At 43.1% G+C, this 71823-nt stretch overlaps 3 protein-coding genes across 3 annotated transcripts in view; 2 read left to right on the top strand and 1 right to left on the bottom strand.

Moving 5' to 3' along the window:
- The window catches only part of CCDC122 (coiled-coil domain containing 122), a 9981-nt gene extending 2568 nt beyond the window's left edge, over positions 1–7413 (bottom strand). Inside the window, exons 1-2 of the mRNA XM_065423739.1 lie at positions 7300–7413; positions 3038–3436 (exon numbers count right to left, since the gene is read on the bottom strand). Of these exons, the coding sequence (XP_065279811.1) occupies positions 3038–3436; positions 7300–7413 (513 nt within the window). The remainder of the gene's footprint in view (positions 1–3037; positions 3437–7299) is intronic.
- Positions 7414–15368: 7955 nt separating this feature from the next.
- Positions 15369–27970, top strand: LACC1 (laccase domain containing 1). Its single transcript, XM_065420338.1, has 6 exons — positions 15369–15791; positions 20225–20849; positions 23397–23578; positions 24158–24323; positions 26013–26238; positions 26901–27970. Exons 2-6 carry the CDS (start codon positions 20276–20278, stop codon positions 27073–27075), a joined length of 1323 nt encoding a protein of 440 aa, XP_065276410.1. The 5' UTR covers positions 15369–15791; positions 20225–20275; the 3' UTR covers positions 27076–27970.
- Positions 27971–59968: 31998 nt separating this feature from the next.
- LOC135895418 (purine nucleoside phosphorylase LACC1-like) lies at positions 59969–67007 on the top strand. Its single transcript, XM_065423529.1, has 5 exons — positions 59969–60542; positions 63593–63774; positions 64354–64519; positions 65949–66174; positions 66833–67007. Exons 1-5 carry the CDS (start codon positions 59969–59971, stop codon positions 67005–67007), a joined length of 1323 nt encoding a protein of 440 aa, XP_065279601.1.
- Positions 67008–71823: the final 4816 nt, after the last annotated feature.

Genomic DNA, 71823 nt, shown 5'->3' on the forward strand with positions numbered 1-71823 from the left:
TCAGTCATGGGGAATAATGTGCATAATATGTGAACTACATTCTCCTCCCATGTGAAATCTAATGCTAATGGAATTATGGCTATTCTGTTTATCAAAGTGTAAGCAGGGAATGAGCTCTCCCCTGACATCTAGTGATGAGCTGGGGGAAAAAGACTTGAGGACCCCACTGTATTTACATGAACACACCTATTATGCCTCGGTATTCAGCAGACAAACTGTGTTGCCAAAGTGATCAATTTTGGCTGGTGTTGGGTTACAAATCACTTTAGCATTGAGTGCAGGGGTAAAGAAATGTTATCCTTATTGTAACGGACAGCAGAACTGTGCTTAGCACGTGCTGATTGAGGGAGTCACCCTCAACTGAACTGCACTTGCTAAGCAGCGGATAGAGATGCCAAATCTCAATGAAAGGGGAGAGGGAGTGGGGACAGTTGTTCTTACTGGTGGTGTGGGTTCTTTCTAAGTGTCTTAGATGCTATTTGACACTCCCCTCCCCACTTTTTAAAGACAGAGCTGATTAAATTCAGTTGAGAGTCTTTTGATTTTTTAAGCGATTGCTACAGCTGAAGTCTCTGAAAACCAGTTCTAAATGCTAATCCTTAGGCCAGGTCTACACTACAGTGGCACAGTTGTGCCCATGCTGCATTTTAAGTGTAGACCTGCTCTTAGACCTGCTGTGGGGCAGCATTTCAGCAAAACAGCCTGCAGTAGCTGTGAGATTCCCCATGAATTACTGAAATCACTGAGAGCTGGGTTAGGTGGTGGGACCTCAAGACATAGTGTCTCAGAGGTTACAGCAGAGCTACAGGTGGCAGCAGAGAAAGCGATGGTGTAGCGGCCAATGGGGGTAGAGCGAACGGCAGTGCAGTGACGGCAGCGGGCAGGGATACAGAGCGAACGGCGGCAGCTGTGAGCCAATTGCAGCGGCTATGGCTCTAGGTCTTTGCTGAAAAAAGACAGCAACTGCGAGTGGGGTGCAGTGGAGGGAGAGGGGAGTGGCTTGTTAAAGGAACACTTGTTTGTGGGACTTTCACACTGTCAGGTGAGAACCTGGGGCGAAGGACACTGCCCAGTGTACTCTGGGGTGGGATGATCACATGATCACCTGCTTTTGAATATGGTTGTGGTGTTTTCCCAAACTAATGCTTGGCTCCTTTTCCCTTTTAATAAAAGTTCTTGTTTGTTATACATAGATTCAGTGCTTGTGACTGCGGACGTATTGCCTCTTAAAGGCGCCTGGAGGTGGTGTTCAATTTTCCCAGATTACTGGGTGGGGGTTCAAGCCAGTTCTGTTTTATAGCGTTAAGATAAACCCCTAAATAGTGAACCTGGCCCTTGTTGCTGCCGACTCCACCTGGTAGAAGGGTCACATTTGTAAATGGATTTACATGTAATAAATCATTTCTCATTTATTGTAATTTTCTATGATAATGCTCAAATAGCAATGTCGCCTACATAACTAAATGATTTCTAATAAAAAAACTGGTTTCTATACAGAGTTCATTCTCAGAGAAGAAAGAGGGGATTACAACAAGATAAAACCTTCATTCTACATAGGCTTTTTATTGTAGAAAAGCCACATGGAATTTAAAGTATATGCAATCACAAGCCAAAGAATGAAAGCAGAACAATTAATAGGGTATACAGGCAGCAAACAGTCAGCATATCTTCCATGTTCCTCTTTATAGCACCAGATGTGAATATAGATGTATATATACATTTACATAAACCTTAAATTCTAAGGTTCACTGCGGTTCGCCGTCCCAGGCCAATGGGGGCTGCAGGAAGCGGCGCGAGCAAGGGATGTGCTGGCCGCGGCTTCCCGCCGCCCCCATTGGCCTGGGACGGCGAACTGCGGCCAGTGGGAGCCGCGATCGGCCGAACCTGCCGACGCGGCAGGTAAACAAACTGGCCCGGCCCGCCAGGGTGCTTACCCTGGCGAGCAGCATGCCAGAGGTTGCCAACCCCTGCTATAGTGCATATAATCACTTGATCACCTATGTAATATACACTTTTGCCACTATAGATCTTGGGGGGGGGGGGCGTACAGATTATGGCATATTTGAACAATTGTAAAAGTTCAATGCCATTTATGTAAGAAAGAGACACTAAACCCTGAACAAACTTAGCCCTTACATAAGCAAGTGCAACCCCATTGTAGTCAGTATGAGACATAACCTTCCTATGACAAGTCTTAATTTTGTCCATTAATCTTGTTGCAAGACTTGGTTTATTATGATAATTTGTTTTTTTCAGTCTGAGAGCTGTAGGTTTAATCTAATCTCACATTACTGTTATAGTAGTGTAACTCCATTCTCCAGTGAAGTTACTTCTGATTTAGTCCAGTGTAAATTACATCAGAATTAGACTCTGTGATTCTAAGACAATTTCAAATATGAAGTTACTTCGTTTTCCTCTATAGCTGTACATTTTTTCAGCTCAGACTGCTTTAACTTTTACAAATTTAATAAAGCATTAAAATTACACACACACACACACAATTGCTGGAGATTATACATATCAAAATTGATGTTTTTTCTCCTTCTCCCTTCTTCTGTCATCTTTTCTCACCCCTTCACCTTCTGTTCTCACATAGCTCAAGTACAATTTGTTACCAACTAAACACGGTGCTGTTCGCTGACAGTAGTAATGTAGTAACATTTACAGGGATATACAGTGTGTATTCTGAAAAGTGTATATGTAGGTTTATCCAAGACCTTGCAGTATCCTACAAATAACAGTGGAGGCAACTGATGCATTTTAGCTGACAGCACTGTAGTTTTTTCACAGCCAAGTTAATGTTGTTATATCAGGTGAACTTAGCTTTTGGAATCAAACATCAAGAATAGTGGCTGGTACCATTTTTACTATAAACTAAGATCACCATTTACTCTATCTAGCTTGGGCAATGAACCCAGATATTACACGTTTCCACACACCATAGCAAGCACTGCAAAGCTAGACCAGATTATTATTTAAAATTGTAAAATATTTTTGTACACAATAGGAAAGGTATCTAGAAACAGAAACATCTGACCTGCACTTGTTTTATAACTAGTCCTTCAGGATTCTGGAGGTCATTCATTAATTCTTCTTTCTTTGTCTTTAGTTCTTTAACCATGTCTTGTTTTTTAACAAGTTCGAGCATAACTGGCATTTTGCTTTCTGCTTCCCAATAACGCTCTTTATGAGCCATTATTTTCTCATGATATGCACCATTTCTTGCAAGCATCATCTCAAATTCTTCTTGTGCTGCTTCCGTGTCAAGTTTCAGCTTTATCTTTTCAGCATATAGGGATCTGACTTGGGACTCCAGACTTTCACAGTGATATTTTGTAGTTTCTATGTCATCATCTTGCTGATAAATTTGCCTTTCTGTTGCCTTTGTTTCTAATAAAGCAGACTCCATTTGTTTTTCAAGTTCTTGAAGCTCAGCCTGTAAAATATTGTAATATTCTCCTATCAGTGGAAAGCCAATGTTTGGGAGTATAGCAGCAAGCTATTGAAACAATATCATCTACATTTAGTTAACAGAATTCGTTCTTTTCATTTAATACAGAACACACAATAAAGAAATCTATGCAACTTAAAAATAGTTTGAATAGAAGAGATCACTAGAGTTCCATTTCCTAAAATCATCACCAAGAGACATGATAGGTGATAATATCTGAGGCTTTATCGGATTGGTCTTAAAGATAAGTGTACATGAAATTTGTTATCTTTCAAATGGGTTCAGTTTCCTCATATTCAGATGATGTATAGTGGGATGTGTCAGAGACCCTAACCGTATCAGTCTCCCTAATGTTTTATCTAAACTAGGAGTTTAGGCCAAACTAAAGTCGACTGCTTTTCCTATTGCAGATGCGGGGTAAAATCAGGAGACAACAGACTAAAACCAAGGTAAAGGTGTCACTCTGCATCTATATTAGGAAAAGTGGCTGAGTTAATTGGGTTTAGCTAACTCAATTCGATCTAGGTTCTTACACTGCTCTCATCACCATAATATCTGAGGGCCTTCCAATAATACATTAAGTGACATGAATAACATCTGTCAGGTGTAGTTTGTTCTCTCTTTCTCATGTTCTCCCGAGGGGGAGAATTGCATGTGCAGTGTAAAGTTTTTGTGTGTGTTTTTTTTGGTTTAGGTATGGAGTTTTGTAAAAATGTATGGGCTGCTATGTGTTTATTTTAGGTCAAGGAAGTATGCCTTTCACTTGCAGTGGGAGGTAGTGATGGTCCTTAGTTTCTGTCAACTTATGTTAACTCACATCTTCCTAGCATCAACCACTTTTTCCTAGTCTAGATAAGCCTAAATCTTGTGATCTCCAGGACTTTTAGAAGGTATTTGACTTAGTACCACCTGACATTCCGAGGAAAAAAATAGCAATATACAAAATCACATATTAAATTGATCAAAAACTGGCTAAGTGATTCATCTAAAAAGTAGTTTTAAATGGTGAATTGTCATCCAATGGCTCATCTCTAATGAGATACAACAGGGATCTGCTCTGGGCCCAATGCTATTCAATCTCTTTATCAGTAATCTGGAAGAAAATATAAAATCATCACTGGTAAAGTTTGTTGATGACACAATAATTGGAGGAGAGGTAAATGATGATAAAGACAGATTTCTATAGAGAGATCTCTACAGAGAGATCTCAATTTTGTGGTAAGCTGGGCTTACTCGATCAAAATGTTTTAATATAGCTAAATGCATGGTCATACATTTAGGAACCAAGAATGTAGGGCACATTAATAGGACTATGGGCTGTATTTTGGAAGGCTCAGAAATGGATTTAAGGGTCATGAGGACAACCAACTAAACACTAACTCACCTTGCAATGCAGATGCTAAGAGAGCAAATATGATTCTTAGAAGTATATGCAGGGGAATATCAAGTAGGAGCATGGTATTAACACCATACACAACATTAGAGAGACTATTACTGGAATACTGTGTCCAGTTCTGGTGTCCACATTTTTAAAAGGATGTTGAAAAATAGTAAAGGGTTCAGAAAAGATCTATGAGAATGATTCAAGGTCTGGAAAATCTGCCTTACACTGAGAGTCTAAAGAAGTGAGATCTGTTTGGTTAATTCAAGAGAAGGTTAAGAGGTGATTTGATTAAGGTCTGTAAGTACCTACATGGGGAGAAGATTTCTGACAATAGAGGGCTCTTTCATTTAGCAGGCAAAGGCATAATGAGATCCGATGGCTGGAAGCTGAAACTAGGCAAATTCAGACTAGAAATAATTCGGAAATATTTAACAGTGAGGGTAATTATCCATTGGAACATCTTATCCAGGGCGGTGGTGGATTTTCTATCACTTTAAATCAAGCTGTAGCTCAGCCAGATTTATGGGCTTGATGTGGGAATCAGTTGATGAAATTCTATGGCCTTTGTTAAGTAAATTATCCTAGCTGATGATAATGGTGCCTTCTGGTCTTAATATCTATGAAAAAAACTAGACTGGACTCAGCATTTGACAATATAAAATAAGGAACAATAATGAAATGGTAGTGATTGGCAAAATAACCTACTACTGTATGTCTTTTCCATCTCTGTTTACTATGATGGTATCAGCAGGAGAGTGCATACCTACTCCAAGGCACACTGACAAGTGAAAATGCTGGAGGGATATCTATGTGGCTACAAGCACTAATGGTCTAAATTAAGTCACATTGCTGTAAAGTTACTGACTCCACTTACAGTACTGAAGTCTCTAAAGTAAACAGCTGACAAGCTAAACCAAAAAGAATTAACTTAACAACATGTCCAGAAATTGAAGAGCTAATCATGAACACTATCATAAACATGTTCAATTTAGAATGTAGGCATGCTGTTAGGCAGGACTGTTACATGGAGGAGCTGGATAACGGTATGAGGAGGGACATCAGCTATGAAGCTGAATTCCTTGACAGGACTAAGGAGAATGACCCTACATTGTTTATATAGAACTTTTTTCAAATCTTAGATTACAAGAGAGAAACTTTCAGTAGAACTGGCATCATCTCTGATCTACCAGCCATCTAGGATAGACAAGTGAAAGGTCCTAATGGCAAAGATCTTGAATTTTGGAGAAGAAACAACTGTTTTATGTGTTTTCTGTGAAATACACATAAGGAAGTAGAGTTAGAGATGTACATACAATCTTAATTTTGGTGTTTCCTGACTTTTGAGTACATAACTATTCAACCTTAACATTAATGCTAGCTTTTGTATGGAATGTTCTAGTTTAAAAAAATTAAGAAACTAAAAGAAAATGAATGAGTGTAATTGTCCAGGACTTTGAAGCTCTGTGGGCTTCCCAAAAGTTGCATATAACTTGTGTAAATATTATAATCTAGAACTATTTGCTGCAACAATATCTCAATATTCTGCTGCATGCCCCTTAGGAAGTCTGCAGGAAGAGGCACCTCTCCTGCAGGTGATAAAAGCTTTCAAGGTATGCCAGACCCAGGTTCCCTCTGGTGAGCCATAAAAATTGTCTGCAGAAATGAATCCCTCTGCCATGTGCCCCAGAAGGTCTAAAGAATCATAGAATATCAGGGTTGGAAGGAACCTCAGAAGGTCATCCAGTCCAACCCCCTGCTCAAAGCAGGACCAATCCCCAGACAGATTTTTGCCCCAGATCCCTAAATGGCCCCCTCAAGGATGGAACTCACTTGATATTCCCCTGCCTATACTTCTAAGAATCATATTTGCTCTCTTAGCATATGCATTACAAGGTGAGTTAGTGTTTAGCTGGTTGTCCTCATGACCCTTAAATCCATTTCTAAGCCTTCCAAAATACAGTCCATAGTCCTATTAACGTGCCCTACATTCTTGGTTCCTTAGAAGATCCAAAGGGGACTCCTATCCTGTGCAACTTTAGAGCTCCCAAATTGGGGAAGGTGCAGGGGAGCTACTAAGGTAGATAGAGGATTGATAAGGTAATAAAGGGGCCTCTAACTTGTGCACCTAAAAAAGACGGCAGGAGCCCATCGCTCAGTGGTGATTCTCCTTACTGATTTCAGCAGTATGGATGACTTGCCATTGAGTGTGAAACTTGGAAACTTGCATGGAGACTTGCATCTGAAGAAGTGGGTTTTTTACCCACAAAAGCTTATGGCCAAATAAATCTGTTAATCTTTAAGGTGCCACCGGACTCCTCATTGTTTTTAAGAATGGACTAACTGCCTTAACTTTGAATTAAGATACCCCAGAAAAATAGAGAAATAACAGCTTCCCTTATTCAGATTAATACTTCCTTGTCTATTGTACTACATTGTAAATCCAACATTCTAAATTAGATCTTACCTGTAACTGAGAAAGAACTATTTTGCTTTTTTCTATTTCGGATGCTTGTGAATGTTGCTGTTCTGCTACTTGTTTTACAACTTCAACTAATGATGGAGAATTTTGCTTAGCCATTTCTAGACAAAAGGGTAGTATTGTAAGAACACAGAATAATATTGTTTTCACATAGTCTAGTTTGATTCCCATGTTAAACAGTTGATAAAGACAAAGGACAAAATATTCTTGGACTTACTCTTCATATAAGAACCCAGATCAATAAATTATTCCTCATGGCCCATTTTTGATCATCAAGGAAACATAATTAATGGTCTGAAACTCAAAGGAAATGATGATAGAGGATTCAAAATCTATACTGCTGTGTTTCTTCTGTAAAACTAAATTTTTTCCTTTGTTGAGTATTATTTCAGCTTAGTACTAATGTGGACACGAGAACAAATGGATATAAACTGGCCGTCGGGAAGTTTAGGCTTGAAATTAGACGACGGTTTCTAACCGTCAGAGGGGTGAAGTTCTGGAACAGCCTTCCGAAGGAAACGGTGGGGGCGAAAGACCTCTCTGGCTTTAAGATTAAGCTTGATAAGTTTATGGAGGGGATGGTTTGATGGGATAACGTGATTTTAGTCAATAGGTCAATAACATGCCATCGCTGGTAATTAGTATCAATGGTCAATGTGGGTCTGGCTGGAGAATCTTGCCCACATGCTCGGGGTTCTGCTGATCGCCATATTTGGGGTCGGGAAGGAATTTTCCTCCAGGGTAGATTGGCAGAGGCCCTGGAGGTTTTTCGCCTTCCTCCGCAGCATGGGGCAGGGGTCGCTTGCTGGAGGATTCTCTGCGACTTGAAGTCTTTAAATCATGATTTGGGGACTTCAACAGCTGAGTCAAGGGAGAGAATTATTCCAGGAGTGGGTGGGTCAGCTTTTGTGGCCTGCATCATGCGGGAGGTCAGACTAGATGATCATAATGGTCCCTTCTGACCTTAAAGTCTATGAGTCTATGAGTTATAAATGTTCTTCCTGCTGGTTCATGGGGCAGATCCTCATCTGGTATGAACAGTCATAGCTGCATATGGTTGCAACGTGTGCTGAGGATCTGTTCCCATATTGTTTGCTTACAGTTCTAATGTAATTCTAACATTGCAACAGCCATATATGATTGATGCAATTTAATCATAACGTCCTATTACATTTAGGGCTGTCAAGCGATTAAAAAAATTAATCGTGATTAATCGCGCGATTAAAAAAATTAATCGTGTAATTAATCACGCTGTTAAACAATAATAGAATACCATTTATATAAATATTTGTGGATGTTTTCCACATTTTCAAATATATTTATTTCAATTACAACACAAAACAAAGTGTACAGTGCTCTCTTTATATTTATTTTTATTTTAAATATTTGCACTGTAGAAATAAGGGAAATAGTATTTTTCAATTCACTTAATACAAGTACTATAGTGCAATTTTTTTATCATGAAAGTTTAACTTATAAATGTAGAATTATGCACAAAAAATAACTGCATTCAAAAATAATACAATTTAAAACTTTAGTGCCTACAAGTCCACTCAGTCCTACTTCTCGTTCAGCCAATCGCTAAGACAAACAAGTTTGTTTACATTTGCAGGAGATAATGCTGCCCGCTTCTTGTTTACAGTGTCACCTGAAAGTGAGAACAGGCATTCTCATGGCACTGTTGTAGCCAGAATTGCAAGATATTTATATGCCAGCTGTGCTAAAGATTCATATGTCCCTTCATGCTTCAACCACCCTTCCAGAGGACGTGTGTCCATGCTGATGATGGGTTCTGCTCGATAACGATCCAAAGCAGTGCAGATCAATGCATGTTCATTTTCATCATCTGAGTCAGATGCCACCACCAGAAGGTTGATTTTTTTTTGGTGGTTTGGGTTCTTCAGTTTCTGCATTGGAGTGTTGCTCTTTTAAGACTTCTAACAGCATGCTCCACACCCCATCCCAATCAGATTTTGGAAGGCACTTCAGATTCTTAAAATTTGGGTCAAGTTCTGTAGCTATCTTTAGAAATTATCTTTAGAAATGTCACATTGATACCTTCTTTGTGTTTTATCAAATCTGCAGTGAAAGTGTTCTTAAAAGGAACAACATGCTAGGTCATCATCCGAGACTGCTATAACGTGAAATATATGGCAGAATGTGGGTAAAACACAGAGTAGGAGACATACAATTCTCCCCCAAGGAGTTTAGTCACAAATTTAATTAACACATTATTTTTTAACGAGCGTCATCAACATGGAAGCATGTCCTTTGCAATGGCGGCCAAAGCATGAAGGGGCATATGAATGTTTAGCATATCCAGAACATAACTATCTTGTATTGCTGGCTACAAAAGTGCCATGTGAACGTCTGTTCTCACTTTCAGGTGCCATTGTAAATAAGAAGCGAGCAGCATTATCTCCCGTAAATGTAAACAAACTTATTTTTCTTAGCAATTGGCTGTACAAGAAGTAGGACTGAGTGGACTTGTAGGCGCTAAAGTTTTACATTGTTTTGTTTTTGAATGCAGTTATGTAACAAAAAAAATCTACATTTGTAGGTGTGCTTTCACGATAAAGAGATTGCACTACAGTACTTGTATGCGGTGAATTCAAAATTATTATTTGTTTATCATTTTTATAGTGCAAATATTTATAATAAAAATAATATAAAGTGAGCACTGTACACTTGTACACTTTGTATTCTGTGTTGTAATTGAAATCAATATATTTTAAAATGTAGAAAAACATCCAACATATTTAATAAATTTCAGTTGGTATTCTATTGTTTAACTGTGTGATTAAAACTGCGATTAATCACGATTAATTTTTTGAGTCAATCACGCAAGTTAACTGTGATTAAGCGACAGGCCTAATTTTATTGCTTATTTACCCCTTTATCCCTTCTTCAGGTAAAACAAAAAACAGGAAAAACTGAAAAAAAGACACAGTAGTGAAACAATAATAGAGAACACAATGTGTTTGTCAGATTGACTTTATTTACAACCATTTACCTGAAGCCTATTGATATTGTTTGTATCACTTCAAATAAAGGTTAATTAAATACAGAAAATCACTGTACAGTCAAGTAAACTGGCTAAATGCTAAATGCTCTGGAAAAAATGTGCACGAAAGGGGCACATATCAAGGATATCTTCATACTAAACTGCAGTCACCAGCACATAATTTAGCCATGAACTGGGTCTGTGGGGAGTATTGGACATGAGCAGCTGCTTTTCCCCATACAGTTCTGGCCTCGTGGAGACCTGCTGTGTACGGACAATGTAGCCATAGCTCAATTAGGAGAGCCACTGAGGAGTACTCCGTTTTCCAGCATTTTTGTCCACAACAGGAAAATGTAGAGATTTTCCTTTCAGATGATTTCTCTATACCATTTTGAGATAAGGGAGGGGCAGAGATAATGATCAAATACATTTCAATTTATTTTAAATCAGGAAAACAACTATGCCCGCTTCTTTAGGTGAAACTGAATGCTAGTGGGCCTGTCTACACTCTTAATTCACCCTCTATTCTATTCAACATTACTTTGGCAGCTGCAATTTCTGTGGACGACGTATCTGTGGCATAAATAAATAGTCTTGAGATTATGGGAGCAGTCCTAATATTACCACACAGGATGGTATTATGAGTCACGATGATATGTTGTGTTTTGCTTAAAGCCCAAGCTTCTGAAGTAATATTATTGTCAGAATCTCAGTTGTCATTTTTTTAAAGAGTAAGTTTCTGGCCCTGGTGCTTGCAGAGAAAACAAAAACCTTAAAGCCTCAAGAATCAGAAGGCAAATGACAAGACCCCCACATTTATTATTTTTGAAAGAAAAGCTCATGATATTTAAGCCAATCATTTAATTTTTTGAGGCCTGATTCATGATTTTTTTTTAAAAAAAAAATTTAATCCTTAGGGTTGGCTGTTCTGCGGCCCTGAGAAATTCCCCTGACGAAAACCTGAGGTTAAACAGATCTGCTCCATAGTGTGCGGGAGTCACATTCCCTCTGTGTGGCCTTTGCTCCCTGGCGGCTATGTGCAGTGGAGATGTGACGTGTGTTTTGGGCCTTTTACAGCCAGGGGTTGCCCATGGGATTTGACTCAGGATTAATTCTAATATAGAAGTCATCCAGTAAGTGGCTAGCATCAGTTAGCATTGCCCTCAGCGGCAGTGCTCGCCCTAAGCAGGAATATCCCCCCCCCCCCCACACACACACACACACACAAACTAATAATTAATAGGGGGCCCTCTTGAGCTGCTTGGGGCCCTAGGCAATTGCTCAGTCTGTTTATGCCTAGCGCTGGCTCTGATGGCCCTGGAGAAAGGTTTTGTGAGAGCCCCTCTGAGGGGAGGAGTGTGCCAGGAAACCGGGGTGTGGTGTACGAATTAGAGCCAATGGGTGTGTCCCCCCCCCATTCCACCAGGCAGTGGGGAGGGGGCTAGAGGTTGTGGCATTAAAAATAAACCCGCAAACAAAGAAAAGGGAGCGTGTGTGTGGGGGGGGGGGGTCACCTGCAGTGCCACAACCAACCCCTGTGTACCTTGGGGTGAGGGGGGAAGCAAAGGAAACTGCTGCAGGGCCCCCCCCTCAGTGTCACACAGCCCCAGAGCAGGGCCTGCTGCTGCCTGCTCCCTCAGGGCAGGAAACCTGTGGTGGCCCGCCCCTGCCATGGCTAGGGAGCATCTCTAAAGAGGGGCAAAATGAGAGAGAAGAATGAAGGGAGTGTCTAAGCAGGAGAGAGCCAGCAGGGAGACAAGGAGGTAAAGGGGAAGTGCAGTATTGCCAACTTCAAGAGATCAAACATTGTGAGTCGGACCCTCCAAAATCTTGGGATTGGCCCCCCAAAAAATAACATTTTAAAAAAAGATGATATTGTGTTTTTTAGGCCAGTCTCTTGATTTGGGGGTGGGGGGAATACAAAAAAACACCTGGCCCGTCCCCAGGGTGTGTGCATGTGACAATTAGTGTTGCCCACTCTTCCACATGTACCGGATAAGGTCACTCTGGCCCCTGCTGCAGGTGCTCTCACCCCCACATCTGCCCGTCTTCTGCCCAGCAATTAATCCTGTCCTCCAGACCCCCATCAGTTCAGTCCCCCAGCCCCCATCATCACCATCCCATCAGTTCAATCCCCCTACACTATCGACCCCCACTGCCCTCAATTTACCCTCCCAGAACTCACCCCATCTGCTCAGAACCGACCATCAATACAGGCCCTCCACCCATCAGTCCCCACCTTCCTCACTTCAGCCCCCTCAGGAAACCCCCAGGCCAGGGATTGGCAACCTTTGACACGCAGCTCGTCAGGGTAAGCACCCTGGCAGGCTGGGCCAGTTTGTTTACCTGGGGTGGTGGGGGGTGGAGGCGGGAAGCAGCGGCCAGCACATCCCTCGGCCCGCGGTGCTTCCAGAGCCCCTATTGGCCTGGGACGGCGAACCGCAGCCAGTGGGAGCCGCGATCGGCCGAACCTGCGGCTGTGGCAGGTAAACAAAGCGGCCTGGCGCGCCAGGGTGCTTACCCTGGCGGGCCACGTGCCAAAGGTTGCCGATCCCTGCCCCAGGCCATAATTCAACCCTCCCAGCCTCATCTCTGCTCCTCTTAGGGTTCTTCACTCTCCCCAGGCCTGGGGGGCTGCGGTAAAGTCTCCTCTCCCACTTCCCCGGCTGACAGTGGGGAGCCCCAGCCGCCCGAGGCTTACAGCAATTTTTAAGTAAAATTAAGCCTCACTCATGATCGAACTCTCAAATGTCAGAATTTGGGGGGAATATCCTGACGTTTGAGAGTTCTATCGCGAGATCATGACTGGGGCTTAATTTTACTTAGCGCGTCTCTCGTGATAAATTTGCGAGAGGTGGCGTGTCTGGATGTGCTGGCAAACAAGGAAGGAAAGTGGAAGGGAAAACCAAATAAAAGAAGTGTTTGCAAATTACGAAAAGGGTTGTGTAAGAATTAAAACAAAAGGGAGTGCGGGGGTGGGGAAGAAAGGACAAAATAAAGGGAGTAAGCAACTTATCAAGGCAGAAAGATATGAACAGCTACAGGACTCCTCTGCAAGCCCTAATTTAGGGGTGGGGCTGAGATTCCTGGCTGTGCAGTCAGGCCCATCAGGAGACATGTGGGGCCCAGTACATCTTGTTCACTGGGGCCCCACCCTCTCCCTTTTCACTCTATTTACACAGATGTGTTGAGCTCAGGACCATGGTACAATTGTCTCCCTCTCATCTCACCAGCACTGCGCAGTGACCTGTGCCTTAAGAGACTGCTGTAATTTAAGGTACATCTGCACTTTGAGCTGGACGTGTAAATTCCATCTTAAGGAGACAGATCAGCGGAAGCTCAATCAGAGCTTGCACACTAAAAACAGAAGGGTAGCTGCAGCAGCAGAAGGGGCTAGCCACCCCAGGTATGCACGAGTATCTTGGATGGGATTGTACTCAGGGTGGGTAGCCCCTGCTCCTTTACAGTCTAATTTTAGTACTCTAGCTCGATCAGAGCTAGTGAGGGCATGTTTCCTTAAGCTGGACATTACATTTTCAGCTCAAAGTGTAGCCATACCCTTAGAAAAGTTAGGCCAGGGCTTTCTAAGTTACCCAATGGGCTTCTCCAACCCCCCAAACACCCCAGGCTCAGCTGGGCATAAAGGTGTATTAAAACCACCTTAGCTCACCCCCACCTGCTACCCCACCCCATGGGCTGTAAGTTTTGTGCTACATCTCCTAGCCTGCATCCTCACTGTAAAGAGGGCAAGTTACCTGTCTGAGTGAAAGCAGCACCTGGGCCCTGGCCTAAACCCCAAGCTGTGCCAGCTAGCCGAGGTTTAAAGCACCACTAAACTTGTGAGAGGGGGGTTTCTGTGTGGATGGAAGTGGGATTAGGGGCAACATCTGAGTAAGAGCACAAGTTAACTCTGCAGTGAAGACATACATAGAGGGACAGCACAGACTCTCACCCTGATTTTCTAGAAACTTGTGTAAAATGTGGGTTTAGGGGAATGTTTTTGTTTCCGTTTTCTAACATGAAGGTGTATCCATTTCTAATGTTAAATTTCTTATTAATTAGGCTTTCACATTTCCAGTAATAAGAAAGATGATTTTTTTGCAATGCAAAAAATGGAAAAGGTCATGCTTTTGTCATTGCAAACCTCAAATGTGAAGGTTTATATCCCTACAATTTTTATCCTACTCAATTTAACTGATGGTATCATTATCTGTATAAATGTGGGTTTTTTAAAATCATGCTAAGCTCTTTGTTTCCATGTTGCCTTGTGGTAACAAGTCCCTTAGCTTAACTAATTCATTGTGTTAAAATGTAATTTTTTTAAAATCAGTTTTAAAATTTGATGGCATTCATTGTAAATTGCTGAGAACATCAGTTTCATTGGCTTCTCCTTGTTCTTTGGTTATGAAAGAGGATAAATAGGAGGACCTGATTTTCCTTCCCAACACCATTCATTATTTTATACAATAATACTATGTCCCCTGTTACTCTTCTCCTCTTCAGACTAAACACAATATTTCCAGTGGTGAAGTAATATCAATTAATATCATGTCACTATAATATTTTTGGTATTATTTTGTATTCCAGGCTTTTTATTTCTTAACATTTTGTTTGCCTCTTTTGCTGCACTCTCACCAGCTGTTATCATGGTGTTTTCTACTTTTATTGTAGTTTTATTTTCTGTACTTTTCTTCAGGTACCATACACAATCTGATTGTTGGCTGCAAACCGCTGGAAATGGTTCATTCTTGTGGCCATGCTAATGTACCAGTGAAGTTAAAAATTTCTGAAGGGCTCACAGGAATTATTGGCTCCTATGAAAATGAAAAAGCACTTCCTGTTTTTAGTGACGCCTTTTAAAAATATTTCACGTGTTTCCGCGCCTCTAAGGCAGATCCTTCCTTATCTCTGTTCCTGTGGCTCCTTCTCTCTTTCGGTAACTTTGAGTTAACTTTCGGTGGCTGTTCTCTTCTTGATTTACTGCCAAACCTCTCTGCAGAACAGGAAGTTATGCTATAGCAGAGAGGACTCCTTTATTTTCTATGCTGCCTTTCCCTCCACTCTGTGTATTTATTTTCTTATTTTGGGCTCCAGCCATTTCTGAGGCTATGTGAAGCTGCATATACATGAACTGATCACTCGCAGATGCACATATGATTACGAGTTGCCTGCTGCCCAGAACTGGTATGGCAGGGTTAACACTGCTTCCTGGTTTTGTATTACCCTAAGAATTAATCATGTTAGTGCCTTTGAGTACCCTTTGGGATTTCCTGTGTACAGTGACAGTATAAGCTCAGGGCCTCAGGCAGAGAAAAGGTGGATTTCCCCCACTCACGTCTCACCTGGAAGGGGATTTCCATCTTGCACAAATCTACTGCAGGACTTGCAATTATGCAGATATATAAGGCTCATAACAGTATGTCGGTATTTTGTATGATCTCTCTTGGGAGCTGTAAAAGGATTGTCCACCTCTGTAAGTAAATACTTACGTCTTTGAGCTTATATTTATTTATGGAAACTGTATATACTTTGTATTTTGTAACTGTAAATGCTAACTTCTGTCTCTTTTACACACATAAATATTCCTAAGTTAAGAGTGGTTTCTGCATTTCGATGGCTTTCCGCTTGTTGATATATAGTGATTTATTAACATGTGTGGAACTATAAACACCCTCTGTATTTTTTCTGGAGTTGATGCATGTCTTCGCTTAGTAATCTAACATAAGATGTTAAATACTTTCTGGCTTTTTTATCTCTTTTCAAAACTGCACATACCTCTTTACATCTCAAAAAATAAAATAAGAGTGATAGATAAGATCCAAAGGAGGTCAATGTGGGGAAAGTTGCAGTCTTTGCTAGTCCAAAACTGGGAATATATTCAGTTTATTTTCATTTTCAGATTTCAGTTTAATTTTTTGGCAAATTTTCGTCATGATATTTTTCTATTCTGACCTGGCTTTTTTCCACCACTTGTGTTTTTTCATTTAATGTTTTTTCCCCCTCTCTTCTTTTCTTTTCCTAGCTGTTCCCACCACTCTTTTCCCTATTTGATCCTCCCCTCCCTTCATTTTATCCTTCCTTTCTTTTCTTTGGATAGGGTCTGTGGCATGGGTTCTGCTTATTATCCAGCTTTGTGTACTGAGTGTTTCAGAGGGTTTGCAGAAGAGAGTGAATTTGCAGGTTTGGTCTTCAAACCTGCATGAATTTACAAACCTTCCCTGTTTACTGCAATGAACTGCTCTCTAATAAATCTTTTCTGATGAAGGAATTGGCAGTTGCACATTCTATGGAGCATTAGGATTTTCAAGCTAAGATATTTCAAACTTTAACAACCATGATACATTATAGAGAACCTAACATACTGCTTTGCTTGTCACACAATGTGCTGTATAGCAGTACCCAGTGTTTTGTGAATATCTCAAGGAGCAGTCATCAAATTCCACTCTAATGTAAACAAAATGTTGTATTTGCAATAAAAATAATGCCAGTGCAACACCATTGATTTCAATGGAGATATACGATGAAAAACTGACCAAATGCACTAGTGAATCAGCTTTATAATGTGCATTTGTGCACAGCCTCATAATTGCCCTAGTGGATTTCTTTCTGTACACGCACATCTTAATGACTGTGCTGGTAGATATTTCTCCTTCAACAGGCATCCTCCCTCCCTCATTTCACGGGTGGTGTTTTCTTTAGGAAGGAGGGACGATGTGGGAGTCAGTGACCCCTGCTTGCCCTCCCCATCTCATCTGTATGAGGTAAGAGGGAGTTGCAGTTTCCTGTCTTCTCCCAGACAGGTTTCCTTTTGTGGGGTATGATGTTACCTATAATTCAACTGGGATCTTCTGATAGGCAGACAGGCCAGGCACTCTCCATTGGAAGCAGCAGGGCAAGGAAGGTGCCTGCTGCAACTGCCACCTTATTATTGCCACTTGTAACTTTAGCTACATTCTGAGTTCTCTGGTGACACCTGTTGGGTCTGTGGCCTTGACCTACCTCACGCAGTTTCATTAGCAAGCAGATTTCCCTAGCAGGTATCATCAGTTGTATGTAATAATACTCCTAGGGAGATTGAGAGTCATAAATCCTGTGACAGACACTGTCACCAGCTGTCAGGTTTTGATCATGAGTCCTAGCTTATTTCAAGTAGACCAGTCAAGTCCTCTGCGTTTGATAGCACGAATGAAATTGTTTATGTATTCTGTACACAAAGGGCTGGTCTACACTGGGGGGGGGGATCGATCCAAGATACGCAACTTCAGCTACGCGAATAGCGTAGCTGAAGTCGAAGTATCTTGGATCGAATTACCTGGGGTCCAGACGGCGCGGGATCGATGGCCGCGGCTCCCCCGTCGACTGCGCTACCGCCACTCGCTCTGGTGGAGTTCCGGAGTTGACGGTGAGCGCGTTCAGGGATTGATATATCGCGTCTTAACGAGACGTGATATATCGATCCCGGATAAATCGATTGCTATCCGCCGAAAGAGAAAACAGGCACTTTTAGTCAGGACGACATTAAATTCCGTTTGAGGGAAACAACAATAAAGAAGGAACAAACTGGAAGTCCCCATGAGAGACAGAATGAGTACAGACTGTTTCTCTGTAACACCCTGTGACGATTTGGGGAATCTGTCTACATATAATTTATGAATCCTGTTTCAGATTATGAACTCTGTATGTATCTTTACCAAACTGCACACTTCATTTTGATTGTAAGGCTAGTCTGGCTTCTCTGTTGTTTTTTTACTTCCATTTTGGGATGACACAGGGCTAGCAATGGAAGGTTAGTCTTCTATTCAAACGGGAAAAACCTGGAAAAAAGAAGGTGGCAAAACCAAGAAAACCAGGTTCTGCCAGGAAACCTAGTATTCAGGCAACAGATCACCTGGTGGTGGACTTTGAACATCTGACAAGGTCACATGACAGAGGAAACTGCAACTTTATAAAGACTCTCAGTAGCCATTTTAGAAAGAGGGGGAAGAGACCAGAAGCAGAAAGCAATGCTGTGCAGGAACAGAAAGGTGAGGATCCTGGATACCCTAGAGCAGCTTTAGCAACCTGAGGACCCCCATTTTTATTTACATTCTTTTGCAGACCCCCCAAGCTCCCTGCTCAGCCCCAGGTGCTGCCACCCACTCTACCCCTTCCCCCAAGGCCCCACCCTGCCCCACCTCTTCTTGCCCCTGCTCCACCTCTTCCTCTCCTCTTCCCCACCCCTTTCTGCCCTCCTCCGAGTGTGCCCTGTCACCTCTCCTCCCCCTCCCTCCCAGCACCTCCTGCACACCTATGAACAGCTGTTCCACGGTGCGCAGGAGGCACTGGGAGGGAGGGGGAGGAGTTGATCAGCAGGGCCAGCAGCCCCGGACATGATTCCGCCCCCTTCCCCAAGCCTGCCCCGTCCCCGCTCCTCCCCCTCCCTCCCAGCACCTCCTGCACATTGCTGAACAGCTCTTCCCCGTATACAGGAGGTGCTGGGAAGGAGGGGGAGGTCTTGATCAGTGGTGCCCGCAGCCCCCCTTGAGTACCCTTGCAGACCCACAGGGATCCAGGGACCCCAGTTTGAGAAACACTGCCCTAGAGGTCTCTGACCTAAGCCCTAAGAGTGCTAGAGTCAGGGAAGGGTATGTACATATTTCATTGTTTTATCTGAATATTAGATCTCTTCGGCCACCTAAAGTAAAGAGTCATTGGTTTAGAATCCCTTTTGCAAAGTCTGTGCAGTATGTACTTCAACTATCACGTGTTCCTGGAGAGGTAACTGTAAACCAGAGTGTCCACAATGTTGGAGCTCTGGAAATGGGTGTGCTTAAGCAACAGGGATATTTTGGGGCTCAGCACAGGTCTTGGAGATCTAGGGGAGCTGGCCTGTGAGGTCCCATTTCCATGAAGCACTAATAGGCAGAGAGCCTGTGCCTAAGAATTGTGCCAGAGAGGTGAAGGAAAGAGCAGTGTTGGAGCCTACTCAGATCAAGGGAAGCTTTAGAGTACACAAATCCAGCATGGTGGGATCCAAACACAGCCACTTGGTGAGTGTTCAGTAGGGGGAGTTCCACTAGGACTATGACACACCAGCTTTGAAAAAGGTGACAATGAAAACCAGGAATGTTCTTCATTTGTTGTGTGGATTTGGAGCCAGGTTTCAATGTCCTCCAGAACAGGGGTTCTCAACCTTTTTCTTTCTGACCCCCTCCTCCCACCGAACATGCTATAAAAACTCCACGGCCTGCCTGTGTCATAATAACTAGTTTTTTGCATATAAAAGCCAGGGCCGGAGTCAGGGAGTAGCAAGCAGGGCAATTGCCTGGGGTCCCATACCACAGGGGCCCCTGCAAAGCTACATTGCTCAGGTTTCAGCTTCAGCTCCGTATGGCAGGGCTGAGGGTCCTGGGCTTCAGCCCCATGTGGCGGGGCTTCAGCTTTCTGCCCTGGGCCCCAGCAAGTCTAATGCTGGCCCGTCTTGATGGACCTCCTGAAACCTGCTCGTGGTCCCCCGGGGGCCCCGAACCCCTGGTTGAGAACCACTGTTCCAGAACATACAATTAACAAAGAGGCGCCAACTGCTTCATGGAGCTGTACCTCAAGTTCACCTTAGAAGCTGTATTTGGGAGGAAAGGAGCCCAGGTCATTAAAATGCATTTGTGAAAGCCAGATTATATTGTGGGCCATACTTTTAACATCTCAGATCTGGAGAAAGTCAAAAAGAATGCAGTAGGGGGATTTAAACACAAGCAGAACAATTCCCTTCTGTTTTAGATACCTTTTGCTCTGACCACTGGATGCAATAGAATATATATTTGAAATTACATTACTTTTCAGTATGTTAATTCCTCTAACCACTAAACAACAAATAATAAGTTGTAACTTTGCTTATTTAGACTAACAATGTTCTCTTTTTCTTTGAAGGCATTTTATTCAATATCTGATACCTTTAGGACTCCTTAAATCAACTGGAAGATGGCAGAAGCAGTATTGATTGATCTGTTCGGTCTACAAATGAACTCACAAAATAATGGCATTCAGAAGTTATTATGTAGCACACTAGAAAGGATTGAAAAAGGCTTCTCTGCCAGTGCTCCATTTGTTTACATAATGTGCTACCAAACTCCGAGAAGCGAAAGGAGCAGTGAACAAGATTCGTTACTTAAAGTAATCAGCAGTTCTCAGACTCTAAAGAAAGGAATTGAGGTTGTGTGCAAGACAAGTACAGCTGCTGCCTTGTACACCATTAAACAAAAACTAGATGAAAAGGATTTAAGCATCATTAAAATCATTTTACCAGTACAAAGGAAAGCCTTAATGGAAGTGTTTATAGACCACCTATTCACTGCTGTTTACCAGTTTCAGTTTGAGGATTTTGGGATGGATTGTGAAGGAAACAACCTCCAACAAATAGGTGAACCTCAGAGAGACATACAAACACTTCCTGCCCATGAGATGGAACTCATCAGGAGTGAGATTCAGACATACTTGGAAAGTCTGCCAGACCTGAAAGGGAAGCTTACCATTCTAAAATCTTCCTTGATCCCAGGTAAACTGGAAAACAGATTTTATGGATTTTTTTAAACCTATTTCATTCAGTTTTCAGTTTACAGATTCTTCTACTTCAGGGGTTAGCAACATGAGGGCCCAGGGGTGAATTTTTCACCCCCAAAATATCTCTCTGCTGCTGTGATATCCCTATAGCCAGCCAGGGGAGAAATCCCCAGTGCAGACATCAGATAAGATAGCCATAGATTCTCCTATGCAGCCCGCCCTTGTAAGTCCAGGCACAGAGGGTATAGAAGGGGCCTAAAGGGGTAGGCCTGTAGCACTCTGGGGATTCTGAGTGGCACTCCTGAATAACTTAGATCAGTCCCAATGGATGCCTAAATCACAGTCCAAAATTGGGAAGCAGTCCAAAATTGGGAAGGAGCAAATGTGGCTTAAAGAATGGCACAACATAGGGTAAGATTCTATGTGTTCGGTGTTAGTGCTGACGCAGAAAACAGAGACACCGTGTCAGCTGATGGGGTCAGTAGCAATCATTCTTATGGGGAAGAAGCAAAAAGCAAACACCTGTCTGAGTGGAGCCATAGAGCACAATGCTCCCCTTAATCTAACTGCTCTCCATCTCAGCGCTTGTGGGATCTAAGCAGCCAAACGAGGGCTGTGTCGTGCATTGAAGTTCTGGGTAGGAAGGGGTGGGCAAGGGGTTCCCTGTATCCTGCTCTGCCAGCACTCACACCTTACATTTAATCTTTGGATATTGTTTTTTCCTGCACTATTGGAGGGGGCATCTCACGGTTTAGATAAAAACAACTTCATATTCCGGCTACTTGGAATGACACTCCCCAAATCAAAGAACTGAATTGTTGGAAGATCTCTATCTGACTATATCCTGTATCTGTTCGGATGTTAAGATAACAAATATGGACTGCTGAAACTATCTTCAAAAACACACCCACTATGTGCCTTAGCCAGTCAGAAAATCAGTTATACCTTACAGTAGTGGTTCAAAGACTTGCTACCTCTTTTCTTTATGTACATTATTCCCAGCTTGAGAAGAGGGATTTTTCAATGTGAGTTTTCCTGGAATTCTTCCTTCGGGGGCAGGAGATTATAGCACAGCATCCCTTGTGGCAGAGGAGGTAGAGGATTTGGTTGCAGAGAATGCACAGGGAATTCTTTATTCAGGGAGCCTGGTCTCTCACTGTCAGTCAGGTGTACGCACACACACACTTTATAATTCTCCTTAGCTATCTAGGTCACAGATACAAGCATGGTCTTCACCTAAAACTTAGGCCGACCTAGCTATATCACTCATGGGTGCAAAAAATTCACTCCTGTGGAGGACGTAAGTAAGCCAACCTAAGCCCTGATATTGGCACTGCTAGGTTGATGGAAGAATTCTTCTGTTGATCTAGCTAGCAGCTCTTGAGGGGGTGGATTAACTACAACGATGGAAAAACTCCTCGTGTCACCATAGCACATCTGCAGCACCATAGATGTGTCGCTGTGGCGTCTGTAGTGTAGACACACCCACAGTCCAGTGGCATAGATAGGAGTGGAAATTTGGGTGGGCCCCAATTTTCGGGTGGACAGGCAATGACAGACTGTGCTAGCTCAGCTTCTCCCCGAACGCTACACCCTCTTCCTAGCCCTGGTGTCCCCAGACATAGGACTTCACCTGGCAAGCTGGGCACGTGCATGGAGCGGCTCAGAAAATGGCCAGGCAGAGCTGCCAGAGCATAGCTTTCTGAAGGGCGGGCACATAGCTCCATCCTGGATTTCAGGTGCCCAAGTGATGCTCTGGGTTGCTGTGGCAGCACTATACCCCTGCTCAGATTTGGGAGGACCTGGATGCTAAGTGTGTGGGCCGTGGCCACGCCCCTGCCACAGCCTCTGCTGCAGATTGTCACCACATATGTGCATCTAAATCCTGGATTGGGTGAAGCAATCATGGAATGGATTTTTATTACAGCACAAGGAATGGGTCTCCCTGCACATATCCACCTAGCAGAAGATTGGTTCTCCCTAAACCTGCAGTTCTTTAGAGATCTCCAGTGGAGGGAAGCGCCATTTGCCCCAAAATCCCTTGCCACTGCCCTGCTGCTCAGCTCCCCACCATGGCTTCTGTGGTTCCTGGACAGTATTTCACCTGTTGGAGCTGTGTGCCAGGGACCCCTCCACTGCAGGTGCTCCTAGAAGGAGGAGTTGCTAGAGTCTTGGACACCAGTAATTTGCTTGGGTTTGCCCTGGAAGTTGGAAGAGGGTAATATTAGATCTAGCAGAGAGCCTGCTGACTCACATCCCGTGACCTGGAGCTCTGTGGAGTCCAGGGGTAATGTGGTCACAGGGAACATGCCCCTGTCCTGGCTCTTACTCACTCCACGCTTTACCCTGGCAAGAGTCACAGTTTTTCTCACTTGCTCGCCAGAAGAAGAAGGCAGCATGGGATCCTTGTTTTTAAATGTCATCATTAAATAAGCATCAGCCATCCAACAATCTGACTGGCTGATACCAATTCCATTTGGCAGAACCTGGTATAATTTTCAGGTTTCTCATTTGTTTCAAACAAATTCTCTCTCTTCACCAGGTCACATCTTCCTACACGGGTTCACCACAAGAACAGGTGGGATCTCTTATATACCAACGCTCAGCTCCTTCAACCTCTTCAGCAGTTCCAAGCGGAGAGATCCAAAGGCTGTGGTTAAAGAAAACCTACGCAGATTAGCTAATGCTGCAGGTTTTGACCCAGAGGCATTTCACCGTGTGAAGGTATGTTATCAGATAGCAGTGCACTCCTATATTAACTAATCAGAGCTTGCTTTGTGTAGCAGTGAATGTTTTGGTTTTTTTAACTGTGCATTAGTCTTCTCTTCCTAGCAAGAGATTATAAGTGGTAGGACAACTTTTTAAGACAGTTATTGTGGCAGTTTAACATGATGAAACTGTCATCATAGCTGTCAACACGCTTGGTACTATATAGAGAGGAAGATTCAGTCCCTCTCCCAAGAAGTTTGTTCTATTAGATCATACAGTTAGTTCAGTGACATAATACCATATATGACCAGATAAAGATCCAAAATCAAAGTGGTGCAGATATCTTTTTACTTAAAAAATTCATTTCTTTCTTAGACGGATGTGGTTGCAGACCAGAGGTGTGTTTTAAGAAGGGATCTGAAGGCAAAGACAGTGGTTGTTTGTTGAACAAGAAGAGGGATGGAGTACTAAACATAAGGGTTGGCCTGAAAAGGGGGAGAACAAGAGAGCTGGAGAAAGGGCATTCAGCAAAGTATGAATTAATTTTTTTTTCACTGCCTTATAACTGTGCTTCATCTGTCTTTGTACTGACAGGTCAATCATGCCAGTGATGTTTGGATTATGGGAAAGCCCCAGCCTGACAGCTATGATGGAATAGTAACGAATCAGAAAGATGTTACAATAGCCGCTCTCGGCGCTGACTGCATACCTGTGCTTTTTGCTGATCCTGTCAAAAAAGCATGTGGAGCTGCTCATTCTGGTAAGGGCATCTAGTATTCAGTTCACATAATCAAAGTAATATAATACTACGAGAGTACTGGGAATGGATCCCTTGAATAGTAAACGGGATTAATAATCAAGTAGTAAGGTTGGGTTTAGTGAGAGCCAGTGAGTGAAGTATCCCAGGCTGAATCCCTTAACTCTTCCTTTCTAGGCTTCCTAATATAGTTCTTTTTCAAAGATGTAGGACTCTTCTGAAGACCATGTAACAGTTAGCTGGATTCCAGTCAAACACACTTGCAACTTTACCTGTTTCTAACAAGGTTTGTGTTTGTGAATTGCCCAGTTTTTGGTGTGAGCATCAAACATTTCAATCAGATTGTGCCGGAGGTCTGTGGATCTAACAGCTCTTAGGAGGCCCATCAGAGTGGAGCTTCCCTCTGCAGGCTTTATACATACAGGAAGGATGTATGTGTGTAGCGAGCTACACCGTGTGTGTGTGTGTGTGTGTGTGTGTGTGTGTGTGTGTGTGTGTTATATGCGTGGGGGAAGTGAGTGGTGACGGGAACGAAGCGAGGATAAAAGGGAAGCTTTTATCCACGTTGACAATTTTAAGAGGTTGAAGTTTTATATCTCGAAATGTTAAGTGTTAAAAGTTTAATGTGGATAAGAGTTTGTGCATGCTCTGTCCCTTTCTATGTTCCCCCTTCAGTTACCTGCTCCCCCCTTCCCGGACCCCCAAGCTGCTCCATCCTGTCCATTCTCTGCCAGTCTCCTGTGCCCTCTCCATGCACCCCCTCCATCTGCTTCACCCTCCCATTCCAAGACCAGGTAGCATGTCACCCAATCCCCTCTCTCCAATCCACATGCCTTGTATTCTACCATGTCCCTGACCAGTCACATATTCTCTCCCCCATGTCCATCCTTCTGGCGTTCCCCAAATCCATGCCTGAAGTTAGTAGCAGGTCAAATTATTTTGATAAACATTTAAAAATAGGTTTAAACCTTGCTCTGTATACCCCTAAATACCATTCTGTGGCCCAGACTGTAGCCAGGGGTCACAGAAAAGGAGGGGAGAAAAAGAAACAAAATACCTTTGCCTCTACATTAAGGCACACTCAGTTCTGTGCAAAGCCTGTCTTGAGCTCTGTGTAAGGTACAGGGAGTCAGAGCTAGGTTTTCTTCCTTGTAGTCCAAACAATCCTGGCATGCAGCACAGTTTACACTTGCTTCAGCCAAGTAGCACAGATATGGAGATTTTTTTTTCCAATATAAAATGTTTTTTCCCTTCTCTTTAAATAATATTTTTCCACAGTGCTGTCATGTGAGATTGTAAAGAAACTTTTACAGTATTTAACCCATGAGATATTGCAGCACAGAGTGAACAGTGAGGTGTAATTGAATGGTGTAAAATCAGGGCTGGGAGCAAGGCATTGCTGAGTTCTAAGCCCACTTGTAATATTGACTTTCTCTGCCCGGGGGCAATTAAAGGTTCCTTTCTTCTTCAGTTTCCCCATCTCTAAAATGGTAATACGGCTTCTTCATAAGAATGCTCTGAGGACTGTTAATGTTTGCTAAAAGCTAATTATTCCTCCATGTATTTGGCTTGTAGATCCTTAATAATAATAATAATAATAATAATAATAATAATTAATAATAATTAATTTTCTGTAACCATTCAATTTAAAAATAAACTTGCAGGATTTTTTCCCCTTATGTTTTTTCCTAGGATGGCAAGGCACTTTGTTAGGAGTTGCTATGGCTACAGTAAATGCTATGATAACAGAATATGGCTGTAATGTTAAGGATATACTTGTGGTGCTGGGCCCATCTGTTGGACCGTGCTGTTTTACACTTCCTCAGGAGTCAGCAAAGGAATTTTACAATCTTGATCCAAAATGTGTCAGACAGTTTGAATCTCCAACTCCCTATGTTGATATTAGAAGGGCAACACGGTAAGTCTGATGTGTGTTTTTCTATGCTATAGTTTGTTGTGCTAAGCAGCCTAGGGATGAGGACAAAAGACTGAATCAGAAGAAATTTAGGTTCTAGTCCCAGTTAGTCACTGATATGGAGTGTGATCCTGCTGGGTAGGAGTTGAGAACCCTCAGAATTTCATGGGAGCATTGCAGTATCAAGCCCTTAATGAATGAACCTAGGGACGATATTTGCTCACCTTGTGTACCACTCAATCCCACTTGAAAAACTGGGTGGGATGGACACAGAATATATCCCCACTGCCTCCAAGAACACCATATACTGAACTTTGCTTTCCTGGATAACAACATTACAAGCAAAGTTTTGTTATGCTTTGCATGTGTTGCCAAAGTATTGAGTTTCCTCTAATAGCAAGTCAGGACAGAACCAACTCTTCTAGTTTCAAATGTTGCTATATTTCAGCTATTTTATGCCTTAAGAGTAGCTTCTTTGTTCTATATACATGTTCAAGCTTAAGTATGTGTCCTAAAGACTGAGCAAACCCACTTATTTTAATCTAAAGAAAAAATGGTATTAACACAGTTTGTCTTGCACTATTGCAATAGCAGTGACACACTGGCTTAAGGAACGTGCCATTTGATAAAATGTTCCATCTTTTCTTTTTCTTCCTTTCTTTAAGAATTCTTCTAGAGACTGGAGGGATTCTGCCTCAGAACATACAGGATGATTCTGTCACTGACCACAACCAAAGTCTCACTTTCTGCACAGCATGCCACCCTGATACATTTTACTCTCACGTTCGCGATGGCACTAACTTTGGCACACAGATTGGCTTCATATCGATCAGAGACTGAGGTAGCCTCTCTTATCCTTGGGTAGTAACCGGGCAATAACTGTTAGCATTGCCTGACATCTTACTCTCCTGATAGTAGGCCTCTCCCCTTTCCTTCACCTGATAAGTTCTGAGGAAGAAGTGGACTTATCATAGGGATTTGTACCCGTGGGGATGCCTTGTTCCCCTGTGGGAGGCGAGACCAGCAGCCGGATGAAAGAGCCAGAGACAAGGTTGCATGGGGAAGTTCTCATGGAAAGTGGAGATCTGTGGGAACTAGACCATCTGTGCACAACACCCCCAAACCTTTCTGAATTATACCAGCAACATGGCTCCATTGTCTGACTTCCATTTTCTACCTCCCATATTCCCAGACCTCTGTAGTGTGGGAAAGCCCTGAAGAGAGTTACTGCTTCTCTCAGAGCAGCAGTAACGTTCAGTGCAAGCTGCAACGTCGATTGTGCTGCCCTGAAAGCAGAGCATGCTGTGCAGAGCTGCTATTTCCTCGACTCCTCTCCGTCCCGGGTCATTTCCTACCAACTTCATGAAGCTGGGCTTCTGCACTGAAGCCCCCGGTATCTACACAATGGGGAGGTATTTTCAAATCCTTCTTTCCTCTCTATGTGCCCACTCCTCCACCCTTTCTGCTCACACTGATTTCCCAGTGCACTAAGCAGCCAAGAGCATCATTCTACTTAGTAATCGGACAGCTGGCAGGCACCAAGAAGTCAGTAAAAAGGAGTGCAAGCTCTAGCTGTGGGCATGCCATTTTAAGCGACACAGAATCAGAGGAGAGGGACATATTGGAGACGGGATGTTTCTTTTCTATTTTGTATATTTCTTGGCTCTCAGCTTCCCCCGCTTGTATGCTGGGTGGTCTGAAATGTTTGAGCTCATTATGAAAGTTGCAAAGGGATCATTTGAAATACATAACCAAAGTTTCATGATTTCGTTTCTGTTTATTTTTTCCCAGTGGATTTTAATTTAAGATGATTAATGTTCCTAAGCCATCTTCACTGGACACCAAGTCCTTTCTTAGTGAACAAGGTCAGTTTCAGGCCTGAACAATCAGTGGAATTGCAAATTTATACAATTCAAAGTAAGCTTGATGGCTCCTCTCAGCATCTTGGTCTCACTATATCTCATACAGTTTGACCAGCAGGAATCCCGAGCTTCCATACATTCATCTAAAATCTCCGTTAACTTTCTTTCCCCAGTTAGGCCTTTACAGTTCAAGCGAGGTTCAAAGCTGGAGAAGGTCAAGTGAGAACTCCTCTTGTGCATATGCGGCGGGTTATATTCTTTTGTGGTGCCCGAGCTCCAGCAATATTCAGGGCCGGGGGCCCTGCTCCAACAATATTTGGAGCTGGGTCTCTCCCCCAGCCTTGCCTGGAGCGGGCCCCGGCCCCCGCGGGTCTCCCCCCCCGCCCTGCCGCATCCCTGCCTGGAGCGGGTCCCGGCCTCCACCTGCCACCCCCCACCGCGCGTCCCCCCCCCACACGTCCTCCCCCCCCCCCGCTAGGGTGACAGATGTCCCGATTTTATAGGGACAGTCCCGATTTTTGGGTCTTTTTCTTATATAGGTTCCTATTACCCCCCACCCCCGTCCCGATTTTTCACACTTGCTGTCTGGTCACCCTACCCCCCGCGGGTCTCTCCCCCCCCACCCCCCCGCGTCCCTGCCCAAAAGAAAGCAGCACGCACCTCTACCGTGCCTGCTTGTGCTGCCGGAGTAGCACATTCCTAGGCGGAGCCCTGCTCCTGGCAGCAACTGCTGTCTGCTGCCCCAGGGTCCTAGTGCCCCCCAACCACTAATGGCAAGGCAGGCTGCCCTTACCCTGCCCTTCCGCCCTAGCCCTGAGCCTCTCCAATGCCCCAAACCCCTCATCCCCCTGCACCCTAATCCTCTGCCCCAGCCCTGAGCCCCCTCCTGCATCATGAACCCCTCATCCTGAGCCCCAACCCTCATCCCCCCGCACCCTAATCCTTTGCCCCAGCCCTGAGCCCCCTCCTGCATCATGAACCCCTCATCCTCAGCCCCACAGCCCTCACCCCTGCACCCCCTCCTATTCCCAAACTCCCTCCCAGAGCGTGCACCCCCTCCTGCCCTCAAACTCCCTCCCAAAGCCTGCACCCCCTCCCTTTGCACCGCCTCCCACCCCAAACTCCATCCCAGAGCCTGCACCCCTCACTCCCTCCTGCACACCCACCCTCTGCCCCAGCCCGGAGCCTGCACCCAGCACCCAAACTCCATCCCAGAGCCTTCACCCTGCACCCCTCCTGCACCCTAATCCCCAGCCCAGGACCTGCACCCCAGACCTCTTCCCCTCACCCAACCCCCCTCCCAGAGCCTTAGGCAGGTGGGGGGCGGAGTTTGGGATGGGCAGAGTTGGGGGGGGCGGGTTCTGGGCACCACCAAAATTTCTACAAACCTGCCACCCATGGTCTTGTGATATGGCAATGCGACCTGGCCTGGATGGGTCTCTATTATATTAAACCACCAACTGCTTTCGGCAGCAGTCCCTGAGATAGATAAAATCTGCAACCATAGCTCTAGTAAACATAGAGCATAGTTCTGTTATTCGGGTGGGATGTGGCTAGGTAGACCACAATAAAGCTCAGAAACTTTCTTATTCTCCCACTCTGCTTGGTCTTAGTAGCCAATGTTTCTTACCAGCTTGAGCTTACTCTAGACACTATCTTCTCTGCTTCATCTAAACTCAAGAACCTAGTTACATCAAAAGGAAACCTGTTTTAACCCCATTATCTGTTCTGCTAGTAAAATCTAACTATGCACCCTTCTTATCCTCAGGGCCGGTGCAACCACTAGGCGAACTAGGTGGTCGCCTAGGGCACCAAGTGGTTGGGGGCACCCAGGGCTGTCCTAGGCATAGGCAGCTGGGTAGGGCACCTGAACATTTGGGGCATCACTGAGTCTTAGGGCTGGTCCACACTAACCCCCCACTTCGAACTAAGATACGCAACTTCAGCTACGTTATTCATGTAGCTGAAGTCGAACTATCTTAGTTCGTACTTACCGCGGGTCCACACGCGGCAGGCAGGCTCCCCCGTCGACTCCGCGTACTCCTCTCGCGGAGCAGGAGTACCGGCGTCAACAGCGAGCACTTCCGGGATCGATCTGGGATCGATTTATCGTGTCTAGACAAGACGCGATAAATCAATCCCAGAAGATCGATTGCTTACCGCCGGGCCCGGAGGTAAGGATAGACGTACCCTTAGGCTTGGTCTACACTAAACCCCCAAATCGAACTAAGGTACGCAACTTCAGCTACGTGAATAACGTAGCTGAAGTTCGAAGTACCTTAGTTCAAACTTACCTCGGTCCACACGCAGCAGGCAGGCTCCCCCGTCGACTCCGCGGTACTCCTCTCGTCTAGCTGGAGTACCGCAGTCGACGGCGAGCACTTCCTGGTTCGACTTATCGCGTCCAGACAAGACGCGATAAGTCGAACCCAGAACTTCGATTGCCAGCCGCCGAACTAGCGGCTGGGTGTAGACATACCCTTAGTGTCCACCTGCCTGATTTCCTATCCCTGTTCTGACCCTTCCTGCAGCCAGGCTCTGAGTCTTCCTGGGAAGGGGATCTAGTAGTTAAAAGAGAAAAAGCCTCCAGCCTGCCAGACCTATTAGCACAACACTGAAACTGTTAAAGAGCCATTCAAGGGGTAATGAAGCCATTTAACAGGCATTTGCCAACCCCCAGGTATATACTGTCAGTTTCTGAATGTACTGACAAAAACAGTTGTGCATTACTGTAATATTTACTCAGGACATGTCAGGCTACAGGACCTTAGTTTAAAATTTGCTTTAAAAATATTTCATTAGTGAGTTGGTGAAGATTATAAAATCACATCTCTAAAAAATCCTTGCATAGATTTAGCCGTAAATGCTTGGATCTTCAGACATATGCTTTTTTTAAATAAATTCTTCAAAAGACCACCCTTATCTAAAATACACATTTTAATTACTATAGTAAAAAAAAAACCTTACTTCCAAAGTCTTCCTGTCCTTTCTGTCCATCCATTTCTCCCTTCACACCCTCCCCCAATTGAAGAGAGCCCTTAAAGGGACAACAGCCCTTTGCTTCCAGACAGCTGGACAAAGAGTTTCCCTTTCTTTACTTCTGACTATCTGATGAACTAATTTTAAGAGAACCCTCCAGCAAAATCAGTACCTTAGTAAGATATAAAATCCTTTGTTATGCCTAAAATCTTTGGAAACATATTTTGTAAATATTTGGTGAAATTTCATAAACATGTGTATTGTTATGGAGATCACACACAGTAAATTAGTGTTCCCTTTTTCTAAAAGCAATGAACATTGTTATGAACACACTAAACCTCTGTGACTGATTAATTTAAAATAATGTCTGTTTCAGTGAGTTAAATATGTAATAATCTGGAATGATTACTTTATGAAGGCTTAAGAGTACATTTAAAATATAAAATCAGCTTAGAAATACTGATTAAGAAAATGTAAAACAGAAGAGCTGCATCATGTATTTCATAATATTTAATGTTGTATTCAGCAAGACAGCTGACTCACCATTACTACAAAGTTTTTGCAAATAAATGTCTGACAAACTTCAGGGCATATCAAAAAACCTGTGACTGACATTTTTTATTCCCAAGTTTAGTGCTTTTAATTAGGTACCTTCTGCATGTCCATTCTGCATGAGGGAGAGGGTACAGGGGTCTCTGCGTGGAACTGTGACTCTGCGCCACCATGAGGCGGGCCGGGCGTCTTGTTATTCTTTCTGCTTTGTCCCTCCGCCCCCGCCGGGCTGCAAGCTCAGGCTGCAGTCGGGCATAGGGGCACCAGTTTAATAATACTGCATAGGGCCCGATAAATCCTAAGGACGGCCCTGGGGGCGCCAAAAAGCTGTTCCCTGACTCGGCAGGGAGGAGCTGCCTTCCGGAGGCACCGAAGAGCCAGAGCATCGGCTTGCGGGGGTGGCGAGCCCCAGTCATGGAGGAGCCGGCGCAGCGCAGGGGGGCAGGAGCCCTGCAAAGGCTGCTGCAGATGCATGCGGGCAGAGGCCCCCGTGCGCCCGCCAGCTCCCCCCTCACCACGCTCGGGCTCTGCGGCTCCTGAGCATGTGAGCTGCCGCCGGGGCATGGGGCCCTGAGCCTGCTCTGGGAGGGGCAGTGGTAGCTCACACTCCCGGGAGCCGCAGAGCCCGAGCGCGGTGAGGAGGGAGCCGGGTGGCACACGGGGGCCTCTGCCCGCATGCATCTGCTGCAGGAGCCCCCTGGAGGGTGTAATCACCAAGGAGGAAGAGGGGTTATTTTGGATCTTTCAGAGCGGTATGCACAAGAAATAATTCGAGCTGGGAGGAGAACAGACGTTCCGTTTTGCAAAGGGCCTTGAGATTTTTGAAAACAAAATTCTATTACAATTCAGAATGAAACCGCAACGTTTTGAAATTCTCCATAATTCCAACTTTGTTTTAGATTATATTATAATACACAATACAATACAAAATAAGTTGTTTCAAAAGGAAAAACTGAAACTTTTCATTTAAATAAATGTTGAAATGGGACATTTTGACATTGTCAGAAATCCCCCCCCCCCCCAACACACACATTCTTTTTTTCTCCAAAACAAAATGATGGAAAAATTGACATGATTTCACTAAGTATTTCTATTTCAATCACACTTCATTTTACAATGGAAAACTGTTCTCCTTAAGATATTTTGCCAGCTCTAGAAACAATAGAAAGTAAGAAAGAAACATTAGTTGAATGTCACAGTTTCTGACAGAGTGATGTATTAATAGTCTGGAATGGCCTCCGAAAAGGAACAGATGACAGTCCCGTATTTCAGAACATATAAAGTTAGGCCATGTTTACACTTAAAAGCTTACAGCGACACATCTGTAAGAACGCTCGTGTAGCCGCGTTATGCCAATGGGAGAGAGCTCTCCTGTCAACATAATAAAACCAGCTCAATGAGTGGTGGTTACTATGTCAGCAGGAAAGCGTCTCCCGCCGACATATCGCTGTGCACACGAGCACTTATGCCGGAAAAACGTACATCACTCGGGGTGTGTTTTTTTCACACCCCTGAGCGACAGACGTTTTGCTGACATGAGTGCGAGTGTAGACATGGCCTTAGAATGGACAAGATACTAGACCACAAACCATGTGGCCTTGGCAGGGGGGTGGACTGCGTACCCTAACAAATTGTTTCTCTCAGAAATTAGATTTTGTGAAAAACAAGAGATAAATTCATTACTGATTTATATTCTCTGCTCTCAATTCAGTGGCCTTGTCTATAGTGAGCATTTCTTGAAAAAAAAATCCTACCATTACTGTATGGTATTTTTACATTTTTCTTATTTATGCTTGTTCTAAGCAGGGTTAGACAATATAAACACCAATAGCCAGTCTATGTTAGCGTTCCCACCATGGCTAGCACAGATGTAGTTGCAGCTATAATATTGCAATGGTGGGAAAATTTGAGAAATATCTCTGTGTAGTACCAGCCAAAGGGATTGCACACAATATAAATGCAGATTTGGCAATAAACATCCATGAGCCTAAGGTGGCTTGCCTAAGTCAGGTGAACTCCTGAAACTCTGGTAAAGCTTTCTACCACAATTTCCTAGAGAAGGAACTGAGACACAATTAGCTATATAATCATTTTAATACAGATTATATAAAGCGTTGACAAAAGCATTATAACTAAAAACGTTCATGAGGCCTGATTCTCCCATCACACTGGGTTTTACAATGTTGACTTTAACTGAGTTTCTTGTGATTTACATCAGTTTAGGGGAATCAGGCCCAGGGTCTTTCAGATAAAAACAACAACATGTTTTCATTACACAGTGATGACAACATCTATGAGAGTCCCTTTAAGATGGATCTTAGTGCTTCTGAGGGAAGCACTGAAACACTTATCTCAGGTTTCTATAGTACCATTGGCAATGACATATTACATTTGTTTTAACTAAACACCAAAGCAAAATTTCGCAACGCTGCCCAAAGGCATTATATCACATGAGAAAAAATAAAGGATGCATATTTAAATATAAAGAGTTCTTAGAGCCCACATTATAAAAGAGACATGTTCAAGTACTATGTTAGGTTCCCTACTTTCAAAATAAAGGATGTCAAATGATTATAAGTCATTACAGTCATTCAGTCCTATGCTAAATGTAGAGATGACACTGTTAGAAAAACAATCTCATTCAACATTTACTAGCTCTGAATTACATTTGCAGTAGAATAAAGGAAACAGTCCCTTAGGTATAATTAATTGTGAAAATGAATCCTAATAGTTTAGCACAGTCCATATTGGTTTTGTCTCAGATCTCTTTTATGTTGCAGGAATCAAATGGAAATCCATGCAGCGTCCTTGTTCCCATGATTGCCAGAATACAGGTTGCCTTAGAGATATGATGTCACATTTGTAAAAGTGGAATATAGATATTTCAGCCACATTGCTCTTGATAGATCAATCCTCTGAAATTCTTCTTGGGGTCTCTTTTGAATGGATTACAGGGAGAGAACTCACACAAATAGATTCAGCAAAATATCTGTAACACGTGATACTACTGTAAATAAAACATTTTGTAATGAAAGATCACTTTAAAGGCTAACTCCCTATTCTTCTCAGGGTGGCATTTGGAAACACATAATTATGCTTTCTAGCAGCACCAAGAAATGTATATTGCCTATGTAACCCTTCTGCCCATCTAAGTCGGCAGCAACAAGGGCCGGGTTCTGTATCTAGGGGTTCCGTTTCAATAACGCAATGCAAAACCGGCTCTAGCCCCCACCCAGTGACCTAGGACAATTACATACCACCCCCTGGGTGCCTCTAAGAGGCAATACTTCCCCTCTCGCAAGCACGGAGTCTGAGTGTAGCAGAAAATGTTTAATAACATGAGGTAAACGACATCAGCATTAAATTGGAAAAACACCACAAACAGTATTCATAACACAAACCATGAGCAAAAGACCCACCCCAGCAAATTGGGCTGTGTCCTTTCCCTTTGGTTCTTGAATCCAGCAACCCAAAAATCACCCAGAGTCCCCAAAGTCCAACACCCCCAAAGTCTCTTGGGTCCAGCAACCACCCAAAGTCCCAAAAGTCCAACAACCCCCAAAGTCTCTGTCCCTGGTCAGTGCAGCCCCAGAGTAAAAGGGGGGCACGTAGGGTGTTAAGGGACACCTTACGTGATCCGAGGCCTGCCGGCCGTCTCTCCGTGGGGTTCCGCCGCAGCCTTCACCACGAGCTAGTCCACTTCCTGCCGTCCCACGAACTGCTCTGCTCTACGAGCTGATCCGCTCCGCTCACCGACCTGTGAGCCGCTCCAGCCGTCTCCGCAAATGGCTCCGCTCACCGATGTGTGAGCCGCTCCAGCTGTCCCTGCAAACGGCTCCGCTCGCCGTTCCTTGGGCCGCTCCAACCGTCCCCGCAAGGCTCCGCGCCGCTCCTCCAGCCGTCGCCGCAAACTGCTCCGCCAGCCGCTTAGCAATATAGCTTCAGGCTCCCCCACTAGTTAACACAGCACTCAGTGATCTCAGCTCTTAATAACTTTAGCTCTTTTGTGATTTGAGCTCTTAGTGATTTCAGCTCATAGTAGAGGAGCCCCAGTGCTGGTGCACCATTGGCCCAAAGTGAATTCAGCTCAGCAGCCTGTAACTAGACTCCTAATGGAATCAAAGTTAGCTCTGACATTCAACAGTGGAGAGAGGAGATGGTGCAATTGGTGGTTTCAAACCCTCAAAGAGGGCCCATACCATCAGGTACAAATACCTGTCCCCATCCTCTCTCAATTCACTAGGTTTTGTAATCCATGCCCCTTGTCAAGCAAGTGCTACTTAGTTAATGGTGAGTCCTGTCATACAACAGTTCCGCTGGCCTTGATTCACAGAATCAGGGTAACAAAACTTTATGCTTCCTGCCCCAATAACAGAGAAACTGGGGATCCCACACCAGCCAAAGTAACCACTTTCAGTTGCTGTTGTCTCATGCCAGGCGGGTGGGTGTGCCTATGCAAACAAGATCAGCCCCTGGAGTTCTTTTCCACACTCGCCATAATTCACCACCAGATGTCAGGGTAGAGCTCATCCTGACTCTGCTTACACCTATTAAAGGGAAAGCAAGCAAGTGAAACCTTTTAGTGTTACAAAAATGTGCAGTACTGTATAATAATTTATAACATCCTGAGTGCATTTGATACACATGCCTAAAATTATTCTTAAATTAAATACTTCAAATGAATGCCTAAATTATTCACTCATTGGAAAACTCTGGTAAATGTCTGCTGGAAATGGAAAGTACAAGAAGTCAGTTAAATTGTATTACACTTGGGTTGCCAGGATTCTTTGGAGGCAGGTGTCCCTTCCAGCAAAGCAAGACATTATTAAATTTGTTATTTGTTAGTCTCTAAGGTGCCACAAGTACTCCTGTTATTATTTTTCCTGTCACATGTAGAATGTAGCAAGCCCATCAATGTAGCGTACTGTTATGTTGTCACACAAGAGACCCAAGTTCATGAAGGAATGTGGGACTCAAAGGACAAAATCAGGGCACACATGATTTTAACCCACCCAGCCTCAGGATAAGTGAATGCAGTTCATCTCTCTCATTGCATTACTCAACAGCAACTGATCCATGAAGTGAAATGAGGACAGCATAGACTGAATCTAGGAATGTTGACTTGTTTGCTATATAGGCTGATAAAGGGGGACCATTGTGAAACCATCATATGGGGTATGGCTTGGTGGACCCTTACAAAGATCCTGTGCTCAGGAGGTAGGCTCCATGCTGGCACTGTGCTATTTTAGAGGGGACTGCTGGGGCTATGTGTGAGAGAGCACAAATAGCTCCACACATGGTTCCTGTCAAAGGTCTGCTGCATAGAAAGACAGACTGTGCAAAGGCTGCACTGCATCCCCACAGAGTAGATTCTGTCTCCTTAAACACCTGCTCCGGACAGTCATATGAAGCTCTCTTATTCCATTTACAGGGGCCTTTTGTGGCATTTGTGAATTTCACCATACAAAAAGATAGCAGAAGATAAGCACAAGAAGAAAAAAAATTAAAGGGAGAAAAGACGCATTGTGCGAAATACAGTGCTGTCTGGGAAAGGTGGAACCCTTCCGGCATGTTAGTGGTTGTAATTTTTGGTGCATATGTCAGTGTGCGTTACACCAGTCAGTGTGTATTACATGTGCTACTCTCTGCTCAATCCACAGAGGACTTGAGCTTATTACACCTCTCAAGCTCTGACCAGAAGACCACACAGGAAAATCGACACACCCACCTCAGAGACCTGAAGGTTACTGCTGTGAAAGTGAAATGAATTATATTACAGAAATAGAATGAATTAAAGAATGCTGTATGAAATGCTGCAATCCAGGTGTCAGGAAACTCTTAATCAATTGCTCCACTTAAGGGCGATTGGTGAAGCATTAGCCTTAGATGATAAAAGCTAATAAGGAAGTAGGATATGCATATTGTGCCCTAGGCAAATTCTTCAATTTGCTCTCTCTGTCCCTTTGTTTAGTTCGCACCCTTTTATTTGTATAAATAAGACTGTTTGAATCTTGCATGGGGGCTCACATTATCTGAATGTATTAGCAGAGCGCTGTGCTAATAAAACAGAGTGGTCTGACAAACTATGAGTCCTGAGTCTAACTTTGACAATTTGGAGGTCCCCCCGAGATGGCAACCGTCTTCACTGGGGCTGTGTGATTCCTGACCATTTTTGTAGGACGACCGTGGCAGCCGGCACCTGGGCATTTGGCCCGAGCGGTCCTCCTCCTGAACGGAAGGGCGCACGACCACAGTGAGGTCTACGCCATCGAACCTGTTGGTTCCCACTCTGTTCTGGTAGGGATCCCGGGATCTGACATCAGGAATCTGGTCAGGTAATTATTTCTGGGTTTTGTCCGGACTGAGGACTGTCCTGTCTCTGTGTCTATCCGTCCTCCTGTGGAGTGTTTGAGTCTGGGTGCCATCTCTGTCCGGGGATCGGCCGACCAAGGGGTTCCTGTCCCCGCGGTCTGAGTGAGTGAAATCTGCACACCGCACCTTGGGTAAAACCCTTGGTGTGAAAGCAAGGGCGATTGAGGCAGTAGCCTGTGGGCTCCTTTTGTGTGTTGCACCGGGCATCGCTCTGACGAACCCGAATTTCCTTCTTGTGTGATTGATGTGTGTAAAGTCCTCCTGTATTGGTAACCAGACGTCTATGTCGGGACAGTTCCCTAAAGGAACGCCAGCTCAGTTTTAGGAAGGGTCCGGACTCCTGTAAATTTCTGGAAAAATGGTCTAGGCTAACTCAGGGAGATCCCAAAACTCAGTGGCCGCTGTTAGGATCTTGGGACAAGGACCGAGTGGACGTCTTAAAAGACAAACTTGGCCAACCTAAAACTAAATTGGCTAAAGGAGAGGTTATACCAAGTGGACTTCTCAAAAGTGGGTATGCTTGTTCATGCCTGTTGCTCCAAAGCCCTGTAGTAAAGACATCTCACTAGGATCCTGTGAAATAAAATAAATAATGAGACCAAAGTACTGTATAATAGGCTATGTGTATGTGTTAATTCTTAGAAAAAAGTGTTTTAAAAGAATGAAAGTGTTAGCAATCTTCCAATAGACAAATGTAAATGTAATGTAAGTACTGTGTTTACAAAAGATAAAAAGGTAACATCGTTCCTAAAACAAACAAAAAGGCAATGTGGGAAACCGAACCATTCATATTATACATGCAAATGGCAACATGTTAAGAATTGCCACTGCAGAAAGACATAACAGCTTACCATTGGTATAACATATTTTCTCAATGGTCTCCCACAACTACTGGCATACTAATGTTACTAACCCTAATTGTTTTTGGTTTTAAATTGTATGTGTTTAATTGTAATGTTTGAAATGTGCTGTTGCATAAAACAAATGTATGCAAAGCTGGAGCCACAGGCCCAAATCACCTCCCAGTATTTTCTATTACGTGGACTAAATAAAAAGTGACACTGGCGATTAATAATCTTAGTGTCAAAAGGGGGATATGTAGGAGCTGGATTTCATCCTGTCAGCCACCCCTTTTTGAATAGCAGAAAGGAATGACAGACCAGAACAATCCTTATGACTGATTATGGTCACCCCTTTTGTTTTAGGGTAAGTTATAATGTCTACTATGGTTTCCTATATGTATTACAAAGTAGGCACTCTAGTTAAATATACATTTCTTTGTTTTAAGGTTTAGTAAGTAAAGAAACAGGATTCTCTATTGTGTCTATGTTAAGTAGATTAGAGGAACATTAAAGGCCTGGGTCTCAATGTAAATTGTCTTAGTTATTGATTGTAAAACTTAGCAAGGTTTAATTTGCAATGCTTTTTTTGCTCGATATAAAATAGTACTGTTTGTTAATCTGTTTGTGTGAATGAGGAATGTATGCATCAGGAAAAAAAAAAGGTGTGAAGGCCATTGTTATAGCCAGAGTCAAGGGATAAGAAGTAAAGAGACTTAAAGGACATCAAAGACTCATCAGGTACTGCTTACTACCCAGACGGCTGTTAAACTATCTGGCATCGCAGCGTGGAAACATGCTTCGCAGTGTAAGAAGGCATCACCCCCAGCGAACCAATCATCACCTCAGGATCACGCAGAGTCACTTTTGACTCCAGAAGAAGACGTAGAGAAACAGCCTGCAATACCTTACAATCTACGCTCTCGTAAGGGTTGCCAGAAGCAGACGACGACCAAAAGCAAGGCCCGAGAAGAAGCTGTAGCGAGCCTAGCATTGCTGCCTGGTGGATGTAAAACCGTGACTGCGGTTCCCTCAGTTGAGGTTGTCAGAACCAGAAGGGCCTTGCCTCCAACATGCGCCTCTGGTGGCGCCTGTTCCTCGGCTGCTGGTGTCTTGAGGTCTGGGGAGTCCACAATGACAGTTCTTTTATCCAGCAGCAAGTGTGGATAGCTCAGACCCTTAATATTTCTAATTGCTGGGTCTGCAGCCACATCCCAGCCCACTCTCCAGCTGGTGTTCCTGACCTGGCAATCCCACTCAATTCCCCAGACCTCACTGGAGGACCTCGTCCATTTAACAAAACATGGAACAACAATGACACTTGAGAAGCAGTGGGAATAAATGTATCTAAATGGATAAGTGTGGTGGAGGGAAGAGGCCATTGGTGGTTCCCTTATCCCACTTGGGGGAGTAATACACCATGCAAAAAGGCTCCTAAGGTTACAAGCAGTAGTTGAAATAATGGCAAATGAAACCGGAGAGAGTTTAAAAGCCCTGGCCAAAAAAACAGGGGCAATCCAACAGATGGCCCTCCAAAACCGTCAGGCATTGGACATAGTGCTGGTTGCCAAAGGAGGGACCTGTGCTCTCATTGAAAAAAAATGTTGTGTGTATATACCTGACAACACCAATGAGGTAATAGATCGCACTAGCCACTTAAAACAAATTGCATATCTTCCCCATAAAGAGCCGAGTTCTTTATGGAAGTGGCTAAATAACTTGTTCAATTTCTCTGGCATAGGAAACGTTGTTTCAGGGAGCCCTGACTATCCTGTTTGGAATCCTAATAATTTTTGTATGTTTTCAGTTAATCTCCTGTTGTATGCAGAATTGTGTAAGGTATGCCACCCAGGTGACTGCCCCAAAACAGAGTGCTAATATAATGATGTTAAATATCACTGATGAATTAAGAGATAAAGAACGATTAATATGTGGAACCCAGTAACTGTTGGTCTTTGCGTAAGCTTGACCAAAAGGAGGGATTGTGAAAGTGAAATGAATTATATTAAAGAAATAGAATGAATTAAAGAATGCTGTATGAAATGCTGCAATCCAGGTGTCAGGAAACTCTTAATCAATTGCTCCACTTAAGGGCGATTGGTGAAGCATTAGCCTTAGATGATAAAAGCTAATAAGGAAGTAGGATATGCATATTGTGCCCTAGGCAAATTCTTCAATTTGCTCTCTCTGTCCCTTTGTTTAGTTCGCACCCTTTTATTTGTATAAATAAGACTGTTTGAATCTTGCATGGGGGCTCACATTATCTGAATGTATTAGCAGAGCGCTGTGCTAATAAACAGAGTGGTCTGACAAACTATGAGTCCTGAGTCTAACTTTGACACCGCCCAATGCTGAAGCAGCGCTGTTCTAATATAATACTTGATCATTCATTTCTCAAAGCCTGTTCAATAATTGGAATATATCAATGCAAATGAAAAGCTCTGTCCAGAATTTACAACCGCACTGAATGTTAATTATACTGTATCTTTACAGAAGATAGTATTCAGTATGATAATATACTCTCACTCTCCTCACAGCCCATCCCAGTAATAATTAATAATACCATTTACTAACTTGATAATAGCTCAGAGAAATGTTATAAATTCACACTAGAAGTTAATGGATGGGAAGGGTCATTAAACAAGTATGTCAGAATAATTTATGAAACATGTTAAAAGTTCCCCTAGAGGTGGTGAGCCTCGGCTGCTACTACTGATCTGCTTATTAATACAAACAGCAGCAAAAAACTCTACGCTTACAAACTGTGCACACAGCTGTGAAAGGACATGCTCAGACTATTGTTATCCAGTCCTCCCTGCACCTTTTATGTCTTGTTTTAAACTAAGATTATAATCCCTTTGGAGCAGGGACTGTATTTGATTATATGTAAATATATTTGTTACGTAGCACCTAGTGCAATGGGACGCTGACTTGGCTGGGGTCTATCAATTATTATTTATTTATTGTATGGTGGCAGCACCATCGTGCTAGGTGCTGTACAAACATGCAAAAAAGCTGGTCCCTGCTCTGAAGTATAGTCTAAGTAATGTAGTATAATAGAACTAATGAACAACGATGGTAACAGTGGCTTGTGAGGTTCAGTGGGAGCAAATTTTCAGTGGAACTGCTCATTTTGCACTTGTTCTGTGACTTGGATAATTTTCTTACCTATAAATGGTAATTTTTCCAACAGACAACGTAAGTCTCTAACGTCACACTTGAACAGGCATGAGCGACCTGGTGGAACTGCAGAATGATCTTAAACCTCCCAACTGCAAATGCTACAGCACTAAAGCTACAGACAGAAGCCGAGATTATAGCTAAAGAATAGTTTCAGCAGATACTGACCTTGTCCATAAAGTCCATTTACAAAACAAGACTCAGATTTAAAAAAAATATATCTATTTCCAAGTGGACAAGGAAAGTCTCTAATTTGCTAGGAACTGAACAGCAGCCCCACAAGAAGAACAGATTACTTTTCAAGCACAGATGCCAGAATGACTTGGCCGAAGAGCTATTGGCAAAGTCATAATAAGTGTCTACTTTACAGTGTTTTATAAAAGTAGCTTTGGAACACGAAACTGCAGCTACACAGATCTGCTCCGACAAAACATTATCCTGGCTAAAGAGATGGAAAGGCTGAGTGAGTGAGCCCTGACCCCCTAGTGGGCAAAATTTATCCTGGACGGTAAGGGACTGCTTGAAAAATAGGGGTTGGTTGAAAAATAGAAAATATTTTCCAGACACTTCCCCAAGACTTAAGCCAGAGAACACTGCAGGTTACAGTCCTCCTAGTAATGGACCTGGCAGATAAATGACTACAGTACTGGGAGGCTCTTTTCATTCGTATATGATGATCAATAATGTCTATTGTGAAACCAGAATGTCCAGAGGCACATTTTCAGTAGGAGCATAAGCAGGGCCAGTGCAAGCATATTTTGCACCCTAGGAGAAACTTCCACCTTGCGCCCCCGCCCACCCCCCACAGCCACACCCACACCCACACCCACATCGGTTCATTGAGGGGCAAATCCCAACGAGCCTTTATAGACCCCAGGGGCCAGTCTGCCCAGGGTCCAGCCGTGCCCAGGGGCTGCTCCCCAGACCAGGTTCCCCCCTTCCCACCCCCTGAACTCCCCTGGAGGGTACACATTTGAAAGGTTTACTTGAGGTTTTTTTTGATGTTGCACTACCTGAAGACAATTATGTGAGGGCTTGTGATTGTAGTCCGGGAACGGTAAAAGGGTTGCAGGGTTTAAGGTATGGCACTGTTTAATTTTTAAATTGGTCCTGGATAATAAAGAAATTTCCAAATGCGTTAATTTTTGAGAGGTTAAATGTTGCGTGCCCTTTTGGACTAACAGTTGTTGGGCTGCATGAGGGGTCCGTAGGGTCAGTGGATGGCCAAGGTAATTTTTTCCGCTTGGGGTACCAGGAGACCAGCAGCAACTATTGCTCGGAGACAGCCAGGAAAGCCCTGTGCCACAGCATCCAATTTTTGGGAGTAATAGGCTACAGGTTGTTTTTTGGGTCCAAAAGCCTGAGTAAGGACACCAGAGGCCACCCCAAGTTGCTTATGTACATAGAGAACAAAGGGTTTGTGATAATCGGGGAGTTTAAGGGCTGGGGCTGAGGCCAAGGCTGTTTTAATTTCCTGGAAGGCTTTGACGGCCCCAGAGTTCCAGTGGAGGGGCTCCTTAGCATTATGGGTGATCTGTTTAAAGAGGGGTTTTGCCATTTTTTTAAAGCCTGGAATCCAGGAACGGCAAAATCCTGCAAGGCCTAGAAATCTCCGCATTTTACATTTTGTTTTTGGTCGGGGAATATTAAGAATTGACTGAATACGGGTACTGGATAACGCTCGATACCCAGGGGTGAGCACATGACCAAGATAGGTTACCTTGTCTTTGGCAAACTGCAACTTAGAATCATAGAATCATAGAATATCAGGGTTGGAAGAGACCTCAGGAGGTCATCTAGTCCAACCCCCTGCTCAAAGCAGGACCAATTCCCAACTAAATCAGAGATACTTTATGTTTTTTGTTTGCCAAGCAATTTAACAAGTAAATAGTGTTTGTTTTACATGTTACCTGATCCGAAGAACAAACCAGGATGTTATTTACATAGAAGAGATTTGTAGCCCCACCTGGTAGGCTGATATCAGCTAAGTTACGTGTCAGGATAGAGGAAAAAATAGTCGGGGACTTAACATATTCTTGCGGGAGTCGAGTTCAGGTCAGTTGTTTTGCTTTTCCAGTTTTTGGGTTTGTTTATGTAAATGCAAAGATATTTCAGCTGTTTTTATTTAGAGGAATACTAAAAAAAGCATTACACAAGTTTATTACCGAATAACAAGCAGTACCTGCTGGAATGGCAGTCAGGATTGTGTGAGGGTTAGGCACCACATTGTGTTTAGCTTGAACAACCTTATTTACTGCACGTAAGTCCTGGACAAATCGGTATACCGTTTTTTTTCCTGAATTTATGTCAGGTTTTTTGACTGGCAGAATGGGAGTATTGAAAGGAGACTTGGTGTGAACCAGCACTTCCAACCACAGGGAATGTGGTGATAAGACTTCGGAGGCCAAACAGAGTTTCTCGGGGGATGGGATACTGATGAATCTGAGGAATTTTAATGCCTGGCTTTAGGGTTATACGCACTGGCTCTGTCTGGAGAGTACCCAAGTTTGCCCTTGAAGTGCCCCACAGGGAGATGTTTACCTCCTGTTTGAGTTGCTTGGGTAGGATTGGGTCCGCAGGCAGGATCGGGTCCTTTGAAACTTGGGTCAGAACAGCACACAGCTGGGGAAGCTGGGTTTGAGGCAACCGAAGAATAATTTTGTCATTTAAAAAGAAAATCTGAGCACGTAGTTTACACAACAGATTTCTGCCTAAGAGGTTAACTGGGGAATCCGGGGCTAGCAGAAAGGCATGGGAGGCGGAGACACCAGAGATTTTTACAGCAGCTTTCTGTAATATAGAACAGTTAAATGGCTTTTCGCCTATACCCATTACCGGAATGCTTTTATTTGTGAGGCTTTTTTTTTCCGGCTTGGCAGTAACAGTAGAAAGTGCAGCCCCTGAATTTAAAAGACAAGAATAGGCGGTTCCTCCCAATGTTAGGCGAACCTGGGGGTCTGTGGAGGAACAAACATAAGTGGTAAAATTATTTGAATAGGTGACAAGAGGACCCCCTGGTTGCCGTCATTCCTCATTAGCAACAGCGTCTGTTCTTGTCACAGCCATTTGTTGTTGAGGTCAGTCTGGGCGACGGGGTTGTCGTCCGGTAGGTCGGTTTGGACACTTTCTCTTCCAGTGGCCAAGCTGCTTACAGTAGTTACATATGTTATTGGCGTGTTTTGGGGTTCCCCCATAATTTGATTTTGGTTGCCACTTGGGGGGTCCCTGCCACCCTTCCTTTTTTTTATTTTTAATGTTTACAAGGGCTGCTAGCATTCTTACCTGTTTGGTTTTTTGAATTTTTTTTTTTTGTATGATATACCCGGGTGGCTACGCTTACCAGTTTCTTCAGGGATTTTTTTTTAGTGCTTTTGAGCTGCTGCAACCGCTTCTTGATGTCCGGGGCTGACTGAGAAATAAAAATAAGTCTGACCGTGGACTGTGTGTTCGTGGCCTTGGGATCTATATTAGTATGGATACAAAATGCTTTACGAAGTCTTTTATAAAAGTCAGAAGGGTGTTCTTCTTTCCCTTGCACAGTATTATGAACCTTTGTTTAATTTAAAGGGGTTTTTTTGCTTGTTTTATGCCTGTTAAAATATAGTCTAGGAATTTCTTCAGATCTGCTTGTTGGGTCAAATCATTCGGGTTCCAATGGGGCGGATTGGCGAGCCTTATAAAATTGCGACCGTCATTGGCAGCCTCTGCAGCCTCCCTCGCCCACCTTAGTACCCGCTCTTTCTCTTCCGTGCGCAATAGGCAATCTAAAAGTTGGCCCACGTCTTGCCAATCAGGATTATGAGACTGGAAAATGGCACAGAATCGCCTGTGAACGACGTCCGGGTTGTCCCTAAGGCGAGGCGTAGTGGTTTGCCAGTTTATAAGGTCAGCAGTGGTAAAGGGGACATGAACATAATGGTCTACAACATTTCCATCCGTTGTAGGGACTGGGATGGTCTGGAGGGGTGCTTGGATATTAATTACCTTGTTCCCATAGAGTGCCCCCTTCCTTGTATGGGACGGACTAAGGATGGGAACAGGCAGGGAAGTAGTGTACCCACTGCTGGTGGCTCCACTAGTTGATTTGCTAACCTGCATTGTGGTGTTCTCAATTTTTGTTGGCGGGATCTGTTTCGGTAGACCTGCTGTCCCGGGCTCCATTGAGGAGGGTACCGGGTCCACCGCAATTGGTAATGCTGCCACCAGGGGTGGCCGTGGTCTAGAGCAATACATGGGGGGGGATATCCTCCCAATAATTAGCTTCATGAGGGGCAGAAGCTTTCGGGAATAGAGGGGCCTGAATTTGTACCTTCTTCAAGCGACGATGAGCCTCATAGTCCCACAAAAACCAATAGTCCATTTGCCCCGGCGCTTGGTTTTCCAATGTCAGGCGTAAGGGGGTTAAATGGGTAGGAATATCAAAGGAGCCATACTTGGGCCATGCAGTCCCCAGGGCTGGCCAATCCTGGGTGCAAAGTTGTAAAAAAACGCTTCCTTCACATCCCTTTTTGAACACCGGGTAAGGGCCATTTGCTTAACATATAATCCAAAGGACTATCCTTAGAGGGTTTTACCAGAGACCCACCCATCTGCCTGCTGACACTCTAACAGAGAATTACACAGAGAACAGAGGGAATTATGGCCTAATAGGATCCTATTACAGGAATTTCTACTAATACTGACCGCTACAGGGGACGGGACAGAATGATCCCAATTCGACCTCAGAGCTTCATCGCACGCAATGGCTTCCACTCTGAGGAATTACGAATGAGAGGCTCAGTTCCGTGCACACACCTAACGCCCAAATGTATAAGACAGAAATTCATTAACCGGTTAACCAGAACAGAACCAGACCAGAACCAGAACCAGATAGTGTCTCCTTATCCTATTAGGACTCACCTTATCGGAACACGAACCCCAGGGGCCGCGGTGAAGCAGAGAAAAGGGGCGAAACACCCCATTGGCGCCGTTCCCAGTTCGCTGCAGCCGTCCGGAGTCCAATGTCCGAGCTAGGAGAGTCCCGGCGGAGTCGCCAGTAACTGTCACCGAAATATCGGGTCCACCTAGCTGAGAGCCAATAACAGCCAGACAGGGATAAGGAAGAGTTGCTTTATTCTGCAGAAGAAAGGAGAGCTTTGCACCTTGGTACAAAAACTCTGTCTTACATACATTTTACAGATTTTTTATACACATTCAGACAAAGGTCCTTGCCGTGTTAACACTTGATTGGTGGTTGTCAGACCCGTGCTTTTGCTATCTGGTCAGTGAAAACCAGCTTGGGACCAGCTCCAACTACCTTAAGGCCTTAAAAAAAACAGTTAAAAAGTTCAGGCTACTGTGTCCTTAAGGTGTCTGCTTCCCCCTAATAGCCGCTGGCTAACATAACGGCTGCTCTGTTAAGGGGGTCACTAATAACTTTCACAAGGCAAACCCATAGACTTACTAGATAAAAGGTCAGAAGCATTCTCCTTTCCTTTGCCACACACAAGTTCAGGAATCTTTTCCTTCTTGCTATAAGTTTCCAAACTGTTAGTAGGTAACACCATCAAATCACCTTTATGCTCTCCCTGTGCCCTGGCTAGCATATCACCCTGATTAGACCGGGTTGCTACATCCTTTTTCAACCACACATTAGCAATAGGCAAAATACAAGTACCAGAATTGTCTGGTCTCTGGGATTTTGCTAAGACACTAACTGGATGCAGTGCCATTCTTCCTAGCAGACACAAACTCACGACCATTCACTTCCTGGGCTTTAGTTGAATCCAGAACCACCCCTGAGACAACTGCACTATTCTCAACCATCACAGGCTGAAAGGCACCTTCTGTCTGCTCAACAGACAAAAAAGAGCCGGAGACACATTCTCTTTTACTAGACACACAATTTGGGATCTCATTTCCCTTGGGCTGTTCACAGACAACTGCTTGGAGACCGAGGTAGCTTCCTCCATAGGCAAGTCAATACCCCTGACAGACACAGGCACATTCCCTTCACTGTTACAATTCTCCACACAGGAAAGAGGTAAGGTATAGGGACACTCATCTTCCACTATTCTTGCCTTCCCAAACTGCTGACTAGACAAAGCTATCAGCTCACAGGGCTGCCTAGGCTCCTTCAAAATCTTCTTGTCCTCCTCTCCCTTGTCCCAGCTCACAGGGCTGCTCACAGACAAATACTGGGAGACTGGGGCAGCTTCCATACCAGGCACATTGCCACTCCCAACAGATACACTGTTGCTCTTCTCACTACACTGAGCTACTTTCAGCAAATCACAGTTACCTTTTTCAGGTTCCCTTTTACAAGCTGTACTTGCCAATAATTTATCACCCATCAAAAATCTACCCTTTCCTTCCTCAGTTAGGGCTTCAACCTGACCATGCACTTTAATCTGCTCCCGAGAAACATTTTCCTGACCAATGCAATCTTTTTGCTCTTTATTTAATTCCAGATTCACTTCTGAGACATTAGACAGACATTTAGAAACTTCATTTACAGGCAAACAGCTCTTCTCCTCAGACAAACCTTTGGAGCAACCCTCCCCAGGCATATCATTCCCCACAATAGACACAGGTTTAAGATTATTCCTGTCCTGTGACTGGCTACCTGGACTGAACAAAGCTTTAACATTTTTCCCAATCAAAAGATCCTTAGGCAATAACTTCCTTACACCAGCTATAACTTCATGCTTAGCACCATTCCATTCAAGGTGGATTCTGGATAAAGGCACACTTAGGCCTGGTCTACACTATGACTTTAATTCAGATTTAGCAGCGTTAAATCGAATTAACCCTGCACCCATTCACATAACGAAGCCATTTATTTTGAAATAAAGGGCTCTTAAAATCGATTTCTGTACTCCACCCCAACGAGCGGAGTAGCGCCAAAATCGATATTGTAATTTCGAATTAGGGTTAGTGTGGCCGCAATTCGATGGTATTGGCCTCCGGGAGCTATCCCACAGTGCACCATTGTGACCGCTCTGGACAGCAATCTGAACTCGGATGCACTGGCCAGGTAGACAGGAAAAGCCCCGCGAACATTTGAATTTCATTTCCTGTTTACCCAGCGTGGAGAGCACAGGTGACCACAGATAGCTCATCAGCACAGGTAACCATGCAGGCCGATAATCGAAAAAGAGCACCAGCATGGACCGTACGGGAGGTACTGGATCTGATCGCTATATGGAGAGAGGATTCAGTGCTAGCAGAACTTCGTTTGGATAGCGTGGGGTTCTGACCCAAAGCTTAATGACCTGGTTCTGTGGATCCTTGCACGACTATGCCACTGTGACAGTGCTGCCCGTGGGATCCAGCTGAGGTCACTCAATTAGGGTGAACTGCAAATAAAACGGGGCAAAACAACCCCAGAAGCTGGTGGTTATTCCAATGCTTAGATTTACCAGCCAGCACAAAACAGCTTCTATAGTATCTTACTGGTTACTCAGAAGTCCAAACAGCACAGTTCCCTTAAAGTACCCAGCCTCAGGCCTCCGTCCAGACACACATGTCAGAGATGATGATGATTACTGAAAATCTTATCTCATCATATAAAAGAAAAGGTTCTTCCAATCCCAGAGGATCAGCCACATACCCAGGTTCAATTATAACTTAGATCTTACCCAAGATACACACTTATAGCCAATTCTTATTAACTAAGCTAAAATTTATTTAAAAAAAGAAAAGAGAGAGAGTGTTGGTTAAAAGGTCTATATACATACACACTTGAATTCAATTCTTGAGGTTCAGATACATAGCAGAGATGAGTTTGTAGTTGCCAAAAGTCCTTTTAGAAATAGTCCATAGGTTATAGTCCAATGTCCATATTCAGGGTGACTCCAGTCCGTGACTGGGGATCTCAATCCTTATGGCTTAAGGTTTCCCCCTCTTGAAACCCAAGCAGATTTGAGATGCAGAAGGATCGTGTCCCCACATTTCCAGCAGCCTTTTGGCCTGAGAAAACAATAGGCTTAACTTTCCTTCTTCTAAACATCATGGCAATTAGCACAGGATAATTTATCCATTAAACAGTTCAGATATAGGTTACCACAACCTTCAAAGAGACATATAGACAATAATACTATTTCCCTCAAGTGTCTTCCTAAATACTGATACTCCTTTTTTGATCTTTGAATCAAAGCTATACTAATAGACAAGACTTGTTTGCTTACATCACACGAAGTGAGCAAACATCTACCCTTCTACCTCTAACAATGCAGACTTGCATTTCAAAGCTCTATTCATTTACATATCTTCCTAACCAGTCTCTAAAGTTTGACCATGGGTCAGGTCAGTCTGTGAGTTAATTAACTCTTTCTGGCCCTGTTACCTTTCAATGAGATATTATATTACACTCATAACGTCACAGCAGGGCTCCAGCTCTGGCGCTAGGGAGAGGGTGGAAAGAAATGCATTGCTTCTGTTGGGCTCTGCTGGATTTTCCCCTACAATTCATGGGCTAGCTAGACCCAAGCAAATTTCTGCACTCACTCTACTGTAAGTTGTCTGTGTTCCACCCTGCGACCTCCCACAGCTTAAGGGTTTCTACTGGAGTGGCAGTAATTGGAGAGGCCTCTGGCAACCTGTATATCAAAGGATTGTCAGGAGAGGTGGGAGGGAGAGGGTTGTACAGAAGTCTCAGCATCATCCCTCAAAAGCTGGGTTTGGTGATTGAGTACTTTGCCCTTGCCACAGGGAGGAGTGGTTCAAACTCCACCCTGCTCCTGAGAGAATCAGGGGAGAACCACTAGAGTGCGAACCCACAGAGTTTCCACTTCCGTGTGGGTAAGTTTGTTACCAAAGAGCAGCACCTGCCCTGTTCTAGTGCATGCTGCACACCACAGCCAGCAAGCTGGTGGTCTGGGGATGTGACCATATGCCCTATGGAGAAGATCATGGGTTTGTGGAGCAGTGCCAAGTGCAGGAGCAACATCCCTATGCATGTTCTCTGGAACATTAAGTGGGTAATTCTGCCTGCTGCAGCACATGCAGATGCTTCTTTTTTAGATGTTTTTCCTAGCGACTTGCTACCGAGGGGTTTTGTGTCCGGAAGACCTTTGGGACTTATTGTTAACATGCACCCCCATGACTTACCCGGGGAACATTGGTTGGCCCTCTATTTACCAAAACAGGGGTCTGGTGAATTTTTTGACTCCTACGGTTTTTCCCCAGACCGTGACTTTTTTCCTAAATCTATTATGACTTTTTAAAACCATAACTCAAATAACGTTGTGTTTCATCAGAGACAACTACAGGATCCTTTAGCGGTAACCTGCGGTTATCATTGTATTTTTTTTTAAAACAACGTAGTTGGGGTTTATCTTTTGATCGCATTTTAAAATTGTACACTGATGATTTACCAGAAAATGACCGTCTGGTGGTACAGATTGTAAAAGGGAAAAGGCCGGGCATGACGAGATTTGTTCTAAACATGTTTCAACATGTCCAGATGTGTTTGTCTTGTCGTGAGTTTAAAGAGGCGCATCAATAAAGCACACCTTGAATTTTGTTTATGTCTTTTATTTTACACCGTTAACCATTCAATTTTTCGTTTTTTAAAAGGGTTGCTGCTACTTATGGCCGTGACAGGCTTTATCCCTGTTTTTAGATGTTCTAAAAACTGTTTGTTGGTAACATGCCCTACAACAGACGTAGGCACGTTTAGCTCCGCCAAGGCTTTCATAAACACATTCCACCCCTTAGGAGTCCTTCTGTTAGTGAAAGAATAAGAGCCGGTTACCCCCATGACCAAATCGAGCATGTGAGACCCCTCGATTGTTTCCCCCCGGTACACAAAACTGCCATTTTTGTCCCAAGAAGAAACATCTTTACGCTGTCTAAGTTTATTTAACAATATTTCAGATTTTTTTTTATAGCGAGGATTTACCCCCTCCAATACCTCCTGAACGACAAAGTCCGATGAGCCCCCCAGGCCTTCAGGAGGTTGAATTTCCTCTTGCTCTTGCTCGGGGAGAAAGAGGTTTATTTTAGTCTTTTCCATTTCACCATGCTTGGCCAATACCAGGTATCTTTGCAGAACTCCCTCGCAAAGTTTAGCCTTCTCGAATGTCTTTCATTTCTGAATCCAGTTGACGTGTGGTTGTGGTTCTGATATTTTCTTCACCGCTAGAAGCATGCTAGGAACGAGGTACAATTTTTCAGCGTGTTCCATTATCTGTTAATTAAAAGGCTTGACAGTAGAGGGAGTGCAAAGCTTAGCAAAGATCCGATAAAGCCACCGGCCTGTTTTACAATTAGCTTTTTTCTTTTGAGGGATAGCTTTTTATCGCTCAGCTTTTTAATAATCCCCCATTTTCTTTTTAGGACGCTTATTTGTCGGGGTTTTAGAGGAACGTTTTCTTTTAAAGTGTTGAGCGCTATTTCTGAGATGGCTGCTACCAGGTCATCAGAAGCCGAGCAGAGAATAGCCTTTCTTTGCTGCGTCTTGGCTTTGATGAGAAATCTTAAAAGAGCCAGGTTTCTCTGCAAGCGGCTAGACATGTTTGTCAGGGGGATGCTCTTTTTTAAAATGAAAGTTGAATAAAAATAACTATTTTTATGGGTTTTTTAAAGGTGTATACACAGGGCCAGTCTGGGGGGAAAAGGCCTGTTCTTAACCTGAAGCCCTCAGGCATTGAAGCATTTAATCCACCAGCAGATACCCGTAGGGGTTTTCGGTAGCGTCCTCAAAAGTCTCCAAAAAGAATTGTGTTTTAGCAGGATACATTTGCTGGGCCAAAGTGGTGATTTGCAGTTTATTGCGGGTTTTTTTAAAAAGAACCATATACTTAGTATTTAAATTAATGGTTCGGCTTTTTTTTCCCTGACAAAAAACATTTTGCACAATGTACATAATACTTAGGTTTTTGTGGTATACGTATTTTGTAAAGGCTTTTTCGATTTCGCCACTTTCAGAAGCAGACTCCATTAGATCATCTATAATAACCATATTCACTTTATCACTAGGAAATAAATGTTCATCACTACAAGTATTAGGTAAACCTTCCAAAAACGTAATTGTCATAAACATACAGTTAAGGGTTAATTCCTCTTTTACCTGTAAGGGGTTAAGAAGTTCACATAACCTAGCTAACGCCTGACCAGAAGGACCAATAAGGGGACAAAATAGTTTCAAAGAGGGAGGGGGAGGGAGTCTTTGTCTGTTCTGTGTGTGCTTTTGCCGGAGTCAGAAATCCAGGAACCAGCCATCTAACATTTCTTAAAAGTAGTATGTATTTAAAGAAGAAATGTATTAAATTATTTTTATTTTCTATTTGTAATTTCTTTTGCATAAGAGGGAAAATAAGATTGGGTTCTTGTGTAACTTTAACGTTTTTCCCAGAGGAAAATCCTCTGTGTTTTGAATCTGTTGTCTGTAAAATTATTTTGCTTTCTTATCGCACAAAGGTATATCTTTCACCTTTTTTTTTCTTTAATTAAAAGTCTTCTTTTAAGAACCTAATTAATTTTTTCTTGTTTTAAAATCCAAGGGTTTTTGGATCAGTGTTCACCAGGAAATTGGTGAAGAAATTCTCTCCAGTCTACCCAGGGAAGGGTTATAGGGACTTGGGAGGGGGAAATTTGGGGGAAGGCAGAGTTCCAAGTGGCTCTCTCCTAAATGTTTGTTTAAATCGCTTGGTGGTGGCAGCTACTGTAACCTAATCTGGTAAATAAGCTTAGAGAAGTCTTTCATGCAGTCCCCACATCTGTACCCTAAAGTTCAGAGTGGGGAATAAACCTTAACAGTTATACATGGAAATTTTTGCAGCAGCTCTTTATACAATGGTTGCCAACAGCTATAACACCACACAATATTTTCATGTATACACGATAACAACTTATTACCATTTTCTAACAATTGCTGTATAAAAAACAATTTTCCAGAATTTGAGGGGCCACAAAGCAAACAGGAAAAGGGGTGAACAAACTGAACGTGGCTTTTCATAATAATTAATACCCGTATGGCAAGGTTTTAAAATCCGCCCTGAGGGCTCTTTTGTCGTAAACGACTTTGGGGTTTTTTTTTAGAGTTCTCATTTCTATCAACCAGTGCTTTTTTACCCTTACGATTCCTGGCTGCTGTACCACAATTTCTTTTGGAACCTCTCCCGCAGGGTAATCCCAAACGAGTTCTTTTAAGCTTTCAAAATTAATTTTTTTGCTATTCCCTGAGATGAGCGTGATTCCTTTTACTTTTATACAGGTTTTACCGCTGGACAGTTTGTACCCGTATGTTTTAGGCCCAGCGGACACAAACTCCACGATGTGTTCATCTGGTGGTATTTCGCTGGTCAGATCCCCTAAATAATCCCCTAGGGGTGGGTTCCACTCCCCTTCTTTACTCACAAAAATCACAGAGTCCGTATTGTGATAAAGACACCGCTCCTCTAAGTGGTCTAACAGGCGGTAGAGCTCTAGCCTGGCATAAGAGGTGGTAAAGCACGCTATAAACACATTAGTGTTGCTGGAATGGGTGCAGTGTTCTTTTGCGTACTTCCAAGACACCACGGCCGTGTAATCGTCGATAAACTCGCACGCTGACACGTTGTAATAAGGTACAAAGGCGTACTTGAAGAGCTCATCAGTGTCCGTCACTATACTGGTATTAGTATACTGGTGTTCGCTGACCAAATTTTCCCCACAAGGAATTTAAAAACAGCTTTGAGATTTGCCTTTTTGCAGGGTTTACCTTAAACTTGTTTAGACGCAGAAACATGCCTTCTCTTTCATGGTACTCTTTAACATACTGGGTTTTTTTTTTAACTCGTCCATACACCAGTGAGGGAACCCCGAGGCCTCTTGTTTCTGTCTTAGGTGTGTTTTAATGTAGTCTGAAAACAGGGCATCTGAAGAGTGATTAAAATGCCAGATTTCATAAATTTCAGCGATCCTGTACCCTTTGTCTAAAGCCTCCACTAACTCTATTGTGCACTAAGTCCCTGTTAAAGCCCTCTCCTCCTGACTGTGCGTGCAGGAATCCTTTTGTCTTGTTTCTGCACAAAGGGCGCACAGGGGGAACATTAGTTTACCACCAACCCTGTATTGCAATACGGGGAAATACAAGCCTCTCGGAGGGTACATTTTAACCTTGGCAATGCCAAAGTACCCTCTGATATCCCCAAAACCCTCATACACGATAACGGGGTGTCCCACAGGGTATTGTTTAGTCTTGTTAACAAAAGGGTAAAGGCTGGTAAAATCGTAGTAATGAATCTGCTCCCCAGGCTGCGGTTTGTAATAAAGGCAAATGGCATTTGTTCTACCACCGTAAAGGGCGTCTCTAGGGACCAAAGGCTGTGGTAGTTTTTTTTTCTCGTAAAAAAGCCCCCACCCGGTTATCATTAGCTAGCATAGCCTGCCATTCGTGTTCCCAGACGCTCCTTACCTCAAACCCCTGTCTTTTTAGAAATTCAGCCTTAATTATGGTTCGGTTGTACAGGTGGCCATAGGTCGCATTAAGCAGCGGGTTATAATCATTTTCACAATAGCAAATGGGGCAGCCGTGAAAAAAATAGCCGTTAAATTCAAAGGCCATAGGTTTACCTGCTATGATGGCATAGCCGTCCAAAAAATAGGACCCCGCTTTAAACTCCCCACCCTGCAAAGCGTGTTGAATGTAAATGTTTTCAGTGTGGGCTACGTACAACAACCATTGAATGGCCGGGATGGAATATCTCTTCTGCTGTTTGTGGTAATTGTCTAATGGCAGAAGGGCTATGGTTCGCGGTTTTAAAAAATTAAACCAGTACATGGCCATGCAAATCGAGGCTAATGTAAGGTACTGAAAGGGATCTATACACTTAGTGACCACCTCCTCATTATCCTGTCCTGGCTTTTTAACAATTTGCTTATCTGTCATTTTTATGACTTCATTTCTGAACCGGTCGTAAGCCTCTCGCAAAATTTCAACATCTTTTTTACAATAATAGCGCAGTTCTTTCTGAAGATTGAATTTGTTTTGGCGATTGTGTTGGTACCAGTTTAGAAATTCCTTTTTTTCTTAAGGCATCATGTATTCTACTTCAAAGTACTCTATCCCGGGCATAGGGCCCACATAGTTCTGATTTTCAACGGTGTTAAAAAAGTGCGGAAAGTACCCTTCCTCAAACCCCATAGCTTTGGGTAACTTGCTAAGTTTCATGGGAGGAAAATTTAAAGAATCTATAAATCTGATGTCTAAGTCCATCACCGTTATGCACATTAGTTTTCCACCTTGCGTCATCGGACTAACAGCCATTTTTTCTTTAATCAACTGTCTAAGAATAAAACAACAATCGTAACCGTTAGCATTATGAGTGATTAATGTGTATCCCTTAAAGCGTTTGTCTACAAAGTTTTGAACAAACTCGCTAACGCATTCTTCCCCCTTAAATTCCCAGCTGGTTTCTTTATCTAAATGCATGGCATAAACATAATTTGGCACGTGTACCCCCGTTTCTTGCATGCATTCAAAATCATAAAACACATAATCCTTTCCCTCTTCTGGAGACCAGATATTACACATATAATACTCGTGACCCTCTATGTTGTCGGTCTTCTGATAGCACTGAGGACATTTTTTGCTTTTACACCGGTGATTTTTAACCTCGTAGAAGCCGCACTTATTGCAAAGACTTCTGTTTTTACAATCAACTTTACCGTCTTTTGCTAGAGCGCTGTGCCTTTCTAAACAGGTGTTGGACCTGCAAAATAGCTTACAGCTGGGGCATCTCTTTTTTTCAGTGGCCATTTCAAGGCACTCAGCGCTATTACACGTACAACAGTGGTTTTTACAGACGTGCTGGTGCTTGTGGCTGTATGTGGCGTAACTAGTTGCACAAATACGGCACGCCTATAAAGGCTTTAATATTTAGGATGCCGTAATAATGTTTGTCATGTAACAGAACAAAAACAGTTTTGGGGCGTTGTACACCAGCTGTTGTATAAAGCTCCAGTTTCCATTTTCATGATACATAACAGTAATAGTTATGCCTAAGCGCTCTTCAAAAGAGCTCACGTCTGTAAAGCTAATAGTTTTTTGGTCCAAAAACCCCAACTCCTGATGGAGACATCTGGCCCCCTCTAATAGTTGGGCATATGTAAATTTTTCATCTGCTAAAAGACCCAGCACGCTACCGGCAAAACACAGGCTGTTACCTTGGTTATTTAAATCAATTAAATGTTTTCTTTTTTTTTTCAATGATTTTACTGTAGGTAACAGTCTTTAAGGGTCTTACAGACCCACCTCCGCCAGCCCTGTTTCTAATAATCGTAACAACCAGTCTTAAAGTTCCAGACCCCATGATTTCAGCATTACTCTGCAACACCGTAATAATGTTATTTAAAAAATCTATGGTGTTTAAGTCTTCCCAAGGCCTCTGTAAAGAAAAAAAGCAGTTGATTTAGACCCGGGGCATCTAAGCGTAGCTGTACAAAATCTTCAGGGCCCACCTGACTATTAATATCATCTAGCAAATTTTGAATAGCGGTGTCAACAGCCGCCATGGCTTCTGTAAACCCCGTTACTCTGTCCAAATTAGCAAAACGAAATTCTTGAAAATATTCATAAGCGTTAAACTCTCTTCGGGGTCTTATCCAATGTCTCACACGTTCCAAATACACCTGCGGAGGTGTATTAGGAGCAGGAGAATCTGGACCTTCAGAAGACGGGGTCGGGGGGAGGTCTATGTATATTTCCCTTTCTTGGTTGGGGGTTGTTTTCTTAAAATAGCTTTGGCTTTTTAAAGTTTTTTGGCCAAAAGCCTCCTCAATTTTTTAGATTTTTTCCCCCATCCCCTCTTTACGTTTTTAGGTTTCATGTTTAGTCACCCCCTCCCTTCCCCCTTCAACACGCTTTCCACCTTTTCAAGCAGTGCCCGGGTTTCTGTTATCTTTTGGTCTAAAACCACCCTTTCTTCTGGAGCATTTTGCTTTTGAAACACCTCAAGAATTAGCTTCAAAAACTTTTTATCTATTAAATGCTTAAGAGATGTACAAACACTAAACAGCTCATTACAAACAACAATTGATGCAGCAAGACCTACGGGGAGGTTGTTATTTGTAGCAGAGGTTCTGCTTTGCCCAGAAGCCGGGGGGCTGGCCTCTTGACTCTGCTCAAACCCACCCCTGGACACAGCTGCTGCTACAGGATTGTTTGCCTTTCCCCTTTTTAAAGCTGGTTCCTTTGGGGCTGTAAAGGCTTGGGGTTGTTGAGAACTAGGGGTTTTAACTCCTTTGGATCGCTTACCAGTGTCCCTGGAAGCTGCAGAGGTAGATTTTTTGGCCCTGGTGCTGCAGGGCAGTTCCAAATCGGGGGGTCTAACCCCCTTGCTTCCAACTGTTGCTGTTTCAGTGGTAGATTTTTTGGCCCTTTTTAAGGATGGCTGGCTCTGTGTAATGGGGGAATTGAATGTTCTGTGCTGTTCAAAATCAGGGGGTCTAATACATTTGCTTCCAACGGCAGCTGCCTCAGAGGAAAACATTTTCCCCCTCTTTAAAGGCAGTTGGCTCTGTGTAACAAGGGATTTGGATGTGCTGGGCTGCTCAAAATCTGTTGGTTTTGACTTCCATCTTGTTCTAAATTAAAAAAAAATAAACTCCTTAAAACCATTTCTTTTAAAAATAAACCATAATTGTGTAACATATTAAGCAACTTACCAAAATGTAAAACTTCTAGTGCAGAATCTGGTATGTCAAGAAAAAAGGCCTCGTCCTATTTAAATAGAGAGAGAGAGAGAGAGAGAGAGAGAGAGAGAGAGAGAGAGAGAGAGAGAGAGATTAGATATATAGATATATATAAACTTTTAACTAAGCAGAACACAGGTTTAAAACAAGGGTAACACACACCATAGTAATTTTTCTTACCATGTCGTTGCTTTCCATGTCGCCAAAAGTTTTGTATCAGTGGTGTTTCTTTAACAGCCTCGTCCAGTTTTCTGTCCCTATTTATAGGTTTAAACCTGTTAAAAAAGGGCTTGGGGGCCCCTAAAATTTAGAACCAGGGTGTGTAAGGGTCATTTTAAAAAATGGGTGGTGTGGGGAAGAATGGGACACCATGTAGCTACATCCTTTAGCTTCTTTAAACTTTAATGGTTAAAAAGTTTTTATTTTTTATATTAAGTGTGTTTAAACAGTTAATAAAAAGACACTGTAAATGGTAATATGCCCATTAACGTATCTGTAACCAAATGTCTTTAAAAGCTACATTCTGTATTCTTTAATTTAATTTATTTAATTGTTTATAGTATGTGTTGGCCAGCATTTGTTACAGGGTTCTGTTTGTTTAAATAAAAGCAAAGCAGGCGGCCTCTAAAAAAAAGGCAAAAATCCTAGACTACATACCTTAGCTTTAAGGGTTAAAAAGTTTTTATTTTATATAGTAAGCTTATTTACAGTTAAAGTTACTGTTCTTTTTAGTACAAGTCTTTGGTATCATTTTGTTTTAAAAGCAGGCCTACGGCACCAACTGCTTCATGGAGCTGTACCTCAAGTTCACCTTAGAAGCTGTATTTGGGAGGAAAGGTCATTAAAATGCATTTGTGAAAGCCAGATTATATTGTGGGCCATACTTTTAACATCTCAGATCTGGAGAGAGTCAAAAAGAATGAAGTAGGGGGATTTAAACACAAGCAGAACAATTCCCTTCTGTTTTGCTCTGACAACCGGGGTCCGGTGCCCGGGGTGTAGGACAGACTCCGGAACCGCTGCTGGAAGGTTTCCGGGCTGATGTCTAAGGCATCTAGAATCGTCGCCTTTACCCGGGCATAGTTTTAGTTTCCTTTTGCTCTGAATACTGGATGCAATGGAAAATATATTTGAAATTACATTACTTTTCAGTATGTTAATTCCTCTAACCACTAAACAACAAATAATAAGTTGTAACTTTGCTTATTTAGACTAACAATGTTCTCTTTTTCTTTGAAGGCATTTTATTCAATATCTGGTACCTTTAGGACTCCTTAAATCAACTGGAAGATGGCAGAAGCAGTATTGATTGATCTGTTCGGTCTACAAATGAACTCACAAAATAATGGCATTCAGAAGTTATTATGTAGCACACTAGAAAGGATTGAAAAAGGCTTCTCTGCCAGTGCTCCATTTGTTTACATAATGTGCTACCAAACTCCGAGAAGCGAAAGGAGCAGTGAACAAGATTCGTTACTTAAAGTAATCAGCAGTTTTCAAACTCTAAAGAAAGGAATTGAGGTTGTGTGCAAGACAAGTACAGCTGCTGCCTTGTACACCATTAAACAAAAACTAGATGAAAAGGATTTAAGCATCATTAAAATCATTTTACCAGTACAAAGGAAAGCCTTAATGGAAGTGTTTATAGACCACCTATTCACTGCTGTTTACCAGTTTCAGTTTGAGGATTTTGGGATGGATTGTGAAGGAAACAACCTCCAACAAATAGCTGAACCTCAGAGCGACATACAAACACTTCCTGCCCATGAGATGGAACTCATCAGGAGTGAGATTCAGACATACTTGGAAAGTCTGCCAGACCTGAAAGGGAAGCTTACCATTCTAAAATCTTCCTTGATCCCAGGTTAATTGGAAAACAGATTTTATGGATTTTTTAAACCTGTTTCATTCAGTTTTCAGTTTACAGATTCTTCTGCTTCAGGGGTTAGCAACATGAGGTCCTAGGGGTGAATTTTCCCCCAAAATATCTCTCTGCTGCTGTGATATCCCTATAGCCAGCCAGGGGAGAAGTCCCCAGTGCAGACATCAGATAAGATAGCCATAGATTGTCCTATGCAGCCAGCCCTTGTAAGTCCAGGCACAGAGGGTATAGAAGGGGCCTAAAGGGGTAGGCCTGTAGCACTCTGGGGCTTCTGAGTGGCACTCCTGAATAACTTAGATGAGTCCCAATGGATGCCTAAATCACAGTCCAAAATTGGGAAGCAGTCCAAAATTGGGAAGGAGCAAATGTGGCTTAAAGAATGGCACAACATAGGGTAAGATTCTATGTGTTCGGTGTTAGTGCTGATGCAGGAAACAGAGACTCCGTGTCAGCTGATGGGGTCAGTAGCAATCATTCTGTCATAGAAATTTCTGTCCGTTCCAGCTGAGGAATAAGGAGAGACGGACACAGCTAATCAAACAAGGAGCCCCGGGAGGGGCGATCCGTTTATTTCAATTGCAATTGGGTTCGAGCTCATAAGTCAGCAAGAACAAAGAAAACACTTACACCAAAGCATTATATGCAGTTGCTTATGATAATCTATCGCTCTATGATTGGCCAAAATTTGCCATCATTACCATACATAATTAGCAAGCTACATGTATCTGCCCCTCTTATGACCCCTTATTGTTCATCTATTTGCCCCCTCCTCCTTGCTTATTTTGCAAACTAAGCGGTTAGCTATCTATGCAGGCACAGAAAGGTCCATTGTCTCCAGGTTTGGAGTTTGGCTACATTTCCTCTTGAAGGAACTTCCTGACTACCTATAGCTGACCCTGCATTTTGTCCTTCTTCTTTCTCCCATGTGTACGTGACAAATTTGCCCCCTGGCAGTTAAGTAGAATAATTTTATATCAATTCTTATGGGGAAGAAGCAAAAAGCAAACACCTCTCTGAGTGGAGCCATAGAGCACAATGCTCCCCTTAATCTAACTGCTCTCCATCTCAGCGCTTGTGGGATCTAAGCAGCCAAACGAGGGCTGTGTCGTGCGTTGAAGTTCTGGGTAGGAAGGGGTGGGCAAGGGGTTCCCTGTATCCTGCTCTGCCAGTACTCACACCTTACATTTAATTAAATCTTTGCATATTGTTTTTTCCTGCACTATTGGAGGGGGCATCTCACGGTTTAGATAAAAACAACCTACTTACTTCATATTCCGGCTACTTGGAATGACACTCCCCAAATCAAAGAACTGAATTGTTGGAAGATCTCTATCTGGATATATCCTGTTCGGATGTTAAGATAACAAATATGGACTGCTGAAACTATCTTCAAAAACACACCCACTACGTGCCTTAGCCAGTCAGAAAATCAGTTATACCTTACAGTAGTGGTTCAAAGACTTGCTACCTCTTTTCTTTATGTACATTATTCCCAGCTCGAGAAGAGGGATTTTTCAATGTGAGTTTTCCTGGAATTCTTCCTTCGGGGGCAGGAGATTATAGCACAGCATCCCTTGTGGCAGAGGAGGTAGAGGATTTGGTTGCAGAGAATGCACAGGGAATTCTTTATTCAGGATGCCTGGTCTCTCACTGTCAGTCAGGTGTATGCACACACACACTTTATAATTCTCCTTAGCTATCTAGGTCACAGATACAAGCATGGTCTTCACCTAAAACTTAGGCCGACTTAGCTATATCACTCACGGGTGCAAAAAATTCACTCCTGTGGAGGACGTAAGTAAGCCAACCTAAGCCCTGATATTGGCACTGCTAGGTTGATGGAAGAATGCTTCTGTTGATCTAGCTAGCAGCTCTTGAGGGGGTGGATTAACTACAACGATGGAAAAACTCCTAGTGTCACCATAGCACATCTGCAGCACCATAGATGTGTCGCTGTGGCGTCTGTAGTGTAGACACACCCACAGTCCAGTGGCATAGATAGGAGTGGAAATTTGGGTGGGCCCCAATTTTCGGGTGGACAGGCAATGACAGACTGTGCTAGCTCAGCTTCTCCCCGAACGCTACACCCTCTTCCTAGTCCTGGTGTCCCCAGACATAGGACTTCACCTGGCAAGCTGGGCACGTGCATGGAGTGGCTCAGAAAATGGCCAGGCAGAGCTGCCAGAGCATAGCTTTCTGAAGGGCGGGCACATAGCTCCATCCTGGATTTCAGGTGCCTCAGTGATGCTCTAGGTTGCTGTGGCAGCACTATACCCCTGCTCAGATTTGAGTGGACCTGGATACTAAGTGTGTGGGCCGTGGCCACGCCCCTGCCACAGCCTCTGCTGCAGATTGTCACCACATATGTGCATCTAAGTCCTGGATTGGGTGAAGCAGTCATGGAATGGATTTTTATTACAGCACAAGGAATGGGTCTCCCTGCACATATCCACCTAGCAGAAGATTGGTTCTCCCTAAACCTGCAGTTCTTTAGAGATCTCCAGTGGAGGGAAGCGCCATTTGCCCAAAAATCCCTTGCCCCTGCCCTGCTGCTCAGCTCCCCACCATGGCTTCTGTGGTTCCTGGACAGTATTTCACCTGTTGGAGCTGTGTGCCAGGGACCCCTCCACTGAAGGTGCTCCTAGAAGGAGGAGTTGCTAGAGACTTGGACACCAGTAATTTGCTTGGGTTTACCCTGGAAGTTGGAAGAGGGTAATATTAGTCTAGCAGAGAGCCTGCTGACTCACATCCCGTGACCTGGAGCTCTGTGGAGTCCAGGGGTAATGTGGTCACAGGGAACATGCCCCGTCCTGGCTCTTACTCACTCCACGCTTTACCCTGGCAAGAGTCACAGTTTTTCTCACTTGCTCGCCAGAAGAAGAAGGCAGCATGGGATCCTTGTTTTTAAATGTCATCATTAAATAAGCATCAGCCATCCAACAATCTGACTGGCTGATACCAATTCCATTTGGCAGAATCTGGTATAATTTTCAGGTTTCTCATTTGTTTCAAACAAATTCTCTCTTCACCAGGTCACATCTTCCTACACGGGTTCACCACAAGGACAGGTGGGATCTCTTATATACCAACGCTCAGCTCCTTAAACCTCTTCAGCAGTTCCAAGCGGAGAGATCCAAAGGCTGTGGTTAAAGAAAACCTACGCAGGTTAGCTAATGCTGCAGGTTTTGACTCAGAGACATTTCACCGTGTGAAGGTATGTTATCAGATAGCAGTGCACTCCTATATTAACTAATCAGAGCTTGCTTTGTGTAGCAGTGAATGTTTTCTTTTTTTTAACTGTGCATTAGTCTTCTCTTCCTAGCAAGAGATTATAAGTGGTAGGACAACTTTTTAAGACAGTTATTGTGGCAGTTAATCGTGATGAAACTGTCATCATAGCTGTCAACACACTTGGTACTATATAGAGAGGAAGACTCAGTCCCTCTCCCAAGAAGTTTGTTCTAATAGATCATATAGTTATTTCAGTGACATAATACCATATATGACCAGATAAAGATCCAAAATCAAAGTGGTGCAGATATCTTTTTACTTAAAAAATTCATTTCTTTCTTAGACGGATGTGGTTGCAGACCAGAGGTGTGTTTTAAGAAGGGATCTGAAGGCAAAGACAGTGGTTGTTTGTTGAACAAGAAGAGGGATGGAGTACTAAACATAAGGGTTGGCCTGAAGAGGGTGTGAACAAGAGAGCTGGAGAAAGGGCATTCAGCAAAGTATGAATTAATTTTTTTCCCACTGCCTCATAACTGTGCTTCATCTGTCTTTGTACTGACAGGTCAATCATGCCAGTGATGTCTGGATTATGGGAAAGCCCCAGCCTGACAGCTATGATGGAATAGTAACGAATCAGAAAGATGTTACAATAGCCGCTCTCGGCGCTGACTGCATACCTGTGCTTTTTGCTGATCCTGTCAAAAAAGCATGTGGAGCTGCTCATTCTGGTAAGGGCATCTAGTATTCAGTTCACATAATCAAAGTAATATAATACTACGAGAGTACTGGGAATGGATCCCTTGAATACTAAACGGGATTAATAATCAAGTAGTAAGGTTGGGTTTAGTGAGAGCCAGTGAATGAAGGATTCCAGGCTGAATCCCTTAACTCTTCCTTTCCAGGCTTCCTAATATAGTTCTTTTTCAAAGACGTAGAACTCTTCTGAAGAGCATGTAATAGTTAGCTGGATTCCAGTCAAACACACTTGCAACTTTACCTGTTTCTAACAAGGTTTGTGTTTGTGAATTGCCCAGTTTTTGGTGTGAGCATCAAACATTTCAATCAGATTGTGCCGGAGGTCCGTGGATCTAACAGCTCTTAGGAGGCCCATCAGAGTGGAGCTTCCCTCTGCAGGCTTTATACATACAGGAAGGATGTATGTGTGTAGGGAGCTACACCGTGTGTGCGTGTGTTATGCGTGGGGGAAGTGAGTGGTGACGGGAACGAAGCCACATTGACAATTTTAAGAGGTTGAAGTTTCATATCTCGAAATGTTAAGTGTTAAAAGTTTAATGTGGATAAGAGTTTGTGCATGCTCTGTCCCTTTCTATGTTCCCCCTTCAGTTACCTGCTCCCCCCTTCCCTGACCTCCAAGCTGCTCCATCCTGTCCATTCTCTGCCAGTCTCCTGTGCCCTCTCCATGCACCCCCTCCATCTGCTTCACCCTCCCATTCCAAGACCAAGTAGCATGTCACCCAATCCCCTCTCTCCAATCCACATGCTTTGTATACTACCATGTCCCTGACCAGTCACATATTCTCTCCCCCATTTTTTTCATAGAAAATGTTCTGTGCAAAGCCTGTCTTGAGCTCTGTGTAAGGTACAGGGAGTCAGAGCTAGGTTTTCTTCCTTGTAGTCCAAACAATCCTGGCATGCAGCACAGTTTACACTTGCTTCAGCCAAGTAGCACAGATATGGAGATTTTTTTTTCCAATATAAAATGTTTTTTCCCTTCTCTTTAAATAATATTTTTCCACAGTGCTGTCATGTGAGATTGTAAAGAAACTTTTACAGTATTTAACCCATGAGATATTTCAGCACAGAGTGAACACTGAGGTGTAATTGAATGGTGTAAAATCAGGGCTGGGAGCAAGGCATTCCTGAGTTCTAAGCCCACTTGTAATATTGACTTCCTCTGCCCGGGGGCAATTAAAGGTTCCTTTCTTCTTCAGTTTCCCCATCTCTAAAATGGTAATACGGCTACTTCATAAGAATGCTCTGAGGACTGTTAATGTTTGCTAAAAGCTAATTATTCCTCCATGTATTTGGCTTGTAGATCCTTAATAATAATAATAATAATAATAATAATTAATTTTCTGTAACCATTCAATTTAAAAATAATCTTGCAGGATTTTTTCCCCTTATGTTTTTTCCTAGGATGGAAAGGCACTTTGTTAGGAGTTGCTATGGCTACAGTAAATGCTATGATAACAGAATATGGCTGTAATGTCAAGGATATACTTGTGGTGCTGGGCCCATCTGTTGGACCGTGCTGTTTTACACTTCCTCAGGAATCAGCAAAGGAATTTTACAATCTTGATCCAAAATGTGTCAGACAGTTTGAATCTCCAACTCCCTATATTGATAATAGAAGGGCAACACGGTAAGTCTGATGTGTGTTTTTCTATGCTATAGTTTGTTGTGCTAAGCAACCTAGGGATGAGGACAAAAGACTGAATCAGAAGAAATTTAGGTTCTAGTCCCAGTTAGTCACTGTTTTGGAGTGTGATCTGGGTAGGAGTTGAGGACCCTCAGAATTTCATGGGAGCATTGCAGTATCAAGCCCTTAATGAATGAACCTAGGGACGATATTTGCTCACCTTGTGTACCGCTCAATCCCACTTGAAAAACTGGGTGGGATGGACACAAAAAATATCCCCACTGCCTCCAAGAATATCATATACTGAACTTTGCTTTCCTGGATAACAACATTACAAGCAAAGTTTTGTTATGCTTTGCATGTGTTGCCAAAGTATGGAGTTTCCTCTAATAGCAAGTCAGGACAGAACCAACTCTTCTAGTTTCAAATGTTGCTATATTTCAGCTATTTTATGCCTTAAGAGTAGCTTCTTTGTTCTATATGCATGTTCAAGCTTAAGTATGTGTCCTAAAGACTGAGCAAACCCACTAATTTTAATCTAAAGAAAAAATGGTATTAACACAGTTTGTCTTGCACTATTGCAATAGCAGTGACACACTGGCTTAAGGAACGTGCCATTTGATAAAATGTTCCATCTTTTCTTTTTCTTCCTTTCTTTAAGAATTCTTCTAGAGACTGGAGGGATTCTGCCTCAGAACATACAGGATGTTTCTGTCACTGACCACAACCAAAGTCTCACTTTCTGCACAGCATGCCACCCTGATACATTTTACTCTCACAGTCGCGATGGCACTAACTTTGGCATTCAGTTTGGCTTCATATCGATCGGAGACTGAGGTAGCGTCTCTTATCCTTGGGTAGTAACCGGGCAATAACTGTTAGCATTGCCTGACATCTTACTCTCCTGATAGTAGGCCTCTCCTCTTTCCTTCACCTGATAAGTTCTGAGGAAGAAGTGGACTTATCATAGGGATTTGTACCTGTGGGGATGCCTTGTTCCCCTGTGGTAGGCGAGACCAGCAGCAGCCAGGTAGACCTCGATAAAGCTCAGAAACTTTCTTATTCTCCCATACTGCTTGGTCTTAGTAGCCAATGCTTTCTTACCAGCTTGAGCTTACTCTAGACACTATCTTCTCTGCTTCATCTAAACTCAAGAACCTAGTTACATCAAAAAGAAACCTGTTTTAACTGCCTTATCTGTTCTGCTAGTAACTAACTATGCACCCTTCTTATGCTCCTACTGAAAATGTGCCTCTGGACATTCTGGTTTCACAATAGACATTATTGATCATCATATACAAATGAAAAGAGCCTCCCAGTACTGTAGTCATTTATCTGCCAGGTCCATTACTAGGAGGACTGTAACCTGCAGCGTTCTCTGGCTTAAGTCTTGGGGGAAGTGTCTGGAAAATATTTTCTATTTTTCAACCAACCCGTATTTTTCAAGCAGTCCCTTACCGTCCAGGATAAATTTTGCCCACAAGGTGGTCAGGGCTCACTCACTCAGCCTTTCCATCTCTTTAGCCAGGATAATGCTTTGTCGGAGCAGATCTGTGTAGCTGAAGTTTCGTGTTCCAAAGCTACTTTTATAAGACACTGTAAAGTAGACACTTATTATGACTTTGCCAATAGCTCTTTGGCCAAGTCATTCTGGCATCTGTGCTTGAAAAGTAATCTGTTCTTCTTGTGGGGCTGCTGTTCAGTTCCTAGCAAATTAGAGACTTTCCTTGTCCACTTGGAAATAGATTTTTTTTTTTAAATCTGTGTCTTTTTTTGTAAATGGACTTTATGGACAAGGTCAGTATCTGCTGAAACTATTCTTTAGCTATAATCTCGGCTTCTGTCTGTAGCTTTAGTGCTGTAGCATTTGCAGTTGGGAGGTTTAAGATCATTCTGCAGTTCCACCAGGTCGCTCATGCCTGTTCAAGTGTGACGTTAGAGACTTACGTTGTCTGTTGGAAAAATTACCATTTATAGGTAAGAAAGTTATCCAAGTCACAGAACAAGTGCAAAATGAGCAGTTCCACTGAAAATTTGCTCCCACTGAGCCTCACAAGCCATTGTTACCATTGTTGTTCATTAGTTCTATTACACTACATTACTTAGACTATACTTCAGAGCAGGGACCAGCTTTTTGGGGTGTTTGTACAGCACCTAGCACAATGGTGCTGCCACCATACAATAAATAAATAATAATTGAGAGATCCCAGCCAAGTCAGCGTCCCATTGCACTAGGCGCTATATAACAAATATATTTACATATAATCAAATACAGTCCCTGCTCCAAAGGGATTATAATCTTAGTTTAAAACAAGACATAAAAGGTGCAGGGAGGACTGGATAACAATAGTCTGAGCATGTCCTTTCACAGCTGTGTGCACAGTTTGTAAGCGTAGAGTTTTTTGCTGCTGTTTGTATTAATAAGCAGATCAGTAGTAGCAGCCGAGGCTCACCACCTCTAGGGGAACTTTTAACATGTTTCATAAATTATTCTGACATACTTGTTTAATGACCCTTCCCATCCATTAACTTCTAGTGTGAATTTATAACATTTCTCTGAGCTATTATCAAGTTAGTAAATGGTATTATTAATTATTACTGGGATGGGCTGTGAGGAGAGTGAGAGTATATTGTCATACTGAATACTGTCTTCTGTAAAGATACAGTATAATTAACATTCAGTGCAGTTGTAAATTCTGGACAGAGCTTTTCATGTGCATTGATATATTCCAATTATTGAACAGGCTTTGAGAAATGAATGATCCAGTATTATATTAGAACAGCGCTGCTTCAGCATTGGGCGGTAACCTTCAGGTCTCTGAGGTGGGTGTGTCGATTTTCCTGTGTGGTCTTCTGGTCAGAGCTTGAGAGGTGTGATAAGCTCAAGTCCTCTGTGGATTGAGCAGAGAGTAGCACATGTAATACACGCTGACTGGTGTAACGCACACTGACATATGCACCAAAAATTACAACCACTAACATGCCGGAAGGGTTCCACCTTTCCCAGACAGCACTGTATTTCGCACAATGCGTCTTTTCTCCCTTTAATTTTTTTTCTTCTTGTGCTTACCTTCTGCTATCTTTTTGTATGGTGAAATTCACAAATGCCACAACAGGCCCCTGTAAATGGAATAAGAGAGCTTCATATGACTGTCCGGAGCAGGTGTTTAAGGAGACAGAATCTACCCTGTGGGGATGCAGTGCAGCCTTTGCACAGTCTGTCTTTCTATGCAGCAGACCTTTGACAGGAACCATGTGTGGAGCTATTTGTGCTCTCTCACACATAGCCCCAGCAGTCCCCTCTAAAATAGCACAGTGCCAGCATGGAGCCTACCTCCTGAGCACAGGATCTTTGTAAGGGTCCACCAAGCTATACCCCATATGATGGTTTCACAATGGTCCCCCTTTATCAGCCTATATAGCAAACAAGTCAACATTCCTAGATTCAGTCTATGCTGTCCTCATTTCACTTCATGGATCAGTTGCTGTTGAGTAATGCAATGAGAGAGATGAACTGCATTCACTTATCCTGAGGCTGTGTGCGCTAGAATCATGTGTGCCCTGATTTTGTCCTTTGAGTCCCATAGTCCTTCATGAACTTGGGTCTCTTGTGTGACAACGTAACAGTACGCTACATTGATGGCCTTCCTAAATTCTACATGTGACAGGAAAAATAATGTCTTGCTTTGCTGGAAGGGACACCTGCCTCCAAAGAATCCTGGCAACCCAAGTGTAATACAGTTTAACTGACTTCTTGTACTTTCCATTTCCAGCAGACATTTACCAGAGTTTTCCAATGAGTGAATAATTTAGGCATTCATTTGAAGTATTTAATTTAAGAATAATTTTAGGCATGTGTATCAAATGCACTCAGGATGTTATAAATTATTATACAGTACTGCACATTTTTGTAACACTAAAAGGTTTCACTTGCTTGCTTTCCCTTTAATATGCAATATACATTTCTTGGTGCTGCTAGAAAGCATAATTATGTGTTTCCTAATGTCACTCTGAGAAGAATAGGGAGTTAGCCTTTAAAGTGATCTTTCATTACAAAATGTTTAATTTACAGTAGTATCACGTGCTACAGATATTTTGCTGAATCTATTTGTGTGAGTTCTCTCCCTGTAATCCATTCAAAAGAGACCCCAAGAAGAATTTCAGAGGCTTGATCTATCAAGAGCAATGTGGCTGAAATATCTATATTCCACTTTTACAAATGTGACATCATATCTCTAAGGCAACCTGTATTCTGGCAATCATGGGAACAAGGACGCTGCATGGATTTCCATTTGATTCCTGCAACATAAAAGAGATCTGAGACAAAATCAATATGGACTGTGCTAAACTATTAGGATTCATTTTCACAATTAATTATACCTAAGGGACTGTTTCCTTTATTCTACTGCAAATGTAATTCAGAGCTAGTAAATGTTGAATGAGATTGTTTTTCTAACAGTGTCATCTCTACATTTAGCATAGAACTGAATGACTGTAATGACTTATAATCATTTGACATCCTTTATTTTGAAAGTAGGGAACCTAACATAGTACTTAAACATGTCTCTTTTATAATGTGGGCTGTAAGAACTCTTTATATTTAAATATGCATCCTTTATTTTTTCTCATGTGATATAATGCCTTTGGGCAGCGTTGCAAAGTTTTGCTTTGGTGTTTAGTTAAAACAAATGTAATATGTCATTGCCAATGGTACTATAGAAACCTGAGATAAGTGCTTCAGTGCTTCCCTTGGAGGCACTAAGCTCCATCTTAAAGGGACTCTCATAGATGTTGTCATCACTGTGTAATGAAAATATTTTGTTGTTTTTATCTGAAAGACCCTGGGCCTGATTCCCCTAAACTGATGTAAATCACAAGTAACTCAGTTAAAGTCAACATTGTAAAACCCAGTGTGATGGGAGAATCAGGCCTCATGAATGTTTTTAGTTACAATGCTTTTGTCAATGCTTTATATAATCTGTATTTAAATGATTATACGGATAATTGTGTCTCAGTTCCTTCTCTAGGAAATTGTGGTAGAAAGCTTTACCAGAGTTTCAGGAGTTCACCTGACTTAGGCAAGCCACCATAGGCTCATGGATGTTTATTGCCAAACCTGCATTTATATTGTGTGCAATCCCTTTGGCTGGTACTACACTGAGATATTTCTCAAATTTTCCCACCATTGCAATATTATAGCTGCAACTACATCTGTGCTAGCCATGGGGGGAACGCTAACATAGACTGGCTATTGGTGTTTATATTGTCTAACCCTGCTCAGAACAAGCATAAATGAGACAAATGTAAAAATACCATACAGTAATGGTAAGGGTTTTTTTTTCAAGAAATGCTCACTATAGACAAGGCCACTGAATTGAGAGCAGAGACTATAAATCAGTAATGAATGTATTATGTATCTCTTGTTTTTCACAAAATCTAATTTCTGAGAGAAACAATTTGTTAGGGTACGCAGTCCACCCCCCTGCCAAGGCCACATGGTTTGTGGTCTAGTATCTTGTCCATTCTAAGGCCATGTCTACACTCGCACTCATGTCAGCAAAACGTCTGTCGCTCAGGGGTGTGAAAATAACACACCCCGAGTGATGTACGTTTTTCCGGCATAAGTGCTCATGTGCACAGCGATATGTCGGC

This window comes from Emys orbicularis, chromosome 1 (genome assembly GCF_028017835.1).
Source record: "Emys orbicularis isolate rEmyOrb1 chromosome 1, rEmyOrb1.hap1, whole genome shotgun sequence".
Classification (NCBI taxonomy): Eukaryota; Metazoa; Chordata; order Testudines; family Emydidae; genus Emys; species Emys orbicularis.

Coding starts and splice junctions, on each gene's coding strand:
- LACC1 (XM_065420338.1), top strand. CDS start 20,276: ATGGCAGAAGCAGTATTGATTGATCTGTTCGGTCTACAAATGAACTCA. Junction 20,850..23,396: donor AAAATCTTCCTTGATCCCAG/GTAAACTGGAAA, acceptor TCTCTTCACCAG/GTCACATCTTCCTACACGGG. Junction 24,324..26,012: donor ATGTGGAGCTGCTCATTCTG/GTAAGGGCATCT, acceptor GTTTTTTCCTAG/GATGGCAAGGCACTTTGTTA.
- LOC135895418 (XM_065423529.1), top strand. CDS start 59,969: ATGGCAGAAGCAGTATTGATTGATCTGTTCGGTCTACAAATGAACTCA. Junction 60,543..63,592: donor AAAATCTTCCTTGATCCCAG/GTTAATTGGAAA, acceptor TCTCTTCACCAG/GTCACATCTTCCTACACGGG. Junction 63,775..64,353: donor AGACATTTCACCGTGTGAAG/GTATGTTATCAG, acceptor TTGTACTGACAG/GTCAATCATGCCAGTGATGT.